Source organism: Pholis gunnellus, assembly GCF_910591455.1.
Source record: "Pholis gunnellus genome assembly, chromosome: 2".
Lineage (NCBI taxonomy): Eukaryota > Metazoa > Chordata > Actinopteri > Perciformes > Pholidae > Pholis > Pholis gunnellus.
In genome coordinates, this window is record NC_136536.1 from 7,727,910 (window position 1) to 7,785,578 (window position 57,669).

The 57,669-nt window shown below is 42.7% G+C and overlaps 2 protein-coding genes across 2 annotated transcripts; one reads left to right on the top strand and one right to left on the bottom strand.

Annotated features, from left to right (window-relative positions):
- Nucleotides 1–2,764: 2,764 nt before the first annotated feature.
- On the bottom strand, nucleotides 2,765–20,498 carry nol4la (nucleolar protein 4-like a; the record flags this gene model as incomplete). The annotated part of the gene is made up of 11 exons (XM_079177388.1): nucleotides 2,765–2,982; nucleotides 3,633–3,822; nucleotides 3,965–4,081; nucleotides 4,210–4,398; nucleotides 4,898–5,083; nucleotides 5,199–5,491; nucleotides 6,264–6,405; nucleotides 8,701–8,810; nucleotides 10,038–10,149; nucleotides 11,839–11,994; nucleotides 20,160–20,498. The coding sequence occupies 11 exons, from the start codon at nucleotides 20,496–20,498 to the stop codon at nucleotides 2,765–2,767; spliced, it is 2,052 nt and encodes a 683-aa protein (XP_079033514.1).
- Nucleotides 20,499–36,284: 15,786 nt separating this feature from the next.
- Nucleotides 36,285–46,099, top strand: dnmt3ba (DNA (cytosine-5-)-methyltransferase 3 beta, duplicate a; the record flags this gene model as incomplete). Its single annotated transcript, XM_079175773.1, has 25 exons — nucleotides 36,285–36,408; nucleotides 36,650–36,795; nucleotides 36,921–37,092; nucleotides 37,197–38,920; nucleotides 39,015–39,144; nucleotides 39,336–39,395; nucleotides 39,584–39,627; nucleotides 39,980–40,129; nucleotides 41,118–41,180; nucleotides 41,315–41,464; nucleotides 41,555–41,662; nucleotides 42,292–42,421; nucleotides 42,612–42,728; nucleotides 42,871–42,915; nucleotides 43,003–43,082; nucleotides 43,204–43,316; nucleotides 43,474–43,657; nucleotides 44,259–44,343; nucleotides 44,547–44,692; nucleotides 44,774–44,864; nucleotides 45,032–45,180; nucleotides 45,279–45,364; nucleotides 45,477–45,546; nucleotides 45,748–45,866; nucleotides 45,958–46,099. 25 exons carry the CDS (start codon nucleotides 36,285–36,287, stop codon nucleotides 46,097–46,099), a joined length of 4,428 nt encoding a protein of 1,475 aa, XP_079031899.1.
- Between the last annotated feature and the right edge of the window lie 11,570 nt (nucleotides 46,100–57,669).

Sequence of the window (57,669 nt, forward strand, 5' to 3'; positions counted from 1 at the left end):
GATAGCTCCACTATGTTCACCGGCAAGTCGCTGACTGTGTATGTCTGCAGTTTGGTGCTGCGCAGGTAGTGTACAGTGGCTTTTTGGGCACCCAAAAAAACGTTTCGCGTGATTTGCAAACACCCAAAACAATGTGCCAAAACTCACTTTAAAGTTCTGTAAAGCCGAAGGGAGCTGCAGATACAGGTGATACTTCTCTGTAGGTTCATCACTACGAGCCACTCCTCTTCATCAAATAAACCAGATTCAGCTCCAAACCAGCTTTATGAAACAGATTCATCCTGGTTCCAGTTGATAGGCTAATTTGCGACAGACTTTTGACAATAAGCCTTTCTGAGTCTCTTTATCACACACCCCTCTGCAATGAGTTCAAACTGAGCTCCAATAAGGTTTTAAAAAAAGAGCTATTTGCTTTTTTCATCCATAAAGCAGAATGAGAGCTGCTTCAGTCCTTTGTCATAATCAGTTCTTGCTATGTTTGAACTGAAGCTGATAATCCAAATGAGGTAAAGACACACTCAAATCACTGTTATGTTACCGTAATCCTGAGCTATAAAGTGCTTCCAAACTTGCAATAGTTAAAAATAATTTAAATGTAATGCATCCCAATCATGACATGGGAATAAAAATGAGAAATGCATGTAAATCCAACTCTAGACCAGCCTGGTGGTTGTGGTGAGAAATAGACTGATTCATGATAAATAACTGATAAATTTGATAAGATTTGTGATAAATACAGAAATATATCTCTCTAAACTTTGACTAATCAATAAGGTGCGAGCCACTTTTCGGCTGCTAGAAGAGTCATTGTCCTTGTTTGGAATGTTTCAGCCTACTGAATTAAATCTTCACAGATTGATGTGGTACAAACTGGGTCACTCCACTTATACACAAACGGAAAACCACAAACATACTGTCAATACCAACACTTACACCATCAAAAAAAAGGTATTAAAAACACACACACACACACACTTACACGTTTTTGTGCCGAGTGACTCACCATTAAAAGTGTCTGTTGTGAGACTGTGCTCTAGATCTGCTTTGAGTACTCTTGTGTGCCCTCAGACCACCAACACACACACACACACACACACACACACACACACACACGCACACACTTGCAGAAAGCTGGGAGAGTAAACTGTGATGCGATTACATCTTTTTCAAAGATTGTCTCTTGCTTCTTTTCAGACAGTGTGTTTTCAGACATGACATCTACGATGGAGATGAGAGCGAGGGTTTGACACAGCTGAGGTCAGAGGGGATGATACAGCCCACACACACTCACACTATACATCCAGTAAAGCCACATGGATGTTAGGGTTACACCGATGCATGTGAGCTCAATATGCTCCTTTTTAACTTACAAAATACGCACAGGACGATTCCTTCACAAAAAGACCCCAAAAATCACTTTGAAGTAAAAAAGAAAAAGAAGACGTGCAACATTAAGTCTCATTTTTCTGCCAGGTCCCATTTCTGTTTACCACTACGGATGACTGATCCCAATACATGAAAGTGCCTCAGTTATGAGGTTCGCGATTAAGATCGGTATTCACAACAAACAACATTGAAATTAGCTACAATGCTGCATGGGATATCGTTTCTTCTTTTTTTATAAGTTGACAGTTACAGCGAGAGGAGATTGTGGTAAAGTTCTCTGTCTTTTTGTCTTAAAACGCTTCAGCAAGTCTGAGAGTCATTTCAGTAAGCACACCATTACTGATTATCTTCAATATTGCACCATTCTCCTCTTTTCCAGAAGCACTGGTTATAAACCAAGAGTCTAAACAATATATTAATCTCCTTTTTTTCCCTGACAGGTGTCTGTGACCTCAATTTGCATACCCTGGCTTCGTAAAAGCCTCCTTTCGTTTTTAAGTAATGAGAAGTTGCCCGTGATAGAAATATTCATAATATATTAATAAAGTCACGTTGGGTAATGAGTCATTTCTCTCTTAGTGACCATCATGTCTAAGATTCTGGAAACCACTCCACCAGAGCAGGACCGAGGTAGAGCTTTGACGGATCTGTTGGTCGAACTTTTCAGGTCAAAACTGTCGAATACTGTCCTGTTTCTTTGCTTTTTTGCGTATATTTAAGTCAGCACATCCTTTAGTAGCTGTTGAGGTCAGTGGATTTAGCAGCTATTTATCTGCAGACTTTCAGAAAGCAATACGCCAAACTTGCCATGAGACAGAAGTGAATTTGGAGAGAATTATCGTTGAGAAATGACTCGATTCAGACGACCCAATCAGACCATGCCACTGTTCAGCATGTTTTATATTTGTGTAACAATAGAAACAAGGTAACGATACTAAATCGCTGCCATTTAACTTATAATTTGGCCAAACATCTGCATAAACGAGCCAATGTGGCATCATGGTCACAGCTAATTTAAGGTTCTGGTTCTCCCCTGTGCACCAATGAAGATAACTCTTTCACATAGATCATCGCTTCCTGAGACGAATGGAGGTTGAAGGGTTTAAAATGAAGTGAATGGGATGAATGGCTACAGATAACAGGGCACTAAGGTCAAAGTGAACCAAATGCATAAATAAACATTTGTCAGCCTGTGATATGTTCTGGCCCGTCCAAACACATAAACACGTGGGAATAAGTAAAGGTACCGTACCTACTGGACCCACTGTGCGCTGCAGCATCACTCGTATACATTTGTGTCTTTGTATGAACGTCTGCCCAGAGATGTGTGACCGAGGGCGACAGAGATGGACAGGCTGTGAGAAGGTTTGGCTCGGACTCAGTTCTGCTGCAGGATCAGGTTCTCCAGCTCGTCCGCTGAGCGGAGCAGGAAGGCTGCGGACTCCCGGTATCCTGCGATGAGCTGCCTCACCGCCGTGACCTCCGGAGGGCTGAGTTGAGCCGAAGCTCCACCGCCGCCGCCTCCCTGACCGTGACTGTTGGAGCTGGAGGAGGTGGAGTTTGGGCCGACTGACTTCATACTCAGATCTGTGGGACCTGCAGACACAATTGTGATGGTTAAAGATTTTTTTTTAAAAACATGAAATATAGGAGGTACACCACATGACATGAAAAAAGGGCCAGGAAACCTGAGAAAGTTCATTATGTCGAGGTATCAAACTATGTTAAGACTAAATACCCTGAATGTAGCACAACAAACTAGTATTTCAGAGATGCATCAACGAGGAGCTCAATATCTCAAAGAAAAGGAGACTCGTGCACGCTGACTTTGGATGGTGATTGATATATTGTAATTTTAGTCGTATAAAGTTTTATTCATAATTATATTCGTCTGAGGAAAATGTCGATATTCCATAGCATTACCCACTCACTAGCTTGTTAAATTGTGATCCTTGGTGGCTTTTGGCGTCCATGTTGCCCTTGCCTAGCAGCGGTGTTCTCACGACTTAAACACTTGAACGCCGAGCATATTGTGACTTCCCGTGTGGTAACCACGAGCTCTCGGGTTACATTTGAAGGCAGCAATCATATCAAATTGGAATCTCTGAGGTGGAGACTTAAATTAGAAAATATGTTTGCGTTGTTGTAAGTTGTATGAACCAACCCTTTATTAAAAAGAGCAATGCGGAGAAATATCTTTTCCTTCTAAATACACAGCATTAACAATTCTTCTTCAAGCTCCTCACCGTTGGTGTGTGCAGCACCAGAGTTCTGCTGGTTGCTGCCGACTGTCCCGTATCCCCGCAGGTTGTAGTTGAGGCCTCCGTTGGTGTAGAGCTGGTCTTGGGCAAAAGCTGCGCTGGAGATGGTGAACCCTGACGGGGCCACAGAGGCCGGGTCCCTCGAGTTGGTCTTCTCAACAGAGGCAGGTTCATCCTGTGAGAAATTAAATGTTTTCAGTTTTGGGGGAGGATATTGTAGTTTGTGTTGTGCAGTTTGCCGTTAATGATGCATAGCCAGCACATTCCCAAAATCCCTGCTGGGCAAATTCAGAAACACCAACTGCCAAGACATTTACCGCTTGGTAGACATCGAGCCGCATCCTCTTGGCAGCGTTTCGGGTTTCGTTCTCACAGGCAGCAGCGAGGATGTTCTCAGCCATGGCAGAGGTGAGGTGAGGAGGTGTTGGTCGTATCTGCCAGAAGGGATCAGCAAGGTTTATGCATGTTATGAAATGTGAAACACTGGATTTATTGGGATTCATGATTGCATGTTGGATTAATACCGATTAATTAATACATTTTAGCTGGAGGCCCTTTGTACCTCAAAACCACCCTTTTTCATACGGCGGCAAGATTTGAGGTAGGTGCGGATGCGCTTGCGGGAGCGCTCCTGAAACTCTGGGAACTGGCGGCTACAGGACTCGATGATGGCTTGGATCTTCTCCTTGGGCTGTTTGGAGATGGGCACCATGCGGTCCAGATTCTCATCCACGAACAGACGCACAAACATCTGACAGAGACAGAGAGAGTGGGGGAGGGGTGAGAGGGGATATAGAGCAGAAAAATGGAGCGGGGGAGCCGGGTGGAGAGAGAGAGGGGTGTGAGAGTCGAAAACAAAAGAGAGGAAAGGGAAGGCAGGGGATGGGGGAGCAACAGAGGTAGAGTGGAGGAAGAGAGGATAAAGAGGGAGGGGGAGGTGATGAAAACAGGAGCAGTGGAAATTGAATCATTGCTCATATTCAGGACAATAATTCGAGTGTTTGCTTATTCACTCATGGCTGCATTTCTGCAACTCGACTGTATTCGTTTCCATTAGACTCAGAAATGCACTGATGGTGTTTTTCACAGAATAAATAGGCAGCATTGAGTATGTGCCTATATGAAGTCAGGATATGAGATTTTTAAAATATTTTAAAGTACAATATACGCATAATAACAACAGTTCAGCAAGGCTGGGTGATATTCAATAGGACTGATTTGCATTCTCACCATTTAGACCGGTTACTTACATTGAAGGCTTTGAGTCGCTCAGGGTCCATACCCTCGGCGTCATTGATCTTGTCGCTGTCATCGTGGTCGTCATGATCGTCATCGTCATCGTCAATCATCTGTGCCCGACCAGAGGTCAAGTCCTCAGCGCTCATGCTCAGTTCAGTTTTCACAGAGTCATAGCTCCCTGAGCTGTAAGGAGGGGACTGAAAACACACAGAAATACACCAGAAATATCATTAGAGATTATACAGACTCACGAGCTGCGCTTTCTCAAGTTGACTCCTCACGAGAAAGATGAAGTCAAGTTTCTGTTCTTACCTTGTTGGTGTACTCTGTTTTGATGGGGTACTTCCTGTTGGGGTCCGCGGGGTAAGAGTTTGGTGGCGAGCTCCCCGCCGGCAGCAGTCTGTCGCTCAGATTGACCGGCTGCTGATCCTCAGATGTGGACGAGGGCGAGGTGGTGCTGAAGTCCAGGGGAGCGCTCAGCCCGTTCTCTGTCACCTCCCCGTAAGGGGCCCCACCATCTGGGGGGTTCCCACCCACAGCCAGCGCCTCAGGGGAGGTCAGGGCCGGCAGCCCGTTGGCACTGCCGCTCTCCGAGGAGACGTCATCTGGCAGAAGGGGAGGCAGCAGAAGATATACAGAGATGAGCTGTGCGGATGCTTGTCATCATTTTGCATTCATGTGGGTTTGTTTACTACAATAGGCACTATTTTTGTCTTGGATAACAACAGAGTGGGTGTGTGACTACAGGGGGATGGGACTTCCTGCCTCATGTTGTGGTTTCTGAAACTGTTAGGGAAGTGGGTATCGGGGTCAACTGTCAAGATAAATAAAAGTTAGGGGAGAAGAGGGGATTCTTCTGAGTTCTAACAGCGAAGAGAGAAAGAAATGCGGATGAGGAGGGGCTGATGGGGGAAGGGAGCCTTCACTTCCTGGTGAGTGCAAATTACAGCTTTTCAACCCACATTATGGCCACGTACTGATTTTATTGTGATGATTTCTACATGCGTCACATGCACACCTATGTTCACAAGAGTCGTTCTATATTTCAATGTTTTTTCTATAGTGGTGCCTGATCTGTAAAGGTTAATGTTGGCCTTTGTCCTACTTCTCTAAGCCTTGTACTCTGAGAGAGAGGTGTGCACAATGGATTGGGGATGCGGTGGTGTCCCACCCCCTGTAAGAGTGGATTTATGTGGATTAGTCCACTAAGAACAAGGCAAGCTGTTTCCTGTGTATCCTCAATCTGTACCCTTTGCATATAGAGCATAAACATTTAGATTCCAGATGTAAATACAACTAAAAAGAAGCAGAAACAGATAAAAACACATCAAACCAGTAACAACCAGTGCAAGATGTCTACAGTTAGCGATGTTTTACCATCCTCTTCTTTAATGAGGGCTGCTGGGTTGCTGACTCTCTCTCCGTTAGGTGGACTGGGCTCAGGCACTGGTGGCGGCTCAGCTGCGACCCAGGTCGGCTCAACGCCGTTCATGTCCTCGCTGCTCACCGAACTGTCATCCTGAGGGTAGAAAGGCAGAGACTGTGAGACGAGGAGGGAAACCTGGATGTGAACCCGAGTGTCAGGAGAAATATCGTTAAGATTCCCATTTGTCCCGTAGAGATAAAAAGACGGAGAAGAAGAAGAAGAAGAAACTTTCACTGTGTCTTTTTGCATCTTAGGTTCACACTTTTAGTTTATTCTAAAGCAATACCGGCGGTTTACTATCGGTGCAATTGATCCTGCTGTCCATACAAGCCAGAAAAGAAATCCCTTCAATATGTTAATATTGTTGATGGGGGACAAAATCCACAGTCTTTGTTCTGTGAAATAAAAGCATTTTAAAGCACAAATCAAGTGGATACATTCCTGTGTTTTTAGCATGAAATTCCCTCTTTATGCTTCCACTGAGCTACGTCATAGGGATGATCAGCTTCAGCTGAGCTTTACATTTAGACCGTGAATCTAGTCCCCCATCTCTGCATCGCAACAGCTTCAGGAGGAAGAAACACGACCAATAATGCTTTCAATGTACAAACCATTCGTGACGTTTTGTTGATTTAAATCTTAGTAGAATGTGCCAAAGTCTGGCTCAGAAAGAAATGCAGGAGGCTCCCTGTTATGTTTCTTGGAGCGCTGCTATTTTTAACTCTGTTACATAGAGACCCTAAGGATGCTTGTTGTAGCGTAACACAAATATGAGTAAACCATGAGGGTAAGGATTAGCAAAGGACAGTGGAATAATCTCACAAACTATTCAAAAGCTTTGGCTCCAAACTACAGAAAATATATACCTGCTAACAGCCATGAGCACATTTTAGAGCAACAAGCAGCCAGTTTACATCATGCTGACACAAATGAGTGACCTCTCGTCTCTCAGCTGGCAGAAAGGGGAGCAAAGCTACGACCGTGTGATCAGAACAGAGCGGAAATATCATCTCGCCGTCTCATTCCTGCCACACAAGCGCACAAATAGCACTCAACTCTTTGGAACATGCATCTGTTCCTCTGTGAAGGTTTTGAGGAGGACCAAAATGCTCTGTGACAACTCCATTAGGTACCAAGTGAGCAATGTAGCATTAAAGGGAGAGAGACAGAGACACGAGAGGGAGTCTTTAATTGCGTCGTTTCAAGCATCATTAATGTCTATGCTTTAGGAAAGTATATAATTCATGAAGTCTGGGGATTTACTTCTGAAAGGGTTCATTATCAAAAAGAGTTAGCAAAGAATTGACTTATAGAATAAACTTACTAGACGTTGGTAGGAAAAATGAAAAAATAAGAAGTGGATGCAACTGAAAGTATAATAATATTGTATGGACAGAACAAGCAATCTGGAGATTATATTTTGATTGGTACCTCTGTTTCTGATGTTGCAGAGCTTATTTCAGTGGTGATTCTGTTGCTATGCGTGTATCTAATCTAAATGGTCATACTGAGTTATGTAACAGTGAGAGTGTTAGGTTGAAAAGGATAGAAAACAAATATGAGGCATGTTTTTGTCACCATATGTCATTTGTTTCTTTACCATATGTCAAAGAGAAAGGCGGAGTTGTACTTTAACGATCACCGAAGTTCTGCAAAACAACATGCAAACAGTTGGCAGCACACGAGCTACAAAGTCTGAAATTCTCTACTGATCTGCTTTTGTCAACAGAACAAACCTGCTGCATTTTAAACCAACTGCTGCTTTGAACTGTTCTCTGAAGAGATATGGAACAAATCACTACAAGTCTCCTACAACACTTGAGATAACCCTCTGTGATGGTTAATTGTTGAATTATTGCCCCTGATCATTCTCAGTCTGCACACAGATGTGACCAACACTCTGAGCATTTGTTAATTTGTACTCACCCGCAAATCACAGTCTGGGTCATTGTTCCGGATAATCCTAATTATGCGCGAGTGAGGTTCTACATTATCATCATCAAGCAGCGCTCTCTGCACTTTAGTGACAGTGGTTTCTGAGTGTTTCTGTCACAGCCACACATGGGAGTGGTCTCACACATGACGTCATGCAGATGATTTACTAATCCTTATTTCCCACTGAGCTCCTCCCCCCCCCCCCAGCAGGACGACTGCTTTGAATGTTTAATATTGACTTAAAAGTTTAGAGGAAGGATGTCTTATTCTGCCTGCACTAAGTGTTTCTCCCCACAGCCTCCATGAGACTAAAGAGAACATTAACCACGAGGATTTGTGCAAATCAATACAAATACAAACATGGTGAAAAGGAGATGTTAACAGTGATTGATTTTCTAATCAATCCATCAGGACACATGTATCTGTGCCCTTTTGCAGAATAAAGGAACTTACTCTTTCAGTGGCTGTCATGCATTGCAGCTTCATTTGTTTCAGGTAGGTGGCAGTGAGAGGCATGTTGTAATCAATGAGGTCCGGGACCAGCGAGGTGGGTCTGTCATTTTCTGACAATAGAGAGTAAAAAAACACACAAATTACAATAAATAGAATCAAACTTTTTGGATCATTTGATATCTAAAAAACATAGATGCAGGACGATGAATCAAGTTAGAACCAGTCCTCAGTAAATCTAAAATGTTCTGGACGTTGGATCTGTGGAAAGTAACTAAGTAGCCAACATTTATTCCAATACTTTGTTCAATTCCAATTTTGAGGTACTTTACTTGAGAATTACCTTTTCATGCTACTTTATATTTCTAATCCTCTACAGTTGATAGATAAATATTGTACTTACTCCACTACATTTATTAAAACTAAAATCACCCCCATACTTTAAATTGGTACAAATGAATGTTTGCCAAATTAGCTGTTACCATGTAGGTCCTGTTTGAAATGTACGGATGGATATACATACAACTATTATTGGATTATTTTGATACTGAAGGAAACTCAAAAATGTGATTATTGTCAGACAAGTTCTGGAGTTATAAGAAGCATCTTTTCTCTATGATTTCAAAAACGGGTATATGGATGTTAATATGTGATGAGCATCAGAGAAAATAAATCCTCGGAAAGCATAAGTCACACTGATCCTGGAATATGTGTATAATGTACAATAGTTAGCTATGACCCACAGGATGAAAGCTCTGCTCTATGATAACTATAACTAGAGTGCAAAGGGTTGAAATCCAAGCAGCAGTCTGCTCATCCGACATCAAACAAAGTGACTGAGAGCTGTCTGCAGTCTCCACACCGGCCACTAGAGGGACTCTGTGATCATTTTAGTGGGTAGATACAATCCCAGAGATGTGGTCCTCTTGGGTCTTTGTTACAGCATGCCCGTGATGGATATAAACACAATATGTTTTATTAATGAAGGTTCGATATCAAAACTATTCCACGTAAAAAAATACCTAAAATCACATCAGCTCATATTTAGTGTGCGACAGGACAATAGAGAACGCACCTTTATCTTGTGTGATTAACCAAATAAACATTTCTATGAATCTTATGATAAAATATTTTTTTTAAATCCTACAATGTTAACGTCTGGCTGATTGGTTTCTACCATCCCAGCATGCATTGCAGCATTGTAATTAACCCCTTTTCCATGTCAGTATGTCAAAGGATCTGAGCTTTACGCTCTTAAAGGTTGATCTCAAAAATACCATATCAGTTAATGATGTCTCCAGAATTAGCGAGCCCTCCACAGGTCAGATGTGTGCCATTACCTTTGAACTCTGCAGTGCTCGGGTTGATGTGCATCCTCTTCTGACACTCTCCACAGCTCATTAGGAACCGAGTCACCGCCTCTCTGGGCAGGAAGGCGTAGGTCTCTGCTATCTGTGCCGGGGGAGCGAGCAGAGGAGACTGGGTTATAGCAACAAAAATGGCAGCAGTCATGGCTCAGGCTGTGAACTCAAACTGTGTGTGCAGCGGTTTTATTTGGTTCTTTTTTTTTTGTGCTGTGCATGTGTGAAAGTTTGGGGTCAGTGATAATGTGTCATCTGGATGTGGCATGAGGAGGATTCCTCCCTTTAGGCATTTTTCCGTGCCTTCGAGTGGCCTAATTCCAGCTGTGCGTATTTCTGCTTTGATAATCTAAACAATCAGCGTTAGTCATCTTTCTCTTCCTGCTCTCTCAGGTGCAGTCGACTCATATCTACACCTCTTTCTCATGCTCAGCCTTCCTTCTCTGTTTGTCTCCACTGCTATGCCACCCTCCCCTCTTCACCCCCTCTGGCGTTTCCCTGTAAAATGCGACCTTCACGTGACCATGGAGAGGCAGCAGGGGTGCCCACCCCCACCGGCCCGCCATCACCACTGCCACAGCGCCCCGTTCCCTTTGCCGCTCCCCCCCCCCACCTCTACCCTCATGGCCCCACCCCTACCCTCCCGGCCCCTTGAGGCAGCTGAGAGGGAAAGGCCACCCAGAGGAGCGTGCACCTCCCAGAAGGCCACAGTGACAGTTCCATATTATGCCCTGCCCCAGTGATGCTGCCTCCTCAAAAGGGTACACTCTATGAGACGTGACAGGACCTCTCTACAGGGCAAGAGGAAGAGGCTCTATGATTATTTTTTTTCCAATCCTGAGGGGTGGGGGGGTACCAGAGTCCTGCTAAAACCCCCCCACAATGCTGCACCAAGAGCTGCATACAAAGCCCCTAGTTCTGTCAGGCCACCACCAGAAACCACACCTCCGTTTGCAACATAAACTCATATTTCTGACTGCCTTTGTTCTCGAGACATCAGTCACGTGGCACCATTAAACTCTTGAGCACCATAAGTACTTTGTTTTTCTGGTAGTTACTTGTTCCTTTGGTAACTCTTGATGTTATACATTATGTTGCCAGAGCTGAGACATATAGCCTATTGTCTTTCACAGACGAGAAGAAAAAATATTTCTTTTGAGGTCTAAATTAAACGTGCCTTTAGCCAGGCACCAGAAGGTTTGTCTCACTGAAATAACGCTGACTTTAGGCCCACTTCTTTCAAATATAATAATAAAATAATCCTACTGGGATTTTTTTTTAAACTAATTTCAGCTGCGGGACACTTTTCACACAAAGGAAAAGGAGCTGTTGTCTGCACGCTGTAATTTGAACGCTTGTTTTTTATTGATGCAAAGTCTTTGTCAGACAAACAGCATCAGTAACAAACAAACAGACTAATATAGCTATGGCTTGGTCCAGAATGAAATACAACTATTGGATGGAATATCATGACATTTTGTACAAACATTCATGGTCCCCAGAGGGTGAATCCTCCTGACATATCTATAAAACATAAACATATCTATCAAAACGTTGATTGTCACTGTGAGCATGTTGCTGACATTAGCATTTAGCTCAAAGCCATGTTCACATGGATGTTTTTCTGGCAAAGATCAACAAAAATGTCCAACAAAAAAATGTTTTTGGGGGAGTTTACAAGTGTCAGTGTGCAGACAATCTTTCCTTTTGCTTTGCTACTGTGAACCGTGCTAGCAGGGTTAGCTGCACCCTGCAGGTACCTGTGGTTGGATTTACCCACCGCTTTGTAGGTCTTCTTTTGGCCCGCATGTTTGGGTGCTCTTCCCGGGTCGGCGCCCATCTCCACATGCATGGCATAGATGATGTCGAAGAAGTCTTCCACCACAGCTACACGCTTCAGAGAGGAGTTGTCTTGGGCCGAATTCCCATCCGAGCACTAAAACACAGACAGACAATGGAGTTCAGTTTAATGTCCCGCCTCGGGCTTGCAGAGATGACATGTGTGTATCATTTATATCATGTATTATAGCTGCAAATGGAGCTTCCTGCATCCACGTGATGTGTGCAGGATCTTTGAGTCACATGAGTCATGGGTCAGGTGGTTACAGATCCGCACAAGGTGTCCTAACCAGCACTGGAACAACCTGTCTTGTTTTGTCCACTAGTCATTCTGTCTTTGAAAGTCTCTCTCGGTTGGAGAAGTCTCGGCCCGGCTGGGTCGGCAGCCATCACCTCGTCTCTGCAATGTTTAAAAATAACACCACCGACACTGTACAAGACTAACAGTCCCTCCTACCACAACCTCTGGCAGGCATCCCGCCTCCCATACTGCTGACCCTGTCACCATAGAAACTGCCACTGATTTCTCTCGGGCAGGTGTGCTGGGCAAAGGGTCATGTGACACGCCATAGAAGTGGGATCGCCAGGACAACAGCCTCCATCCGCAGCACCACATGGGGCTTTTCTTCTCCTTTCTGCCTCCATCTTTTTCTCCAAGTAACTCTCTCATACCCTCGATCCTTACAAACACTTTGCATTTTCCACCAGATCTTATCTTAATATTATGCACCTGCTGGTGTTTTTAAAGGGTCCCAGCGAGCATAAGATGGAAAAAAGATATTCAGCTGTTTTTTTTAGTGCACCTCTTCCACGCAGATATAAGACAAGCTCTGACATTTTCTGGAGATTGGGTTCTAGGTGTCGAGTGATCTTTTCTTGTTTGAGTGAGAGGAGGGTCCGGAGTTCAAAAAGTTGTCCCCTCGGCATTGAGGAATCTCACTTCTCTCCCCTTCCTCTCCTTGACATTTCTGCACACTTCCTGGGATTGACATTTAATTTTTTCCCTTTTTCACCCGACAGCGTCCTCCCTCCCGACTCTCCTCCATGTCTTCATCCCCTATACCTCTCCGTCCCGTCTTTCTTTCTTCCTCTCTTTCTTTCTCCCCCCCCCCTTCCTCCTCCTCCTCTTTCTTGCTCCTGCTCTCCCAAGTGCGAGGTAATGATCGTTGCCATGGCAACTAAAACCAGCTCACAGAGCGGGTTTGTTTTAATCCGGCCCTCGCTCCCTCGTTCTTTCTAGCCACTCTCCCCTGTCAGCATGGGCTAAATGTAATGATAATAAATGAAATGATAGCAACCCTCCACCCCATCATCACAGCTGTAATCTATCGCACTTGGAGGTATCATCATCATTCCCCCGGTGACATCATCACCACCACCACCACCTCCACCACCGCTGCTGCCGCCACTGCTGCCGCCGCTGCTGCTGCTGCTGCTGCTGCTTGGGACAATGGTGTCAGGTCCATTCACGCTGGATTTAGATAATCTCATACAACTGTGGGGTGTGCAGTGTACCCACATCGCTACTGCATCCTCCACTGAATTCTACCCCAGCAGAATATCCGACATACACACGCCGGATATTCTGCTGGGAATGTGCTCAACACACACATGCATTATATTGCCACCCACTGGTGTCACACCTTAGTTAGCTTAGTTAATTCTGCTGACGTCTGCTTTGTGTCAGGCTGTAACTATTATTTTCATTATCAATTTCTTTCTTGAGAATCGTTCGGGCTATAAAGTGCCCTTCACAATTTCCTAGAGCCCAAGGTGACATCTTCAAATGTCTTTTCAGTGCGGCAGACAGTCAAAAAAACACAAATATTCAGTTTAAAGTGATGCAAAACAGAGAAAAGCCACAGAAAAGCTGTAACTAAGGAATGTTTCACATTTTTGGTTGGGAAACGACTCAAACGATTGATAGATTATCAAAATAGTGAGTAAACTTGCAGGCAAAGCTGCATTTCTTTGACTGTAAATCCACCTGAAGGTCTGCACGGACTCCTCTGCTTCGATAAGCTCTTAAGTTTCCAAACACAGGTCAACAGGGAGTTAAACATTCACCTCAAAACACGACATGCTTTGAGTGTGTGTGTGCATTCGTGAGCGTGGTGTGTGTTTAAGTGCAGCACATGTCTACCGGGCAGAGCTTGTAGCTGAAGCATCTCAGAGGAGAACAGCTGTTGAACAGCGCTGTAGATATTTGGTCTCCTCAGCAGCGAGCCATTTTTATGGAGCAAAGGAGACATGTCAGCATCCCTAATCGCCAACAACACCGCAAAACTCCTCGACCTCCTACTTCTCCTTCTCTCCGTCTTTCTAATCCCGTAGGACTTTGCTCTCCCCAGCCACTGTACAACCAGCCCCCATCCCCTGCTCGCTCTCTCCCCGTCCCGCACCAAACCGCTCTGTTGCTAGGAGACTGGAGGGGTTGAGTCGGCTGCCCCCACCCCCGCTGGCAGTCACACACACACGCACACACACACACACACACACACACACTGTAGCAGAGAGGGGAAAGAGGAGCAGTCCTGCACACAGGCAGGTCAGGAGGAGGAGGTGATGGAGGAGGAGGGGAGGTTCACGGGAAGCAGCTGGGTCACAAAGACAGGCCGGCAAAGATAGAAGAGATGCGCCACACAAGGAATTTAATTCACGGGTGAATGAGTGCAAAAATGTCAAAGGCAGAAATTTTGCTTTAACTTTGAAAGTCAAGCAAAAAAATGAGGAGGGTGTTTTATTTTGTAGGGTGGCTGCACAATAAGTAGCTTAAGTTGCAGCAGCAGGAGTGAAATGTGTTCAGGTACTTTCTATATGTGTGTGTGTGTGTGTGTGTGTGTGTGTGTGTGTGTGTGTGGGTGGGTGGGTGTGTGTGGGTGTGTGTGTTTGTGTGTACTCGGCAAGTAGGGAGTAAAGATGGCTGTGTCAACACCACTCATGACTCAGATTATCTCAATGCCGATGTGACAACAGGTCATCTTTTACAGCCCTATCTCCCCCTCTGTGACGGCTAATGGACATGTAAATGGTACAATCCTTGTTTCTTCTGTGTGTGTGTGTGTGTGTGTGTGTGTGTGTGTGTGTGTGTGTGTGTGCTCAAAGTGCAAGATAAAGATTCAGATGACAGGAAAACTAAGATAAAAGAAACTATTACCTCCAAAGTGCCCCAAATATTTAATAAAACCCGTCCCCTTCCATTTATTTTATTTTCACCCTCGTCATCCTCCTCTCTTTTCTAAACCCATGAAGCGCTGTCATTAAATCCACATTAGGTGCTCTACCCCTCATGTCCGACGCCCATATCTGTGTGTGCCTGTGCGTGTGTGTGTGTGTGAGCGTGTGCATGTGCATGTGCGTGTGTGTGTGAACGTGTGCGTGTGCATGTGCTTGCGCGTGTGTGTTCCTCTCCGGGCTGCATCCATGATGAACATTATTTGACTGACTGACATCCACAATATCCCAGAGAGCCGGAGACACAGACGGTCCCACCAGCGCCGGCAGACTAGCACTGTTGACGTTCCAGCCGCTGACTCAAAATGGTATGCAAATGACTCGCACATACATCATCACAGAGTCCATTTTAAGGCTATTATCATACTGTCCCACTTCGTTAAATGTTGGCCTGGCAAAGGTATTAAAAATGACAGTAGCGGTGTGGTAGGAAGATTATTGCCGTCTTAAAGAGTCTGTGCGTGTGTGTGTGTGCGTGTGTGTGTGTGTGTGTGTGTGTGTGTGTGTGTGTGTGTGTGTGCGTGTGTGTGTGTGCGTGTGTGTGTGTGTGTGTGGAGCAGAACTCAGACTATCTCCCACACAGGGGGGGAGGCCCCCGGGCCAGTTAAAAATGGTGTTAATTTCTCCTCCTATGGGAAAGCAAAGAACGGTCTCTCCATGGCAACAGAGAGGGTGCTGAAGGGAGGAAACACAGAGCATGCGATCAGCGACCCCCTCTTTGTACGAGCACACACTCAAACTACCACATACGTGCAGTACAGTTTCTATCACCCATTTACAGTAAGTCAATGTAGCATAACGTCTGAACACAACATGGACATAAAGTCTTTATGAATCTCTGTTTGACTCACATGCAAATTCTGCTCAATCCATCTGTGGCTAGAACAACTATTCTTGTTCGGGGTGGTGAGCATTTGCCATTTCAATCCACGAGTGTGAGCCCATGTGTTGCCCCTAATAAGCGCTGCCAGAGACGGACGAGACAAAAGCACCGGAGATTTTAAAATAGCATAAATGCAAATGCTCTTGAATAATAGGGCCAGTATTCTTTTGACTCTGTGGCCCTTCCACAAAAGAGGGCCTCTCAGGGGAAACGTGGACTAATTAATCAGATAATAATGATGATGTTCCTCTTCCCGTCTGACGGCGAAGCACAAACATTTAGGGACGATTTTCCAAGACACAGATTAGGAATAGTGGTTTCTGATTTCTACACGAGGAGAGGACGTCCCAAGGCAAAGCTTTATTTTGTAAATTGATAGCATTATGAAATCCTCTTTTCAGAAAACCTCTTTCTGTGGCAATCCTGTTTCATCCTGTCCTGTCACTTTGAGGCTGATTATTTTCTCAATTAATCGATGAATAATTTTGTTGCTAGAATGTTCATTATAACCTCCCAGATTGAGGTGGCATCCTTTATGATCAAACCTCAAAGATATTCACTTCACTATCATATAACAAAGACAGCAGCAAATCATCACGTTTGAGAAGCTGAAACCGGAATATTTTTGTAATTTGGCTTGAAAAGAATGTCTGAATGCTTATTATTATTATTATTATTATTATTCTTGAGTTGATTGACAAAAAATAATCTGCGACCATTTTGATAAACAGTTGATTAGTTTGAGCTCTTCTTTTTATAAATTCCTCTGCTTCTGGCTTCTTAACGTGTCAATATATCTGTTATCTTTTGTCTTCTATGATAGTTATATTGAATATCTTTGGACTGAAAGCATCACCTTGAGCTTTGACAAACTGTTATGGACATTTGTTCACTGTATTCTAACATGTTATAGACTAAAATTAGAAAATAATTGACAGCTGGATAATAAATTGCTAGTTGCAGCCCATAGTTGCCAATTAATTTTCCGAGCGACTGTTAATCGTTTTAGCTTTAGGACACTATTTTGTTTTTGGTCTGATAGATTGTAATAAATGTTTTAGACCAACAAGTTAAAATATAAAGCGTTTCACACGCTGATGTTGAATGTATCCATATTTGGCAGCTCCTCCACAAGGCACGCTTAAACTTTAACTTTTGAACATCATGTGAAGTGTTTCTAAACTGTTACACGTGTACATGTGTACATGTGTGTCTGTGTACATGTGTGTCTGTGTACATGTGTGTGTGTGTGTGTGTGTGTGTGTGTGTGTGTGTGTGTGTGTGTGTGTGTGTGTGTGTGTGTGTGTGTGTGTGTGTGTGTGTGAGAGAGCATGTCCACCAAACCTTGTTGTGTCGACGAACAAAGATATTTACAGATTTCAGTTGGCATGGCAACAAAAAGCAACAGCTCGCAGTACTTCAAAATTGTCAGTACAATGCTCATGTCGGCCGAAAAAGGAAACGCACGGGGCGTTTAAACGTCTCTTTTGAAAAGTGGCTGCACTCTGACTCCCCTCGTCTCGAGAAAGTATGTGTGCTCAGACATCTCTGTGTCTGCTTCTGGTCCCGTTCCCCTCCTCCTCTGTGGCGTCCTCTAATCAAGACATAATGGGAGCTAAACGAGGGAACATCTCCACACTGAGGGCTGCTGGATTCTCTGGGCACTGAGTTGTGCTGACAGCACGAGCTGGGAGGACAGAGATGAACAGAGAAAATACAGAAAGAAGGCGATTCTGTGTCGGGCTTCAAAAGGAAGGCATCTAGTGTGTGCTATACTGTGGCCTGCCTTTCTGTCCCATCACACACTGAAGCAGCCTTGTATGCATCAGAAGAAGAGACCTTCTCTGTCTGCACATCAGCCACCGTCATCCCTACCCCCACCCAGCCTCCTGTCATTTAGCCCCATGCCTGCCCCCATACAGAAACTTGGCACACCCTGGGAGCAGCTGCAGCAGGGCTACCAATGCTGGAGCTCCAGAGACACGCCCCCGGCCCTGCAGCCGTACGAGGAGCCAGTGACCATTGTGCGTGTAAGCGTGTGTGTGTGTGTGTTTGTGCGTCTGCTCGTGTGTCACTTTTCCACTGGCCCAGGACGGCCTATTTATAAAGCCCACGAAGAGTGAATGAAAAACTCTGCTTTCTAATACAGTCAAATGCATTTTAATAGGTGGATTTGTTGCCTCTGACTCATCATTAGAATCAGCTTGTGTTGGCTGATGTTTGTTGTTTGAATTTCTCAAGTGGAGCTGAGTCAGGGGGATGATTTACCCTTCCTTATGATAATAGCTAGGAAGTGTGTGCACTCCTCTCCAATAAACAGTCAGCTACACTTTTTCTGCACGACTTTTCTCATCCTTTAAACAGACCTCAGAGAACTATTTCATATCGGATGGGCCTCACTCACAGAGAAAACAGGCTCACCTGGGGGATGCTAGAATATATATTGGACAAGAGGACATATAAGACTATAGACAAGAAATGGCAAGAGCCGCAGACAAAAGCTAATCAACAACACAGGCCCCACCTGCACCTGCAGAGACAGATCACACCTGCCCTCTTGCCCAGAGGGAAACATAATATTGAGTGGAGATTAGAGGAGTTTTGTAAAGCCAGTTGGCCTTAATCTAAATTGTACATTCACACAGGTATAACACCTGTGGAGGGATCAGTGCTATTCAAACCTAAATCAAAGCATTCAGTGTAATCGGGGCCAACACTTGTTACCAGAAAATGTGTTTCTGCTCATGTGAGGTCCAGAGAGACTTTGTCCCAGCAGGGTGGGTGGGGGGGGGGGGGGGGGGGGTAGATTATTCCCTGAAGACGCTTATTTAAAATGGTGGTTCTCTCCTTTCTGGCACAGCAGGCCCAAACACCATACAGAGATATGGCGTGTGTGTGCGCATGCACAAAGAGAGCTAATGGGGCACTGCTGACAGTTCACCATGTTCATGTTTATCTAAAAGAGGAATGTGTGATTTAACCCCTAAACACACCTGCAGCGCCAGTAATGCATAAATATCTCACCCCGTCATCCAGAGACACGTAGAAGTAGTCTGAGCACCAACTGTGGGCGTACGTCGCTATCAGTCCCAATCAGACCCTTTTGTTTCCGCCACAGCCCCTCACGTGGTCACCAATTACGCACAGCTACCACACTCCATCGAATTCATTTTAAAATGTTTCTTTTGCAAACGCAGTCTTAAACGGGCTTATGGTGGCTTAATGTCTTAATGTACAATAAAAAAATGCGGCAGAGGCAGACTATCCTGGACTACACAGGTGTTGCCAGAGCAACGAGTGCCTACGAGCCGATCCGCATCCTGCCCAGGACAATGAGAAGTGGGGTGCAAACACTGAGGCTGTCTGCCACGCAGTCACATTTTTATGAAAAAGACAGATATTTGAGCATTGAGTGGTACCCCATCTTTGTTCTCTCTAACTAATCTTGCCGACGCACGCGAGACAGTTCGGTTTGCTCGGTTCAGATGGGACAGTGAGGGCGCGTGTCATTTGATGAATCGCTTACAATCAAACCTACTGAGCGCACATCAGCAGAAAGGTGAATCAGACATTATCTTAGTCGACGTTAGTGCCCTGTAGTCCATCACACACCGGAGTACCCTGACATAGGCTACCCGACCCACGAACATGCCGTTGCATCCACACGCTCGCGCGCGCACGCACAGAATCACCACATCGGACGGCACGAGAACCTGAACAGCACGGTTCAAACTAAATGTTGTCAATAGTCAATTATCTCGCGCTTTGGCACCCGGGAGCGTGCCGCTGACAGAACTTCAACCCCGCCGGTGAAATGTATGCATGATAGCCGATACTACCTTTTACAATTGCAATTGCCAGAAGGCACCGGCGTTGCTATGGCAGCAAGGGATGAGAGCAGGGCTGTTCTGGTTGGGATGTGGACAAAGTGAAGCTTTATCAAGAAAGACGAGGGCGAGCCGGGACGACAAAAGATTATAAGTTGTCATTTTATTTCATGTGACAGGTGCATGTGTCAAGCATGAAATAATGATAACTTATAGGCGGGAATGGGACATCTGTGCGCGTATACACGCACGTTATCTCCCTGTCAAACACACACACGCGTACACACACACACACACACACACACACACACACTTTACCGTTGTCTTGACCGGGACATATAGAACGGGTTTCCCCGGAGCTCCCTTCTTGTGCTCTCCCAACACGTTGGTCCCGACCTGAAATCCTTTAGACTTCACCCAGAATTTGAATTTGGCGTTGATGTGGCTGTTGTCGATGTAAACGCCATCCGACTCCTCGTTCTGCAACAGTGTCTGCATGATTTTGTTATATTTTCGCCGGGTGACGGTCTTTGTTTTACCGGAGTCTCCATAAGTCCGGAGACACCAGTCCTGAAATTCACTGAACATCTCCGCCTCCAACACGACCGGACTCCGGCTCCTTTTGGGCGCATCCACGCACGCCTTTTTCGTTGCCATCTCTCTCTCTCTCTCCCTCTCTCGCTCTCTCCCTCTCTCTCGCTCTCTTGCTCTCTCTCTCTCTCTCTCTCTCTCTCTCTCGCTCTCTCTGTCTGAACCCGTTCAAACAGCCCAGGCTAATAAAGACTTGACCGGGTTGATCCTCCTCCTCTGGTCTCCACTGTCCCGTGTGAAGGAGGCTTGGTTCCGGGTTTGGGACGCTGCCTCTCTGTTGTTTCCTAGCAAAAGTGACCCGGACGGCAGCACACCTGTTTGCAGCGGAGCAGTGCTGTCCCGAACCGCAGCGGTGAAAAATGTCACTTCCTCACATCATCCGCTGAGGAGCAGAGAGGGGGGCTGTCCTACAGTACGCTGAGCGGGTATCTCCCACCTGTGCGTAAAACGCTCTCCGCTAAATGGTAGGATGTGAAAAAAAACCCACTGTCCTCGCTAAACAACAAAGAACACAGACGAAAGCGTGGAAACAAACGTCGCTCTCAGTTCCTATCGACCTACTTTTTCAACAGCCAACACTATTCTCAGATGCGGGTTGCTCAACCCTTAAAAAAAAGCGCAGAGATGCACACAATGTGCTCCTATGGCCACATATCCGATCAGCATGAGCCACCTGGGATTGTTTCTGCTCCTCACACCTGTTTGAATGTGAATCGCGTTTGCACTGTGGGCTCTTTCTATCCCGTAAATAAAACACACTCATATCTGCATTGCACTGGTGACTGGCTTAATTTGCAGCAAAGCCAGCGGTTTACAAATAGCGTGATGTTGCCCAGACGCAGAGAGAAAATGTCCGATTTGGAGACGTGGAAGGTGAGGGAGGGTGGGGGCAGAAAACATTTGCTATCTGAAGAATATGCTCGAAAACATTTCACAATTTCCTTTCAAAAAGGAAACACTTTTTTTGCAGATACAGGCGGGCAAAGATGTGTAGATAAATACAAAGTGGGTTAGATACAGTCATTACGCAAACAACCTCTAAAAAACACAAAAATGATTTTCAAAAGACAATGTCCACATCTAACAGTTTTCTTTATTCAGGCCTACTTATTGAACATTTGTGTGCTTTGGTGCACAGTACTGTTACCCAATCATTTCAGATAAAGTAAGTTTCTCTTGAGAAGGTCTTTATTACACATCTGTCCCAATAAAAAATAAACAAATGCATTTTTAACAAAAGATTAATTTTACTTTCACTCGTGAAGAAGCGACAAACTGCACATATTTCGGATCTGGATTCGTGTCCTGTGTGTGTGTGTGTGTGTTTGTGTGTGTGTGTGTGTCATGCTCTTAATGTGTGTGTGTGTGTGTGTGTGTGTGACTCCTCCTGGCCTGTGCATTATAGGCCCATGCTGGCGGTGGTGACTGCTGCTGTTGCCATGACAGCAGCAGTGTCTCCGGCCGTGCAGAGGGTGAGTGGGATGCCCCATCCTCATCTCTCCATCCTGACTCAGACAACGGCATGCTGGACAAAAAAAATGCCCCACCCCGACTGAACGACAAAACAGATCGACTGAACACACGTGTGTGTGTGTGTGTGTGTATAAACGTATGTGCGTGTGACTGTGTGTGTTCCTTTGCATGCGATTTCATTTCATTTCATCATTTGGTTTTGCTATGTGTCTTCTCTCAGGACTGGCCTGCATGCAGGATGAGCTCCAGGGCTCCCCCATCCATCCCTCAGGGGAGGAAACATCTCAACACGGCTCTTATTTTAAAGGGAATCCACCATTTGTTGTCATTGTAAAAAGACAAAAAACAAAAGACAACTTCTGGTTTGTGACCCCTAAAAATGAAGCCATGTTTCTTAGTGACTCATCGTGAACTTAATATGATCATACTGACCCCAATTTGGATCAAGCACCAAAGCTACATTGGGTTACCCAGCATGGTTAGAAAACCACCAGAGACAATGATTGTTTTGACCCAGTTTTAGTGTTTATCTTAGAGTTGGGTTATTTACCCAAACTAAAATGTGATTTTGAACTGTTCTAATCTCCTGAAGTTCTTTTTAAACTCAATGTTTTTAAACTCAATATTTGTAGCAGATTGTTTGCAGGTCTTCAAGTCATACACACTGTTTTGTACAACGATAAACCACATTTTAGTTTTGGTAAATAACACAACAGTAATATAGATAATAATAATAACCTAGGGGATTTCTCATTCTTGGCTTTGTCATATTGAAAGGACTTTTAGCGGCTGAGGAGCTGAAGGTATCCTGTATTGTTCAAGAAAAACACATATTAGATATCCCTTTGATCATTTGGTGGCCCCTTGGATTCATTCTTGGACCCCTGTAGGGATCCCGACCCCCAGGTTGAGAATCACTGAGCGACAACATATAACACTCACAGAGGCTATTTTCTGCCTAATGAGTAAACTTTTGAGTCTTTACAAACATTAAGCTGGTTTGTATCAAGATAACATTTTGAATGCAGGTTTAAACTTACTGAGTATTTTTGCATGGTAGTACCACTACTTAACTCGAGTATAGGATCTAAATACTTCTTCCTCCACTGGATAAAACATACACACATACACCAGGATTCATATTGCTCTCCTGAAATGCACCGATCCCTGAGATCATCGCTCAGCGCCGTCATCCATGCGTTTCAGCTGTCAGACCTGTAGGCAGGGTCACGCCTCCTCACTCTTAATGAGGCAAAACTGCTGTAATTACGCTCACAGTCCCCCACTGAGCGCTTTCCTTTCACCGTGAGGTGGACAACTCCTGTCCTGGAGGGCCACAGCGAGGCCTGTCTCAAACTGAGACACCCCACTCTCCAAAATGAAACCCCTCACTCAGAGACAAGCCTGATGACAGCAGCTTCACATCCAGCTGCTTACACTCTGAACTGCACCACCACTCACGTCTGGATTAGCTGGATACCAACCTACAGTGTTGGCTCCATCCCACCAAAGAACAAGATCTAGTGTGCAAGTAGTGGTGGACAAGGTATTCAGGTCCTTTTCTTAAAGGGGCATTCCACTGGTTTTACAAGTCATAATACTGCCCAGCCTGAGCAAACAGTATGGTGTCTTCTGGCTCTGGTGAGAAGTTTCTAAAGTCTGAGTAAATAGAGTTGTGAAGTGGGAGGACGTATTTCTGCCACCCCAATGGCAAATAATTGAACATGGTGGTCATAGCGTAAATCTATTGGTCACTACGTCATCACAGGAGAGACTAATGGAAGAAACTATTGAGTTGCATTATGGGAAATGTAGCATTCAGTACTCATGGAGTTTACACATACTCGACTATAAATGTTCGCTTATCTTGGTCTGTGCTGCTTTGATTTTGACCTTTATTTTTTAAATCTATCTCTTGTACATTATCTAACTTTATGGAAGTATAATACTAAATTGTTGGAGTACCAATTCAAGTAGGAGTAGTAATAAAACAGTCTAAAAATACTGTTATCGGAAACATTCCTTATTCAGTGTCAAATTAAAGTATTAAAAGTAAATTATTAAAGTATGAAAAAGTATGAAAAAGTATTCATGCAAAATTACCTCTTTGAGAGAGTTACATTGTTATAAGTATACACGTATTATATTTCAGGATTATTTAGATCCTGTTAGATTCTAGACGTTATTGTTTCATTGACTCCAAATATTTGCTTGTTGTTACCACTGAGGTGTTCTCTGCATAGATTTAAGTGTGTGGATATCTATTCTACCAGTTTTCAGCTTTTTGATACCTCCAGCATCTTATTTAAGATAAAGCCATGTGAAGCGGTGGTTATCCTGCATTTACCACTGAAGATATAGAAATATTTCTACTAGTACTTTACTGTAAAAGTAGCCTACTTCTATTGCATTATAAAATACTATGAAACATGTATTGTGCCGATCCATTAACAAGCAGCATTTTCATTTTGAAATTGTCATCTATGAGTAGATTTTTTAACTTTATACGCTGTTTGGTAGTTGTATCAAAATAATGTTTTTCATAGGTTTTGTATGTGACATCTTAATCTGCAAAGCACCTATATAAAGTGCAATATTAGGCACTAGAACAAAGTGGGAAAAGTGTATCAAGTTGCACAAAATGCAAGTGCATCAATTCTTGTTGAGTTAAGTTAATTTCCATCACTAAAGGTATCACTCACCCAGCCACACTCAAAAACGTTCCCTCGGGGGTATTTACACTGCTAACAAAGATGGCGTCTGCAGGAATCAGTAAAGAGCAAATTGTGTAAACAAACAAAGTATGTCTTTGAGGAGGTGAAACCACCTAAACAGAGTTCAAAGGGAGACGTACTGAGTGAACAGAGAGACAGACAGTGGCACAGGACTGTGAGACTGAATAAGAGCACGAGAGCCAGGCAGTGATGGTGAATCAGCCTCAGTTAGGGTGACAAACTCACCCTCCTCAGCCCCATGTTGATCTCACAGTGTCATTAAGTATGAGTGACAATTTGATCACTACTGCCTCCTGTTGGTGAAGCTGAAAACTGCACCTCCTTTGTGTCACCCATCCTGAACCGGACCTGTCCGACACAAGACCACAACATCACTTACATACATTTGTTTTTCAGTTAACTTCATGATGTGTTTGTCTGTGTTATAAAATGTGTTACATGTTAAAATATGAATAATATATGGATGTTATTATATGTCTTTATGCAGATTAAATTGATTTGTGATCCAGTCAGAAACATATAACATTTATTTAAGTGAATTTAATTATTATTATTTTATTTCATTTTTAATCATTGTAATTTTCGATGTTCATAGTATTGAAAAGTGACATTTTAAAGACTGAACAGCTAAAATCTCTTTTCAAATTGTTGTTGTTACTTAGGATGTATTCACAAATCTCAATAGTTTTAATGGTTATATTTCTTTATTTGAAAACTAAATTGTTTTCTGTGGATCGTCTTTGGTTTCTGGACAGAGATGCTGCTTTTTAAATGTAATTTTCCAATGTTTTTCATTCACATCCATTGTAATCAATCAGTCAGTCAAACTGAATCTGTACAACACCTTTCCTACGGTTAGTGCCATTCACACAACTGATAAGCTGACAATAAGACAAATTAAACTATATTTGAGACTAATTCACACAAGAAATACAAATCAAAATTAGAGAATAAAACCAGTGAAATACATATAAATTGATTTCTCTATTTAGCTTTCAGTTCAGAAGACGTTTTTATAGCTGTGTGTGTGATCCATACATACATACAACATATGAAGTACAATATAACAATATATTCAACTCTTACATGACAAATGTCTTTTCAAATGTGATTATTAAATGTCATGTCTTCTTCTGCAGGTTATATGAATATTGGATGTTTTCTTTCTTTTTCTTAATGTTTTGGTACCGCAGTTATTTTATTGCAATCTGACAAAAAAATGTTTTATATTTTTTATTGTGAACAATAAATTTAAATAATCATTAAAACCCAAAATGTTGTGTATCATTGCAACAGAATCCCTAATTGTATGAAGCATAATTAATTAAATCCTCAACCGGCTAAATTAAAACACACATGAGCTAAAGAGTTCTGTTGAATAAGTAAAAAACATATAAGACTTTTACAGGTTGTGTTTTGTTCTTTATTTGATTTGGTTGAACTATCCCTCTCAGAAAAACCCTGACAGTGGTCTGCTCTCTTCATACACTGAGGTTTGATGTGTGAGATGTAGCTCATGTGGTAAAGAGAGAGAGAGAGAGCATGCAGACTGCATATTTATTATCTATTATATCAACTCTCTCTCTCTCTTTGTCTGCTCAGTCAGCCACAACACCGACCGGCTAGAAGTTGCATTTACCAGTCTGGCGTGGTGAGGGGCTGCAGTGCGACATGAACACACACTGACAGACTTATGGGACCATGAGGCAGGGGAGGCAGGGGAGGCAGGGGAGGCAGGGGGCTGTGGGTCAGGGCCCGGGGTGGCGACAGGCCATCGGGACAGCACAGCCAAGAGGCGAGCCAGGAGACGACAGAATGGGCACAGTCGCCATGGAAACACAAGCGGCCCAGGCAAATCATGGCAACTGGTAACTAAGTAACAGGAAACGACGGACCATAGAGGGCGATGAGTCTGGTTAATCATGAGGAGAGAGGGGGGGGGGGAGCGCAGAGGGGGGGGGGGGAGGAGGAGGAGGGCGGGACAATGACAGGGAGATAAGGGCCACAGTTCTGGCTCACTGCAGACCCCTCTCCTCCAAAGTGTGTGTGTGCTCGTTCACTCCCCACATGCACTGGATTGACACTGGATTAGTGTGAGCTGATGGAGACGGAGCCTCCGCCCTTCTTTCACCATCATTTTCTTTGTAAATCCATGAGGGAGTGTTAATGAGCACACGCTACAAGGAGAGGAGCCAAAGAGCAGCCATTAAACTGAGCTTGTGTGTGTGTGTGTGTGTGTATGTGCGTGCGTGTGCGTGTGTGTGCGTGTGTGTGTGTGTGTGTGTGTGTGTGTGTGTGTGTGTATGCGTGTGTGTGTTGATATGAAAGCAGTCATGATCAATATTAGTACAATAACAGGTTATCAATTGACAATATAAAAAATAATCACTCACACTACAGGGAATTATTATCTCAATCTGCTCTGCAGAGCCTCATAGCCCAGTGGTGTTCAGATCACTGTTTATTTGTCCGACCCACAACTCTGCAGTGTCGTTGTGTTCAGGGAAAAAGCTCTACAAACCCGCTGTACATTACCTGCTCAGCGCTGAGCAGCAGACAGAGTTTGAGACTAAATGGTGAACAAAGTGGAGCATTTAGGAGCTAAAGAGCCAGATGTTTACATCAGGAGTTGGTAGAGACCAAAAACAGACCTAAAAGAGAGTGAATATTGGATTTGATGGGTACAGTTTGTATCTTTCTTCTACATTTAGTGCACAAATTTCCAACTTTGGAATGCAATTGAATGTGATATACTGCACCTCCCCGTTATTAAAGGTTTTCACTTCTTAAAGAATCAAGTTTAAATCAAGTTGAAAGTTTTGTTCCCATTTTATGGGATGTTTCTCTTAAAACCCCCTTACATTGTTCGGATAATCCACAAACCCTGAGGAGGGAAGATAAAGTCAATTAGAATTGGTTAATTTTAATGGATAACAATCCACTAAAATATAAAGAAGGATACAAGCTCCTGAAATGTGTATCCAGCTGATATCATCTGGTGATTATTTAGTTTACTATAAGAGTGTTATCTAAATAAAAAATGTAAATACATTGAAGACAAGGTTAATGCACAGAACCTCTGTATTTTTGGAACCAGATTTCCAGCATTGAGAAGTTGCATGTCAGTCAGCCCAACACGACTTGAACACTCCTCTGCGGTCGGGGAGGCTTCGAGGGGCCCAGAGGAAGCCTGCTACCGCCACACAAAGGGAGATTGTATTTGTGGCCCCGGTGACCTAACCACTTCTCATAGCTAAAGCTTTATCTCTGACTAAACATCTGCTTATTAAACTGGCAGGAATGGACAAGTTAAGTGGCAACAAAGTCTGCTAGTCAAGCCATAAACAACGTGCTATCACGAGTAAACCCAAACATGACCCTTTACCTGATCTGTTCATTCACAAATAGCTGCTTTGCATGAAGGTACTTGATCGCCCACTCCCTCTCACGTGCTTTGGATCTGTCAGTGCCACCTGTGTTTGTGGCCTCGTTCATGCCAATACTACTCTCGGCAGCTGTAATGGGCTCACTGTGGAGAGACACAACACACTCCCTGCTGCCCAAACACTCTGCAGCTCTTATTCTACCCCTCTGATTGGCGGTAGCGTGCTTATAGTGGCCCCCCTGCAGCTGCACTGACATCCACTTTGCCACGGCTGTGTGACACATCTGATTGCACCTGTCAGGCTCTGTCCTTTAAGCCTTATCCCCTAAATGCTCCCGCTGACCTTTGCCTCTGTTTTTTCTTCCCCTTTTCAGACTTTTCTTCCTTGTTTCAGACCGCTTGTTATTCGTCCTTCTCTGCACATGACGCTCTCGAAAAGCGGTTCAGTTGAGGCCTTTTTTATCCTCAGAGCCTCACACATGTTGATATATTGAATAAATAATACTGCAATAAGTGTTGAATGCATGTAATAGCTTGTATTTTCTGCTAGTATTGTTATTCCATTCACTAAACAGCAGGTGTTTGCAATAAGTGTGAATCCTCCACAGTATTATTGCTGATCAGAATCCAAGTCTTGAATTAAATCAATTTAAAGCATAACTGTCAGTTCTTCTCTCAGCGACTTGTTTTGTTTTGTTTCCAGACGGAGCAGGCAGCTGTTTGATAAACTGTTCTAATAAACCACCGAGACACAAACTTAACGACTAGTTGGAGAATATAGTGGAGCACTTAGCAGCTGATGAGACAGATATTTTCCTCAGCCGTTAGAGATAAAATAAAATAAAAAGAGAGTAGATACATTCATCACGGTGGACACAAACACGACTAGACGTGAAAGATAATGTTGCTCAGTAACTGGATGTGTAAATAAACAACTGTCTGCTAAATAATTCACCACGTGTCAACTTATAAGGTGATGATATGTCAGTGTTGCGTTTACAGCTTTTCTCTGCTGCCCCCAAGTGGTCCAAAATAAATTAGTTACTCCAGGTTGAAAAACATGTCACAAATATGTAGTCTCATTTAAAATAAAAGCAAAATATTTCCATGAAACAGTTGGGCTTTGTAGCTTATAGGGAACGTTTCTCAAACAAGAGTAAATATTCTTTGTGTTGGGTCTATTTTGGCGGGTGTTGTAAAATGTCCCTGTATAGAGGAGGCTGCCTTGGCTGAATAATGGATCCATAAGTAAGGTGGTCAACAGTAGACATAGATTGTTGTCTTTACAAAGTAATCTCAGAGGAATGTGCACTTGCGGGTATTTGGTTAGGTAGATGATTTTAACCTTTTTTGCCAGACAACCCTGCAGTTGTTTTGCCAGATTCCTCTGCTCGGCACCCCTGCTGTGCCTCTGCATCGGCTCCATTCAGAGGAATGAGGGGGCTGCTGGTTTTTTTTTCTTCTACACAGTGCTGCTGTCTGTCTGAACACATTTGGTGTTGACTCACAAGAAACTACAGTGCCCATGGTTCACAGTAATAAAGAAGCATGTCACCCAGTGTGGCTCGTTGAGAACCATGGGTGTCTATGGCAGAGAGTAATAAGGTCAGCTGGAGATGTTATTTGTTTGTAGGATCAATTTATGATTTGTTTTGGTCCTTTCATGGTATTTGTTGACCAGTGACTATTTTACAGTATACATATTTTTCAATACTGTAAACATCATACACAAACTGGAAACAAAGCTGCAGATTGCTGAACTGTAATTCTTAAAGTTTTCCATGATAATAACAATAATCATTCATAAAAGTGTCCTTATCCTCCGAATGCTCCCAAGGACCTTTGTCCTTGTGCCATCACAACATGACACTCTTCCAAGTGAAGATTTGTATTCATACACTTTGATATTACATGATGTATGTAATACTGTGGTGCTATCTCAGTTTCCCATTTCATTTTCATCATGAAGCAGGTGCAGCGGCAACATCTTTCACTCAGGGGGTCAGAGCGGAGAATTAGAGAATGAATCATAACTTCAGACATGTATAAAAGATCAAATGGCAATGAAAATACTCTATTGTTTTGAGTTTGGGGCTATATGTCCTCTACCCAGAGTTAATAAGTTACAGAAATGGCTCAACTATGTCTGTCTCATTGAATAATCTAATCGTCAAGACCCAAGAGTTTACAATTCCAAAATAATGCCAGAGCTGCTATCCGTGAAGGGATAAAAAATACATATGTACGGACAGGTTTACATGTATTACCATTTATCGTACTTGAAGTAGTTTCTTGACACAACTTTGTTGGACCAGTCATTCAAGCTTTTGAGCCGGTGGAATTTATGGTGGGTTTTTCTCCTCCTTTTGTAAGAATGGTTACAATTGAGGCTCCTGAACTCCTTTGTGTGACCTCTCAACCCAACACACATGAAACTTTAAAGAAAACAGCTAATTATCGACATCATTTTAGCCGTTTTAGCTTAAGAACACACACATATTTGCACATTCTCCATTATTACACCACCACTGAACGTCAGTCACATAAAGAAAAGTAAAGATTTTGATTAGCCAGCCCACCATGTCCTTTGGGAGGATGGGCTGGTGGAGAGTAGGTTGGACAAACAAAGCCCAACCTGACCCCTGTGACCCTGCTGTCGGCTACAACCAGAGTGGATCCACACTCACCACAGATGGTGTCACAAAAGCCCAGAGCTAACTTCATAATGACATCATAAAAAGACAGTCAGAGACAATTTACCGTATTAAAGCAATATTTCACACTGTAAGAGTATTTTTCGCATGAAGGGTTCAGTGTCAATCCATTTATAAATACTGTGGTACCATTACCCTCAGCTCCCCCCATGGACACACAGCCATCAGAGTTCAGCCATTGTGATCCCGTCTAACCATTCACTTACATTCATTCCTGAGCTTGAACATAAATTCAGACGCTCACATTAACCCCTGGACCTCCTCAGGGATTCTCAGTACCAGCATCTCTATCGCACATATATGACAGAAATAAAGCTCTAACTCATTTTAATGCTCGCATACAGTAAGCAACTGATATGGGAAAAGCATTGTCATCGATATAGCTGAAGATGTATCTGCCATCATGCATGTGGCTAAAGACTGAAGACAGCAGTTGGCCTTTTGAGGTTTTTATTAGGAACAAATGTGAAACTGTAAAATTGTAGGCTATTTGACGACATATTCAATGCTGGGGATTACGAATCAGAAAAATTAAATACCACAAACCAAGGGAATTATAGCACAGTAACAAGGAAACACAAATGAATCACTAAAGTTATTACCTGTTAACTGATGGAGACATCGTCCCTCATGTAAGGAAGCAGTTAAGTCAAGTCAAATACAACTCTGTCCCCAGTGGGGCAATTGTTGTGCAGAAACACATGCACAGCAATTAAATACAACTTTAGTTAATAGAGAAAACATAAACGTAAAAAAAATAGACTACAAATAGAAAAAATATATACTTTTACAGCCAATCTACACACAAACATAAACAAAGATGCTGAAACGTTTTTATTGATGAATTACATTTAAACTTTGTTACAAAGGATGAACCAGGACAGTTTGTAAAGATATCATATCATGTCATGTATTTCTACATTGCTCTAATATCTATACTTTAATTTATATCCATGCCTATCTTTTTGCTAAGACCCGTGGGTTTCTATTTGCTAAATAGCCTGTGGATCAATCCGTCGTACCAGTAAAAGGTATATCCATTTTTCAGTTGCACCGGAGAGGTTCAGGACTACAAGCAAGCTGTACTGCATTTGAGCTGAAACTTAGTGCATAGTTTTGACAGTGAGAGCCTGTGTGCATCCAAAAACAGAAACAGAAACTTTACTTCCTGTGTGAAAGTGTAAATGGGCCACAGTGCGTAAAGTTTGCAATAAAGCTCACTGAAGACAAATCCGTCATTTGAACTAATGTCCCACAGTGATACACCAACTGACCATTTAGCGGGACGCGCACGTTGCCTTGTCTGATTTAACATAATGGTCCTACAAGCTGTTTGCTGGTGGTTTCCATGGGATAAAGACGTCCTCAGACGAGAACACACATGTGCCGTCATGTACATCCTCCAAGCCGTCACTCAGAATAGCTGCTCCCAGCCCGAGGCTCTCTGGCTGCCAGACGGCTGGGATCCAGTGTACAGTTATTATCCAGCCACTGGGAGTCTCTCCTCCTCTTCCTCCTCCTCCATGTTTCCTGCCCATTCAGCTGTCATTCATTCTGGGTTTCATCATGAGGCGTTCTGCCACGAAAACATATTGATGAACCAATGTGATGGCCCACAGTAGACCTACACAGTTCACATGGCTTGTAGAGTCTCCCGGACCTACACCAGTCGCTGGACCTTCAATGTCTGCTGCCCAACTGGTTGTCAGTAGTTATTATTCACATATTTTCAAAAACATAAAGCCTCACATTTCACCTTAATGACTTTGAAGTAAAAATAAATAAAAAAGAAGACATTTTTCATCTCTGTCTGACAGTATCTCATTCATGTGTCGTCTTGTTCCAGCGCTTTATTGTAGACATGATATTAACACTGAGTGAAATATTCAAAACAAATGCCCCATGTTTTTATGGACGTGTCATTTCATGAAATGAAAATACTAATAATGTAGTGTGCATAGCTTTAGACACACTTCAGCCTGAAACCAGCGTATGATATCTTATCCAGGTTTCTTCTCTGTTGGTACAGTAAATCGTGGCTGAGATGTGAAAAATACTGGATGAAACCGTGATACTGTATAGGATACAAATAACCAGATCTTTGTATCTTCATTGTCAGCCATATCCCAAATAAACCAAGATAAGATTTGCATGCTCAGATGTGGATCGTCACTCCCAGTAGTATCTATTTATACTCCGATCTCCTGCCCCACTGACTCACTGCCTCATTATGTGTCAAAGGGATATAGGTCAATTTCTGTTTATACTGTTTTGGATGTCGGTATGATGTATTAGTATCAGTGATTCCTGACTGTCAGCAGATAAATAAAAACACATGTCAGTGCAGAAAAATATATGTATTTATGCCAAATATATATTTTAAACAGTGTCACCATTAGTTTGTCCACTAGAGTTTATTTTTATTCTGTAAAACGTGCCACTCACTACAGATCTTGATAACCACATTTGATGGATTCTGATCACTCAGGTTAGACCTATAGTTAAAAGCTGTTTTGCGTCATATTGAAGAAGTATTTTTAGCATCTATTGCTGAGCAGTTGGGCTGAAAACACATCTACTTTTGTGGGCCACTGTTTGGTTTTAAATGCCAACGTTTGTTTTGTTGGAGTCACAGCGTATTGGCATAATACTAATACTAATATAATTTATCTATAAAGGACATTTCAAAACAAACGTAGAAGGTTACTTGACAGTAAAAACAAGTAATAAGGTACTGAGTACTACACTGCCATGACATTCGGCCTCAGTATCACTTCCTCATACTCTAACGTGTATCAGATGGTGTAATGGCTTCACTCGTGTCCTTTCACAAAATGGCCAAAATAGGCGCCATATTAACTACACCGGGTCGCTCTTTTATTAACCCTTTCAGTTGACAGTTACACCACACAATCAGTTGTTCAAGGGGCTGCAACAAACTTAAAGTTTCTTCCGCGATTAATTCGTCGTGAGGATCGTTTTCCGTCCAACACTTGGTCCTGTAGAGCGCCACTGTTAAAACAAAACCCGATATAGGTAGTAACGGCTATAGCCATAAACTGTAGTAAACAGTCCAGATAACCAAACTAATACAGTCGTTGCAACACAGCCACCACTACTGCGTGTTTGTGAAAACGATATGTCTTCAACGTTACAATAGGCGAACCATGGTTTTCTCCGGGTGTTACGGTTAGCTTAGAACCACAACACGACATGTAAGATATGTCCTTTGACGAAAAAAAGCGTCTCTAACTAGCTACTCTAACGAAGGTGGGCTAATTTATTTCAGTCGCTGTACACACCCAATCTACAGTGTATGAATATTAACGTGTAATTCAACATTTCAGGGCGACGGCCTACACCGGAAGCTGCGAGCACTAAATTACGCTAACGTAAAGCTAGGGATAGCTAGGCCACAAATGTTAAACTAGGCCACTAACGTTAATTACGTTAGCATTTTTGTCGACCAAATGAAAGTCAGTGAGATATAAGTGCTTTGTCTGTCATGCAGTGCAATCAAATTGTTTACAGATCATTAATCAATCTGAGATAATTTTGAGTGGATCAGGTGTATTTACACATACACTGCATAACTTCAACTTACTGTTACCGTTACTGAGTTGGCTTTATTAGCAGCCATTTTTTTCCCAACAAACTGAAAATAAGCTAGATTTATCTTTTCTGCCTGCGCAATAATTTCGCTGTGCTAATAATTGATCACGTTGAGGGATATTAGTTTCTGATCCGTTTATTAGCCACATCACTAGTGTAGGCTGTAGATGGGCCCGCCTCCCGTCCAATGGCGTATCGCGGCTGATGCTGACGTCATAAGTGCCGGTCTGGCCATTGTAAAATGTGCTCCAGGGGGTGAAGCTAATAGTAAGGAGAATCATCTATTCCAGTAAGGGAACCAGCGAGGTAAGTTACCCCAGAACTCACTATTGTCTGTATACACACAGCCAAGTCGCTTGTATTCGATTGAGACTTCCTCCTATAAAGGCGGTTCACAGATGACTATGCCCAGGGCCTTGTTACAGCTTTTTATTGTCCTGATTTGTTGCAAAATCTGAAACCTTCTGCAGGCTCTCAACACAAAGACCGACTGATAACATATTGGATCGGGAGCCGGGGTGGGTTTTAACTTACTAATAATGAATCCGATTGTCTTCAATTAGTTGAATCATGCCGTAATAACATGCGTATACGCGGACACTCGGTTGTTGTTACATCGTCTCGAGCTGTTTGCAGTGTATCACTTTTAGCTGCTTGTACAGATCTCTGCCACTACGTGAAACCAGGCAGCAACATCTGCACCGTGCATGTAATGTGAGCTGTTGGAAGACAAACACTGACTGTGGAAGTAAACATGCCGGTCGTCGTGGTAGTAACTTTTAGTGCATTGGGTTCGTTGCTTTCCAACCTGCAAGTAAAATAATATGATTTTTTGTTGAAGCTCAAGCTTCCTCGTCAGTGAAAGTTGTATACTGGGGGGATGTTTCGCGGCAAAAGAAATGGACAACGCGAGATTTCATTTACGAGTTCTATACATTGAAGAGGAGGGGGAGGAGAAACAGCAGCGTGCGTGGCTGAACGTGTCCTGTAGTGCCAAGCTACAGCTCGAAGGAAAAGTCAGATACAACCCGAAATACGTAAATGTGAAGGATATATTAGGAAGCACCCAGTCTTTGTCCTCCACTAGTAGACAATAAGGGATTAGAACCACCCACTGACTCTCACACACTACCCCCACCCATGGAAGCCTGCCCTGGGGTGGGGGTAAACACTAGCTCTGGCATTACTTACAGCCATGTTTTTCTAATGAATAACACCATGAATGTTACATTTTGAATATTGGGAAGGGTATGCATCACTGAAAAACATGTATTCTATGATTGATATAGTTGAACAGTGATGGGTCACAGAACATTTAATCACAAAGCTGTATCACAAGTAAATATAATATTACAAGTAACACTATTGGCAAATACACTAGTTTATGATCCACCAATGGGTGTGGTGATTTAAGACAGGGCAGGGCGATAATTGAATATGATACGATACTGTCTTTCAATGGAATCATATCGTATATTGAGATATTGTGATACACAACTACTTAGTCTAAACAAGCACATACTAATTCCAGGACATTTTATAATTTTGCACTGAAGTTCTTAATTAAATGAGAAAATGCTCAGTACTTTTCACTTGTAAAGTATTTTAATTCCCACAAAGGTATACAAAACAATGTTATGCTAAATGCTATATTGTGATACATCTCATTATTGAGGTATTAAATTACTTAAATCGTGATAGAAGATTTTGGCCGTATCGCCCAGCTCTTGTAACACACACCTTTAACAGCACAACACTGCAATTAGTGGACCACCAGTTACACCTCCTAAGCCAGAGCCTCCCAACAGTGAATGTATAAATGTTGTGATTTTATGTTTGGGTTAGATTTACAGTAAATGTAAAAATAGATCATAGATGTGAAGATGAGATAACTATGATGATAATTAAGTTTTCTTTCTTAGAGAGCTGCAACATGGCAAGTGCAGTGGTTGCGATTCCAGACTCCCCCCAGGATAAAAGCAGCCGCCTTTATTTGGTGACCTGGATCAACCAACTGCTGAAGACCAACTTCAAAGATGTGCGGGAGATGGGTTCAGGTGAATCATTAGTATGAGCAGATATAATACAATACAACGGTACAGCAGTACTTCTGTAACTGAATCTGAGTTCAGTTTCACACCTACATGTCTGTATACACACTTTTAAATCAACCCTATTTCACTGTTATGTAGTTGGTTACTACTATTGTAAAAACAGCAAAAGAGTGTTGTTCCCTTCATTTGCTTACACGGCACTTTCTGAACTGTCTGTATGTGTGTTGTGTGTATGATCCCACAGGTGCATATCACTGTCAGATCATGGACTGGGTCATTCCCGGCTCCGTTGACATGACCAAAGTGAAGTTCGATGCGCAACGTGAGGATGACTGTAAGCACAACTTCAGTCTCCTACACGAGGCCTTCAGCAAGAGCGGTATCACAAAGGTATGCACTGTTTCTCCTGTAGAGTAGCATTACAACTGGTAGGTGCTGGGAGGCCGATTTTGGGAGTCAATATGGAAGTTAGGTTTATTTCTAAATGCTGTCATGCCTTCTTTGTCTTGTTTTAGGCTATTCCAATTGAGCAGCTCATAAAAGGGCATTCCCAAGAAAACTTTGAGGTCCTGAAGTGGTTCAAAGCGTTCTACACGGCAAATGTGAAAAATAAAGAATACAACCCGGTGAAGGCTCGGGACAACCAGGATATCTGCCCTATTGTGGTACCTCACAAACCGCTTAAAGGTAACTTAACATCCTTTTCACTGTGATAATAAAATAAAGAAGTGCATCGTGTTTCTTTCATCAGTAATTGTGGAGTAATAATTTTTTCCTCTTTCTTTTTTCAGACGGATGTAAATTAGATTCAGACTCGGAGGAGATGGGCACTGTGACGGCTAAAGTGTTCCCTTTCACTGAGAAGTGGAAGGCTATGTTTGACTGGGCTGACCATAGTGCTCTTGGAGAGGAATCTACCTTCTGCCGCTCTTGCGACAGAAACCTGAAGACTTTTCTGAAAGGCCCTCTGGAACTCAGGCGACACGAGGAAACAATCAAACACAAGAAAAGGGCTCGAATATCCAACATGGCTAGCCGTAAAAGCAATCGCTCTAAACCGCTGCCCCGTAGCGACGCAGCTATTCGCTTCATTCACAAGCACTGCTACACTGGCCCTGCTGAAGGCGAACATGTTTCTAGACATTTTGCACGCCGTAAACTGGAGTTGCAGTATCCCAGCGACGTTGCATCCGTTTGCCAACACACTCCGTACTGTGTATACATCTATGGAGGGTGTACACTGGGAAAGGATGACACCGTCTCTGTGGTCCTTGTTGGGCTTTTTGATGTCAAAACCTCCAGGCACTGCATCCAATTTCTGGATGCTCATCAGTCAGAGGATGGCGCAGAAGATCAAACGGTGGCAGCGGTGGTGGAGACCTTGAAGAAATCCGGGTTCCACACAGATAATCTTGCCGCTGTTTATTCTGATGGTAACGGTGCAGCCTCGGAGCAGATCTACTCGCAGCTCAGGGAACTTAACCCAAACATAGTAGCCTTAGGAGGGCTGTATGCCATCGCGGATGCTGCTTGCCATGCTGGGATTAAGGAGCTCTCCGATCAGGCTCAAGAGTTGATGGTAGATATCCATGCTCACTACTCCTCCTGCACTACCAAGAATGTCGACCTCGAGGCTCTTTTTGGCTCAGACATCACTGCGGATAGTCCATCACTTCATCTCAACGCCAGCTGCCTTAAAATCTGCCCGTTGGTCACAAAAATCGTAGAAATATGGACAGATCTCACAATTTACTTCAAGTCTTGTGACAAGGGCGATAAAAAAGCCACGTTAATCTGCTCACAGCTGCAGGATCCCAAAGTCAGGGCAACATTTATGTTCCTGGAGCAGGCCTTGAAGCCTCTGCACACTTTCCAAAGGCATCTGCAGACACAGGAGGGAGCTGCCCGAGGGGATATGCCGCTCATCCTGGAAGAGGCCAGTAGCCTGCTGTGCACCTACACCTCCTACTTCCTTAAACCTGAAGCTGCTGCTCGCTTCCTCAAAGAACGCGATCCACAAATCCTTAAGGACAAGAAATTCCACCTGTCGGGCCCCAAACTCAGTCTGGGTGGGAAAGCTGTGGAAGACTTCCTGAATGAGTCTGCGGCTACAGATGCACTGCCACTGTTAAAAGAGGAGGTGTTGTCTTTCTACATGGCACTCACGGGCTGCATTGCAAAGGAGCTGCCTCTAAGCGACGAGGTGCTACGTAGCATAGCTCAGCTGCTGAACCCCCAGAGCAGAGTGACGGTGACTGGGAAAGTTGTTGAGGAGCTTGGGACCAAGCTGGGAATCTGCAGCTCCCCCGAGGAGGTCAACCAGCTCACACGTGAATTCCTTGAGTATCAGAAAGCTGAGGAGGGAGAGAAAGACAACTCAGAAGTGGTTTCACTGGAGAAACACTGGGCTAGCGTACTGAAGGACATCAATCCGACATCAGTCTTCAGAAAGCTTCTTCTGACCCTGTTGTCTCTTCCCTGTCCTCCCCTCGAGGCTCAGCAGGTTTTTACTCAGGTATGTAAAAACAGCTTTTTGTCTGTGTTTGTGTTTAGTCTTCACATCTTTAACATCATTAATTCCGTGCACTTGCTGTATTTTCCCGTCGCAGGCCCTGGAGAACAAAGATGTTGCAATGTTTTCGGAGAACGAGGCCTTGACAGAAAGCGAGTGTGACCGCATGTCTGACGGCGCTCTCTCTGACTCCACCAGCAACAAAGACTCCACAGCTCACACTGAAGGTAAGATGAATCCATCAGGTGAAGTGAAATTTGCATCTAACTTGATTTAACAATCCGATAAATAATCCACCTATCGTGGAATGATAATAAAGATTTGTATGATGCACAGGTAAAGTATTTAAGCAGAAGTTTACTAAGACGTCAATGTAATCGATCCCAAATGTCGTTAACACCTATATCTGATTTTCTAGACCAGAATGGCCTCAATGTGACAGTGAAGCACTGTGAAGTTCGCCTCACGAAGATACATCGTAAGTAAAGGAAAACCCCACAGTAGCCTTCTGGCAAGTCTTTTATTTTTGAAATATTTTGTAATGAGCATCAGGTTCAGGATTCTGTGATCCTTCAGATTTCCAGTTTTAACATGTCAAAATGCAGATATATATTATTTGTAATGATCAGTAAAACATACTAAAATACTTTCCACTTCCTTCCACAGAAAATCCCGGTACACCTGGACAAAATGGCGCTGTGTGCAAAGAGGTAACAGATTTTCAGAAAAGAACAAGGTTATAAAAGCTGGATCTTTCATGAAAGAAAAATCTTGTTAATGATCTGACCATTAAAACGGTCAGCTATACACACACACACACACACACAACCACACGGACACCAGAACAAAACAGAAAGATGTGTTTTTGTTGCATCATATTTGGCTGTTTTTTCCCTCTTATACTAACAGTCCTTTTGCCCTTTACTTACTCATGTTCATGGCCAACATAATCACTCGTATCATGAGGCCCAGTCGGCCCCTCTATGAAGGTGTGTGTGTGTTCTGTGTATGTTTGCGTGTGCATGATATTTGAGTGTGTAATGGGAGTGTATTGTCTCTCAGATGGCTATTAGAGGAGGTTATGGCTGGGAGAGCAGCTTGCGCCAGAAGCCACAGGCCCGTGCAGTGTTTCAGGCTGGTGCTAGAACCTGGTCCACCCCCGAAGGTGTTGATAAGGACAGCAAAAAGGGTCTGGAGTCCCAAGATGAGGTGGTAGGTGTCCTCAAGTATACTACCAGAATACCACTGGGCCATGACTGGCCTCTCTCTGCCCGCTGAAATGCCATTAGAACAAAACAAAAAATGATTTCATGATTACAACAATCTGAGTCCTTTTGAATAAGGCTACTAGAGGTCTGAAACACCACAGGGAACCTTAAAATGAACATAGATGCAGTCATTGTTACATTTAACATCAAATGAAAGCCCACCTGTTCTTTCTTTTGATTTTTTTCAGTTTGATTACTCCTTATATTTCAGTATATGATGCTGCATGAAAGCAAATGTTCATGTCTTAACTATAGGGCTACCTTGCTTCGTTCCTCCATGTCACCTGAAATTTTATATCCAAAACAATTATGTAAGTAATTGGTGGTGAATTTAGATCTTCTTTCCATCAAATGCAGCACTAATGTTTTTGAAATACACAGATTCTCACCTAAACTAGTTTTTATCTTTCACCGGCCGACGCACTGTCTTTCGGAGGCTGTAGCTGCCTCAGGTTTAAGGCTAGAGAAGATACTGGTATCATATGAAACTAGACGACCTGATGAATCCTGGACAATGCTCCACAGTTAGGCAAAGATTTGGTGAAGGACAACTGGCATGGTGATTTTCGGAGGACTTCACCTCAAGATATCTGAATATCCGAGGAGCTTGCCATCCAATTCCCGAAAAAGGCAAAATATCTTTGATACCAAATGACAGCATTACATGTTCTATGGGGTTGCTCAAGGTCTTGGTGTCGTAATGTGGGATTTTAAAGGGATTTGTTATCAATCGAGTGGTACTTTCCATTTAGTAAATCTGTGTATGAAATGGTACCACCCAAAAACATGTTGCAATGATTTATGAGACGTAACAGAGCACTGTATGGCCATCATATACCTCTATCATTCTATTCCAAAAAGACAAAAACGCGTCTATGTGGGCCGCTTAGGGTAAAATATTTGACTCTGTTTTAAATGTGTTTGACTCTCAGGCAGAAGAGACGTCCCCCTTCAGTAAACCCACACCAAGAAGCCGACGGAAACAGGCCTACCAGGTAATGTAACCGCTACAACAAAAAGCCCACAATACTGTTGTGATCAAACATCAAATGTCATAGAAAATGTCTGTTAGATTATCTTCTTTGAGGTGAAAAGTAATTCTCAATTGTTTTTTCTTTTACGTCTGCAGGATGGGAAAGGGTTTCTGACAGGGGAGCTGGTTTGGGGGAAAGTGAAAGGCTTTTCCTGGTGGCCTGGGCTGGTGATGCCTTGGAAAGCCAAGACAGCTGCCCCGGGTATGCGACGGGTGGAGTGGTTCGGAGACGGGATGTTCTCGGAGGTAAGCAGTACAGTTAATGTGCTCGAGCTGCGGAAAACAATTCACATGAGTTGAATTGTAGTTTAACATCATCATTGCTTTCTGTTCCAGATCTATACGGAGGGTCTGTTGACATTTAGGACCTTCACTAAGTGCTTCTGCAAAAACTCCTTTGCCAGCTTGCCCGTCTACAAGGAAGCCATCTACCAGATCATTGAGGTAAGGAACCAAGATGTGTCCGTCACTAAACAATCTGTACCACATCACGTGTCTCAAAGCGGAGTCACGTCTGATGTCTTTTCTGATAAAGTTTGGGTCAAATGGAAGCAGACAGTATGAAGTCACTTCTCATCTCATTAATACTGCCGTCATAGACGTCATAGACATAAGTAAAAACGCCCAGATTCACTCAGAAAATCTCCCGTCTTTAATGTGTTTTTATGAGTTTAATAAGAGGAGTTTAGCAGAATGGATAACAGAGTTATTAGTTAGTATTAAATACTGGAGTATTTGAACCTTTAAAACATATTCAATCTGTTTCCATTTATTTAAATGCAACATTTTTAATATTAATTAGTTCTTATCTCACTATTATTATCTCTGTTAAAAGGTAATTGCTGCTTTATCCGACAAGTGACAACTAACAACGAAAAGAAATATGTTGGCTACAGCGGCTATTCGTTTTTTATTTACTTTTACTTTCACTTGGATGCAATCAAGAAGGTTTGCGGATTAGGAAAATCTAAATCTGATTTCAAACAGCTGAGTGACCATTTGTCTCTATCAATAGTAACAATGTCTGTTTTTGCAAACATTTACATGTAACCTGTTGAATGTGTACTCTTCAGTTGGCAGGTGAGCGATGTCGGAAGTCTTTTGCTGAGGCGAAAGGAAATAAAGAAAAGGAGCTGAAGCTGATGCTGGACTGGGCTTCTAGAGGATTTCTGCCTTCCGGACCTGAAGGATTTGCACCTGCTGGTACGTTTATTAACATTTACTAATTCATTAATGCCTTCCGTCAGTCTGTAGATGCCTTTCTGTGGCTCTACAAACACTTCCACTTGAACAATTTATTTTTGTCGATGCGTCAAAAGAAGCTTTTTATAAACAATGTTTATTTTCATGCATTTTGATTGAATCTTGATGACATCTTTTCCTTGTCTTCAAGATGCCGCTGCACATCAAGATTCTTCTGACTCTGCGATGTCTGACTACCAGCCTCCAGCAAAAAGGAAATATGTTCTTAAAAATAAGGCAAACGCACCCGTCGTCACCTATAACAGAGGTACGTATTCTTTTTGTCCACATTTGATCCGCAAACATGACGACAAACTCTTATGAAAGTGAAAATGACCGACTAGATTCAGTCATGTTATGTCCTCGTTATTTTTCCGCATTTGTGATTTGTTTTATTTTTTACTTCACAGAATTAATAAGAGAACTGGTCAAAGAAAAAGGCAAAACTATTGAAAGTAAGTTTTGTCTGAACGTATTGAAGCAGTATGTGATTTAAAGCCGCCTTTGATATAAATATTCCTAATTTTAAAATGGTATTTCAGATTTTTGTTTGTCTTGTGGATCATCTGAGATTGAAGCGCAGCACCCGTTGTTTGAAGGCGGTCTCTGTCTGAAATGCAAGGTAATCTTATAATCCAACAATCTATCTCTGTCTAAATCAGTTTGTGAATGTCTAACCTCCATCTGAAACACTGCTGCGATTAACATCCTAAATCACTAAACGACCGTGTCACCGTTTGCAGGGGAACTTCACAGAGACACTGTTTCGCTACGATGAAGACGGCTACCAGTCGTATTGCACCGTGTGCTGCGCCGGCTCAGAGGTCATTCTGTGTGGCATCGGCAGCTGCTGCAGGTAAACACAGTTCAGGTGTTATATTGATGACTATTGTTTATCAAAATGACAGTTGTGAATGACAAGAAAGTAATTGTGAACAGTCCTTCTACCACATACCATCATACCACATTCTGCTCTCAAATACAACACTTCTCACTAACATCTGTTTTCCCAGATGTTTCTGTAAGGACTGTCTGGAAATCCTGATGGGTCCGGGAACCTTTGACAAGCTGAAAGACATTGATCCATGGAGCTGCTTCATGTGCAAGCCGTCACAGTGCGCAGGAAACCTCAAACTCAGACCAGACTGGAGCGTCAAGGTTCAGGACTTCTTTGCCAACAACAGCGCCATGGCTTTTGTACGTACCACGCTTTATTCTCTCAGCGCACACTTCTAGTTCAAATGACTTGTTTGAAGGTGGAGGACAGACAGCGTCAGCTAAATTATATTAGTTCGAGAACCAAACAAAAACATTTTTTTCGACACTGAAGTTGTTCGTTCTGTTTAATTTGCAGGATAAACTCTGTAGTTCCACTGCTATGTTATTCTTTACGTCACAAGGTCATTTGCAGAAATGTTCAGGTTTCAAATTTATAACTATATGTTCTGTGGAACCAGAGAATGTTAGGTGTGTTTGTTTAATATATGACTGAAGCAATTAGTCGATTATCAAACTAGTTGCCATTTCCTTTTATGTCGAAATGATGAATCAACTAATTGAAGGGGAGAACACAACATGTAGTTACAGGTTCACGTAGTCGTCCTTGTTCCCTGACAGTCAAGATTCATCATATTTCTAGTGACAAGTCTTTCGTTCTTGACACTTTTAAACTCTGAACAAAAATAAAAGTCCAGCTGATATGACAGGTTTTAGGTAGATTACAACTGTCTCTTGCTGAACGCTGTTATTTAACTAATTGGTGCAGCGGTACTGGAAGTTGTTTTGTCTTTTATCACAGGAGCCTCACAGAGTTTACCCCTCCATCCCTGCTGACCAGCGTCGACCAATCAAGGTGCTCTCGCTTTTTGACGGCATTGCAACAGGTTGGTTATCATGTTATGTGACAATCTTATTTCTTAGACAAACTCATGCGGTCTCTGCGATGTTTTCTTCATACTACTGAGTCTCTGAAAGCTTCAGTCAGACAGTTACCTGAAACAAAACGTTTATGAAGTTTACATTGAATAAACTGTGTGTACTCCTCCTTATGAGTGACCTGTTTTTAACTACTGTTGCATCATATCAGGCTACCTGGTGCTCAGAGATCTGGGCTTCAAAATTGAGCGCTACATTGCCTCGGAGATTTGCGACGATTCAATCGCTGTGGGGATGATCAAGCACAAGGGAAAGATCGAGTATGTCAACGATGTTCGGACCATCACAAGGAAACACGTGAGTAGGAGCTGGAGCAGTGGCTAAAGACAACATAAGAACATAAACTCAAGTTGAACAATGTGGTTGTGTGTGTTGCAGGTGGCTGAATGGGGTCCATTTGATCTTCTGATTGGAGGCAGTCCGTGCAACGACCTCTCCATGGTCAACCCTCTTCGAAAAGGATTATTTGGTATGCAGCTTTCAAACGTCTGTGAAAGGCATTTTGGTAGCTGTGCATGCTGTAACAGTTAATAAGTAGTTACTGATGAAATACTGGATACTGGTTTCAGCATCCTCTACACACACTAACTCTTCTTCTTTAATAACCCTCTCTTTCTCTCTCTCTCTCTCCTGCAGAGGGCACTGGAAGACTCTTTTTTGAGTTCTACCGCCTTCTGACCTTGCTGAAGCCGAAGGAGGGCGACGACCGTCCGTTCTTCTGGTTGTTTGAGAACGTGGTTTTCATGAGTGGCAACGATAAATCAGACATCTGCAGATTCCTTGAGGTGATTATTTTTGATAAGCCGGTGAAAGTATCCTCTCAGCCCAACGGCAGGAGACCGACTTCATTAAGTTTTATTATTCATTTATTTTTTTTCTCCAGTGCAATCCAATTTTGATCGATGCCGTGAAAGTTAGTCCCGCGCACAGAGCACGCTACTTTTGGGGAAACCTCCCTGGCATGAACAGGTACAAAATAATACACAATCAGATGCCCTTTCTTCATGCATATTCTCACACTGTAAAACATAAATGGACCCCTATTTGTTCCGTTTACACACCTGTCTGCATTTTGCTTTAGACCTCTTGTTACGTCTCTTGATGACAAAGTGGGCCTCCAGGACTGTTTGGAAGGCGGACGCAAGGCAATGGTAGAAGCATTTGGTTTTCTATAGATGATAGATGATAACCCGACTCTGTTATGTTGTTGTTGAAGCAACCGTAAAACCAGGGTATCTGCAGCTCTTAAATTGCATTCTGTGGGGTATTAAAAAGGTCTTAACATGTCTTAAACTTAAGTTGGTGAACTCTGTAGAAACACCCTGATTCTGATACGTCGTCTCTTCCTGCAGTTCGACAAAGTCCGCACCATCACAACAAAGTCCAACTCTATAAGGCAGGGAAAGATGGGTTCACTTCCTGTCACCATGAACGGCAAAGAGGACTACCTGTGGTGCACCGAAATGGAACAGTAAGCCTTTTGGGAAATACTTTTCTTGTAGTCCACCTCTGGGGGTTGTGACATTTTCTTGTAACATTTTCAATCTGATTGACTCTTTTAGGATCTTTGGCTTCCCCAAACACTACACAGACGTGAACAACATGGGTCGCGCGCAAAGGCAGAGAGTCCTGGGCCGCTCCTGGAACGTCCCTGTTATTCGCCACCTCTTCGCCCCGCTGAAGGATTATTTTGAATGTGAATAGCGACTGTGAACAGAACAGCAGCGGTAAACCTACTGCCTTATCCCCGCCCTGCTTTACTAGCCTGTTCAAAACTCTCCAGTCTTTTCTACGAAATACTCAATTTAGATTTGACTATTTTGACGTGTGTAGTGTTTACTCTTGAGCTCCTTCAATCCTGTGAGCTGTCAGTCATCCGTGAGCCACTATCACCAGCAGGCACTGACACTTTTCAGTTCAGACAGAGACTTTGTTCCCAGGTTTCCTTTGATAGGCGATGGTGCTGTGATCAAACAATGGTTTTGCCTGAATCACGAAGCGAGATCAGACGGTTAACCGGCTATCTTTGGGCTTAGTTCAGGTTTTTGAGTCATTCCTACAGGATCCTGACATGAACCACTGAATTTGCAATGAAGCAATGAAGTTGCAATAGAGACATTTTATGGAGCAGTAGAATCACTTTGCCTAGCATGACCGTTACAATTAATAATTATGATTAATCTCTCCTTTGGCAGCAGGAAGAGCTTTACGTCACCTTATTTTAAGTCAATCATCTATCCATAGTTGTTTGTTCATCATTAGACAAGATGTCTTTATAGTAATACCTACACGTTCTCATATTTGGATGTTGTTCCTAATATTTCTAAGACTTCAGTGAAGCCAAAGAGAGCCGTTGAACTTGCGTCGTGGTTCGGGCCTCAGGTCTCTACCTCAACACCGATTTACTGGCTAAAAATCTGTAGTAACACTTTTTTTATCCTGTATTTCATTTACGAATAGGACATCTGTCTGTGTGATCTGTATTTTATATTGTTTTAACAAATAATCTTAACAGCGATTTTAAGTCTGATCCAATCATGTTCATCAGTAGCTTTTTATTAGCCCCTTTCTCTGCTTTTTAATACATTTTTGTTCAAATTACATTCATCTCACCGTAGTGCACCAATGATTTTGCCCAAAATGACCTCACTGATTTTGCATTGGTGCTAACATTTTGTCTTTTTTAAGGTCTGCTATGTATACCAAAAATATTTTCTGCTCACTCTTTGGGAGCAAAAGGTTGTGAGTATTAATATTTCAACTTCAGTGTCTTCAATATTACTGCAATAAGGATAAGACTGCTAAAACGTGACGTAGTATACGTGTAACTCGCAGTTAAGGATCGTAATGATGATTTTGCACATTTCCTCTCCTTATTTACACGATAACACTATGAAACAAAAGAAGGCAAACATATTTCACAACCCATTAGAATTAACAGCCAAAGCTCACTGCTTTGTTTAAGACCTTTTATTATCCTTTCATTAAAAAAAGATCAAGACGTCTTTTCCTCAGAGTCTTATCAGTGTCTACTGTAAGAACAAGATATAATTCAAACTTAATCATTTAGTTTTGTGTGATTGATTTAAAACAACAGCCCTGATGAAGAGGGAGAACTGGAAAAATACAATTTTAAAAACAATAAATAAGAAATACAAAAATAAAACAAATCAATTTAGAAGAAGTAACTAACTAAAAATAATGAAAAAATAATAATAAAATGTAATAAAAAAAAATTAGAGAGAGAATTAGAGAAAATGTTTTGAAATTATGAAAAAAAAGATTAAAAACCAACGCTTACTTCAAATAACCTGAAGGGGGAAATCATTTAAAATAATAAGCATTCAGCAGTCTAGTAGACACATTTGAGCCTTTCTCCATCCCCAACAGGGAGAGCTAAGGACCTTAAGGGCCCCGGCTTTTAAAAACGCAGGGCACCATTGTTTTAATAACGGCTTTTAAACTTTAAACAAAGCAGCGAGCCTTGAGCTTGGTGAAGACAGTCGGCCCTCCCGTGTATCTTTGTGTTTCATCACCGTCTGGTCCAACTTTTCTCTTTGTCATCTTGGACTTTTGACAACTCTTAAACAAGTATTAAACTATTAGGACTAAATATTCTTCAGAATGATAATTATGAAACTAATTGTTATTTGTGGTCCTAATATTTTTAGATTTTGAACCGTTCGTTGGACAAAAACATGTCAATGTGCAGATTAACCAGTAACGACTGCAATCGTTATTTACTGCTATCATCAAAGTAAGAACTTTGTAACACATTTTGTCAACCGCAGTAATTTAAATGTAGCGTGCGCACAAAAAACACTGTCGTCCTTTTAATCTCAGTGAGACATAAACTGTTACTTTGCATGAGTGTCATATCTGTGCTTTTGATTTCTTAATGTTGATCTTTCTTTAAATGACAGTTTTATATCTCTTAAAACATCGACAGTACTGTTCAGGTGTTACGATCTAACCCTCACCTGCGTTGTTTTTTATTTGTTTAAATGGATCATGTTTGCTTTGCAATGATGATTTGAAATGATTTGGAAGTGAAGATATTGGTGCTGTTTTCAGTATGAATCACTGTTAGTCTCCCGGTGGTTGACCACACGTCACTGTTCTGCATCTGTTCACTGCTTGTTGTGCAGTTACACAGAGACATGCACGATGGACAGACACCGTTACCTCATTGATTGTTTGGGACTTTTGATTCCTGATGGTGCTACGCTAACAGTGCTAACTTTGCATGTAAGGGTTTTTTTTACCTCTGCCTTTAATTGGCACCTGTTTTTTTGTAGGTTGTTGTTGTTATGCTTTGTGTTGAATGTTTATTTGTTTCAGTGAAATGACAAAAGAGATGTAGAGGAGTGCGATGTAAAGCGTTTTTTCTTTGGTGAAAAAAACAAATGGCCTTTGTAATTTTATACTCAAGGCATAATTGAACCAGTGCTGCATGTTTTATGGGCGGATATTGTTTGTTTTCTCCTTTTTTTTATCATTTTGACTTGTTTTGTTGCTTTGAGGTCAAGTGCCCTGGTACCCCTTTGGGTAAAAAAAAAAAAAAAGAAACTGAATCATTATATTCATGTAGTTTAGTCCAACTTAATGTAGATAATTAGAAACTTAAGTTCATCTGGAGCTTGGTGCTACAACGTCAGCTGATGGAAATAAAATCTGAGCTGCATAATTTCTGCTTCTTTGTATCAATCATTTTATACGTGTGATGTTATACTGTCGACTGTATATGAGGTTACGACTGAAAGCCCCTTTATTCCACCACCAGAGGTCAACATTGTTTTTCACAATGCTGCAGTATTTACAGTAGTTTGTTGTGGTGGAAGAGAATCGGTGGCTTCATGTTGAGCTCATCAGCCTCCAGGGCTTTTGCCTCTGACCTGTGCATTAGTGGTTGGATGTGAAGCCCACTAGAGCAGATCTTTCAGGTATAGAGGGGCAACATGAAGCAAAGATGAATGTCCTACAGGTGATGCACTAGTTCTCTAGATCTATTAATAACCTCTATATACCACTGTCGGTACAGTACATTTGCAGAAGTTTGCATTAGTGGAAGAAATATTCATATCCTTTGCACTGTAGTTTTTGGATTTGGGAGAGTTGTTCATGTTTAATAATACTTGGACTGTCTTAGACCATAAGTGTAATGTATGAATTTTGAAAATGGCCATAGTTCCCCTTTAAGAATATTTTCATTTAATAGTTCACTTTTATTTTAATAAAAAATCAGAATCTGCAAATTAACTAATAACTAAAGCGGTTTATAAATGTGGAGTAAAAATACAATATTTGTCTCTGAGACGTTGTGGAGCAGAAGTATAAAGGAGCATAGAACTGTCTTGAAATATGAAGTAGAAGTAACTCAACATTTTACTTAAATGCAGTACTTAAGTAGATGTACTTGGTTACATTCCACCACTGGAAGCGTATTAAACTTAATGTGAACCGTCACTGAGAAAGGACAGTTGGAGGTAAACAGAATAGTTTGGGTTAAATTCTCTCATATTTATGTTAAGTATGCGACTGGTTCTGTGTTTTTAATGAGTTCTGCTCATCCAATTATTTTTCAGCGCTTGTTGCTGCTTTACTTTTCAAACCTCCATCCTAGTTATAATAACATTTATATAGTATATATTTCATAATCTTTATTAAAATATATATACATTTTTATCTCACAATAAAAGGTCACTTTGAAACTGATGATGTTTCCCAGGGTTTCAGTCTTCTCTCCATGTGAGAAGGAGTGGGACTCTGGTTGGTTGGCTTTATGTCAGGTGTTGCTGCTCCGGGAACTTCCTTTCCCTCCTGAACTAGTCGCATCACCTCCGCAAAGGAAAGCGGCTGGACCTCCGTCTCTGCAGATGTTTCTGCCGTCTGGTTTTCACTGATTTCAGAGTCTGAACGTGTCCGCTGTTCAACACCACCGTCCATCGGAGTCACATGAGGAGAAGCAGAGCTCCACTGTTTGTAGCCAGTCCGGTCGATGGGCTCCACAAACCTGGAAATGACAGACACGGCTTCATTCTCTGTGGTATTGTAACATTAAGTTCATCATCAAGATCATAACATATGACGCAGTACAGTTACATTTCTGAGGTACTTATACATTAGGTATTTCCATGTTCTGCAACTTCATACTTCTACTAAAAAAGTGAAAAATTACCCAGAACTCAAAGTGATGCCTTCACAATAGTCCAATCCTCAAAATGATGAAGAAAAAAAAAGAAATAAGTGACAATAATAATAATAAGGAAATTATCTGGAACCATGACATCTTTTGTTCAATCTACTTATTATTTCAGCTGTACTTGTATGTATTGTAGGGTAAATTATAAGTCCAGTCACATTTTTGTATAAGCTCTTTGTTTGTTTGCTGTGCAAAAATCTTAGTTTGTAAAGTAACTAAATCTGTTAAATAAATGCAATTTAAGTGATGAAAAGATGTAGTGTAAAATAAAAGTATCACGTGGTCACTTACACGTGGGGCTACCTTAAATGTGTACTTAAGTACAGTGCTTGAGTAAATGTACTTTGATACAGTCAGATGCTACATACATGTACCTGTTATAAAAGAAGAGCTTCAGGTCCAGATGTTTGCTGCTGTCACACGTGTTTAAACCCTCCAGACCGGCCTGAAACCGTCCATCAGCCGCGAAGTCAAAAGAATCAAACCTCAAGAAGACAGACTCCATTTAACAGCTGATTCAACATTAATTTAACTGACTATCATCTCATCTGGAGCGTAGATGAGAGCATGAGAAGCACTTCCGGCTTTGGAACACAGCTGACATAAAGGGCAGAGCTGCAGCTGTAGCGCCCCTTCAGGTACGGTGCAGTACTGCAACGTATCACAAGAAGTATACAGAGAGTAGTAATACTACAACGTTACTACATTCAGTAAAATTACACACGTTTTATCAGCGATCAAAAGTTGGAGCTGGTCAGTTGTTACTAAATATACTGTTAGGTTGCTTAATTGAAAAAAGGGCGTCATTGTTGTAATTGTATTTAAATTGTTTTTGTTTAAATTGTTTTTACTTAAAACCTTTCTATTGTAGTCCTGTATATATGTTGAATGAACTACAGTTCTAGAAATACTGTAGTCAGTTCTTTTGTCAACAGTTTAGGAGAAGTAAATGTTTTGTCAATATACATAGAGATTAAATGTTAACATCAACATGTATACATATACATTAATAATAATAATTGTAAGGACTCATAGTAGCTTTAACAATGTCATAGTTTAACTATGAGAGCACACTGTCTTGTTACTTAAATACATGGTAAAAGTCCCCTGAAAAAAAATGCATGTAGTAAAATTACTTAAAAACAATTTACCTTTCGGGCCCTCGGTAGCTTTGCCTGTAATGCAGCCTTGACTCAAACCAAGTTTCTTAACAGTAGATGTATTTCTACCTTAAAGTGTCATGCTTCTATGCAATTAGATAGATAGATATATACTTTATTCATCCCCAAGGGGAAATTTGTAAAAATTAAATTCAAAATGATGCCTACATTGTGTGTGTGTGTGTGTGTGTTATGGAGACAATAGAGGGGGAACACGTGTGTTGAGCAGTAACGTGACACCGTGTGATTGTGTGACTCCGTCCTTGACCACAGCCGCCACTGAGAAGAGACAAAATATTTCAGCTCCAAAAAAATCTGAACTTCCATCTATTAATGTTTAATATCCAGGTATGTCACAAAGTTACAAAACAAAACGTTCATGTGCTGGCTGCAGGTTTTCAGAGACAGTGAAAGTCAACAGTCACACAATCAGAGAGAGAGAAAGAAAGGATGGATCACACTGCTGACAGGCGAGGAAATCTTATCCTATTAACTACTTAGCTTTTACTTTTTCTTTTTTTGAGTGTGTGACGTAACAGCCTGCAGCCTCCCTCCTGAAGCTGCTCATTACTGCAGAGTAAACAAGTTCCTGCAGACTCCAGGGTGAGCTGTGACTGTGAAGCCAAGACATATATGTAGATGAAATGATCTCAATACATCCTGTTATTGAGATCTTAGATGTTTATTCAATAAAACAAGGTTATTCTCTACAAAATACTACAAAGATAATATAAAGTTAATTTGCAGTGTACAATTTAATCAAGTTTAAGGTTGTAAATAGGAATTAAGCTTTGCAACATAGTAATTGAATTCCACATTGTGTTAAAGGAGATAAGGGTTATAAATTGCACCAAAAGAAAACACAATGATCGAGCTAGAAAACCTAAAAATTCTACACACAGTTTACCAGTTCTCCCAGTTCAACAGCAGGAATTACATTTGAAGATTACATTTTAAATTCCCTTCCCTGTCGCTCTGACCGCTCTCAGCTGTCCACAGGTATCAATAATAGCTGCTGTTTCTCTGCCCGTTCACTCACAGTTGGAGTCTGCAGCCGTACTCGAGGGAGGCGAGTATCTGTGTCGGTGGAGTTTGTTCTGGTTTGACGTTTGTCTCTGGGTGGAGCGAGATGGCCGAGCAAAGCAGAAGGTCAGAGTGCTGCTGGAGCTGTTGTCGTAGTTTCCATCCTGGTCAGAGTAAATACATGTTAACTCAGCAGCAGGTGTGTTTTATCACATATCAGACATTTTGTTTGTTACACTCACCTCTGCTGTGACGGTACTCAAGCTGTGTCGGACACCGTGGTTCAGACTGCTCCCCTTCTCCTCTCTCTGGCCCCGGCCGGCCTCCTCTCGCTGCTTCATGAACCTCTGGTTCACGATCCTCGTCACGCTGTCGTTCCTGTGCAGCGGTGCGGCGGGGGGCCTCGTTGGAACACGTTCCAGGTTCTTCAGACCGTTCTTTGTCTTCTGCCCTGACCCCGGAACCGGTTTCTCTGCCCGGCCGCTCACCCTGCGCAGGAACTCTGTGACCATGCCGTAACGGTTGGCGCCTCCAGGTTTGCTGGGAGACTTTGCGCTGCTCAGAGAGTTGTGGTTCAGTCCTGGACAGGATCTGCTACTGGTTTGTCGAGTCCATGTGAGGCCGGTGTGGCTTTGGTGGTTCTGGTTCCACAATGCTCGATCTCTGGAGGTGGATGAAGATGAGGAGGAGGAGGTGCTCAAATTGGTGGATGAGGGGGGAGAGGATGCACCGGATACGGAGTGTCTCCGGTAAAATTTAGGGGAGGAGGTGGAGGCTCTGGCCCTCTCGGCTCTGCCTGGTGCCCCGTCCAGTGAGGTGGAAATGTGGTGTAGGCGGGCGGAGACCAGGGAGGTGCTGAGGACCCGGGATGGACTGCTTCTCACAGTGACTGACCCTTCTGTTTGCAGACCAACACTCACCATCCGTGGCTTCATGTGGGTCTGAGTACCTGAACAGGCCATGTCCACCCACCGCTGCTGTGATCTCCCCCTCTTCTCCTGTGAACTGCCCTGAACCGTCTGCCTCCAGCTGGCCGTCATTTCCTTCATGTCGTCGCTGAGGTTAGCAGATGAGCCGAGACGGAGCGGAGAGAAGGAGGTCGGCGGCGTGCACCACGGAGAGCCAGAGTTCACAGACTGTTTGTCTGTGACGGGGCTTTGCTTCAGTTGAGCCAGCTGGACTCTGCGAGCTGACGGGGGGCTGTAGTAGATGCGGAAGGCAGATTTCTCCGGGGCAGTGTGGCTCCTCTCCATGGACATCCGCTCAAAGTCGAGATCAGGGAAGCTAAGCGGCATGATTAGATGGTCCCACGTCTTAACGGGGTCCTCTCGGTCCAGCTGGGCAGCCTCCTGGCTCAGATAGCACCAGTTCTTTCTCTTACAGCCGTGTGGAGAAAACTGTTGCCTAAGTCTTTTCACTCTTGAGCTGCTCATTCTGTGAAAACAGCCGATGATACATGAATTATAACCCCAGTGACCTCAAGATTAAAAATAGTTAAGATGTGAATGTTTTAAAAGCACTCACCTGTCCGCTCCATCATCAAAGACACCACTGGTGCCACACTGAGCAAAGGGAGACAAACACACATCAGCCAAATAATGGTTACTGAACTTGTAAAAAATGCCACGTAAATATTTTGCTGTAGGAACCATTTACGACTTGCGAGCGTTCACGTCATCAAGACAGAGTTGGTATTGTGAGGATTAGAATATTGTGTATTGACATTACAACACCATAAACCATTAAGTTTGGGTTCAATTAAATTGAACGACAGCCGCTATTTGGCATGTTAAATGTGCCTTAGAGGAAAGGAGGGATTACAGTCTAGCCGGTGGAATAAGGAGGAAAAACACCATTGAAGAAATAAATCCGGCCCTTTCAAAGCAGATCTTGAGTCATGCTGTGCAAAGAAAACACCAACAGTTCAGCGGTTATTACTTTGGAGCATTAAAGCTTTCTATTTGCATCAGACCAAGCAGCTGGAAACAATAATTAAGGAGCTGTTACGTTATATTCATGCACCAGGTCTGGACAATGCAGAGAATCAGTTGAGTGTTTTCATGCAGCAGATTTGAACATCCGCCCTGTTTGGCTGCAGCCCCTACAAGAGATTAGCCTAAATACTCTGGCATGAATCTTTTCATGATGCCTGTTGAACTGAGTGTCAGGAGGACGTGTGGCCCGGGAGCCAGATCATCAGCAGGACTTCACACAGCCTCACACACAGCAGGAGAGAGACATATGCCTGAAGGGTTAACGCGATTCTTACCTCAGTGACCTTGCCCTGCGCACCTTTGGCCCCACTGTTGAATTCAATCTGCTCATCCCGGAGCTCTGCACCAAGGTCTTGCAACAACCCCCACAGCGCATACATGGTTTTGTCTCTACCCTGAATCAAAAAAATTAAGATATATAAAAAAATGTAAAACAACACAATTTGTCGATTTAAGTATCAACAACTTTAATTTTACCTCTTTTCCCTCCGGCCCGGGTCCTTTAACTTGACACCACTGATGGAGGATCCACAGAACCTGCAAGCACAGTTGCATTTTTGGGTCCCTGCAGCTGTGAATGAGGTCCGATTGAAACAAAGTTGTCTGTCTCATTTGATTTTCTCTCTCCTTAACCTCGGAGGTGCGTAGGTCTTCTACACACTCCTGCTTACTTGGTGACTCTTGGAGGTTAAGATCTGTACAGTCTCCAGAGAGAAGGGAGAACGTGCAGGAATCCCAAACATGTCCGTCCTTGTGAACGGAGAGTTTGCCAAAATCTTCTCCTGTTAGGAGCGTCTCCACTCTCCCAATGAAAGCCAACAGCATGGCCTGTAGAAGCTCCAAAGCCTCATTTGAAGGTGGGAATATTTGATGTGCCTTGTCATTCAAGTCCACCTCTGTCGGAGAGGTAAAAGCACATGAGGTAGATAAGCTGTGGCCATTTTTTGGTGGCGTCGTCAGGAGCTGGATCGCTGAACTCAAAATGCGGGAATGATCTCTTAGAGCTAGAAGAGTTTCATAGTCTGTCACCGTCATGCCTTTGAGACCTCTGTCGGGTTTTTTGTTGTTATCACTCTCATGACTGTCTGAAGGGTCCCACTCACCACCCACAGGACCCTCTCGAGTGATATGACGGGCAGTAATCATCTCATCAGTCTGTGACGAAGTCTCAGCATCACCTTTACCTTTCTCTGCTTCCTTGTCCTGACCCTGCTCGAACAATGTGCATCCTATTTTAATATTTCTCTCTCTGTCCTTCACCGGTGTGGAAGCTGACAGATCTTCCACCAACACATCCCGATACTCTTCTTCTTCCTCTTCACCTCCTCCTCTTCCCATTTTCTCTCTCAGGTCGCACATTTCTGCTCGCAGTCCACGGTTCTCCACCTCCAGTTCAACGATTCGCCGGCTCAGGAGCGTGGCCTCCTCTTCCACCAGTTTGAGGTGAACTTTGACCCCCGCCTCCCTGGCGTGGGCAGAGTTTTGTTTGCCCTGCGGCGATTGGATGGCGTCTACGTCGCCGTAGGCTGAGTGGTATTTGGCCAGCTCCTCGCGCATGCCCTCGCTCTCTGATACCAACTTGGTGAGCTTCTTGCACATGAGAGCTAATTCCTCTTTGGCAAAGTGGAGTTGGCACCTGAGGTCTGCACTGTCATCCTTTAAGCAAACAAACAACAGTGAATATCTTTCTGGGGATGATAGGTACATATAAGGTTGCAACATGCAATGTTTCAGTGGTGCAGCCACAAATTTAAATCATGTGTGATTATCAAACATATCAAACCTCAATCTGCTGAGAGAGCCTCTTCTCAGCTCTACTGGCTGATGATCGGATGCTCTTCTTCTTCAGAGTGCTCTGAGGGATAGAAACACGGCCAAGAGGTTTATGAAGGGTGCAATACGTACAAAAACATATCCAAGTGGGCAACTTGTCAGTCCTGAGTCATTTTAAAAAGCCATTTCTTAAAGTTAATTGATGGATAGACTTGGCTGCACCTTCTGAGATGTCTTTATCTTCCTTCCAGAGATGCTAAAATCGTCTCTGATGACAAATCTGTGTGTACGCATAGACCATCCACTCACCACTGCCACACAATGATTGAACTATTTCCTCTGATTTAGAGACCAGCATTTACATTTCACTCCCCCTCTACCAGTCCCTGTAGGCTATGTTGCTTTTTACATTATGTACTGTAGGCTTTTGATGTATTCGTGTTTTCTTTTAAGGATTTACTTCAACGATTGGAGAGGCTGCTTTGAATCATTTCATACGTTTCCATCTGTGCAGTAATGTTCACTGCAGCAAATATCGTGGGACATTTAAGCAGCAAAACTAAAAACTGTCTGAACTTGGCAGAGAAAAACAGAACTTAACTTTTAGCTTCTGAAATAATTTAATGGAGTTAGGCTGCTGTTCCTAGTGGGTAAATGGGCACAGTGTCTCCTAGCTGTTCACTGGGGATATAAATGCAATCTGAGCATCACTACTGCCTTCCATAATTGTGAGACTGTACAAAAATGTTGCTGAAGTCTAAAGCTCAGCGGAATACTTCAATATACAAACACAGAAGAAGGAACAGTTCTACATTTCATGCTAAGAGTTTAGTTTAAGGAGAAGATGGATACCACTTTCAGACGTGAGAGTGTTCTCCATCTTCTCTTTTAACTCTCTGCAAGAAAGGTTTACCAAAATCTCTTTGAAAAAATACAATTTAAACTGCACATTGTGATCTTGTGCTACTTTAACGGATATCTCAAATGAAATAACAGTCCACGGTCTCACATTCAAGTCCTTCTCTCCTCTACATGTGTGAATTTATTGTAAGTCTGAGCATGAGAGGAATGTAAACTTCTTTCTGGCAGCATTGTCTCGCTCCCAGACACTAGACAGGATGT